Genomic DNA, 72,089 nt, shown 5'->3' with positions numbered 1-72,089 from the left:
TGCTAGTTTTCATTTTTACAAAGGACTGAATCCCTCACATTAGGTTTCTATGAAAATATGTTATAGATTATGCCCTTTGGATTCCATCTGGCTGGTTGGAAGTAAACAGCTCCTGATTGGGGTGGTGAAGGGGAATTCCATCTCTTAACTGAGTTCCAGGATTATGACAAGAACTGTTTGTTTTTCTTCCAAATTAAGGAGGACAGTTTCTATAAATCCAATCAAGAATGTCTATGCTAACAAGCATAGTAATATATATGGACCTGACCTTGAAGCCAGGAACACCTGGGTTCTTGTCTGGCCTCTGACACACACTGGCTGTATGACCCTGGGACATTCACTTAGCCTCTCAATGTTTTCATGTAATTTTTAAGACTATATGTTGTAGGGCAATTCATAAATGGACTATAAGTTCCATCGGTACTAGTAGAGGTAGAACTCACTAGCAGTTCTCTACATCAATGAAGTCACAGGTTCAATCCAAAAAAATTAAAGACACACCAGGTGATACAATAATACCCTAAATATCAGACAAACTGCTGACACCATACAAGCCTCAGTGGGCATTGAATTCAGACCTCTTAAAGGATGGTTCGGTGGAGAGCCTCTGTACCCAGGTTCATAATAACTCATAACAAGCAAGAAGAGGAAGACCGGGATCTGAGGAAGAACTGAGATCTGGCCAAAGTATATCCAATTTGAGTCACTCACAGAAATAGATCCGCCAGTCTCAACTGAAAACTGGACCATCGAGGGGGTGAGTTACCAGACCAAGGACCACTCTATCAATACTAGAGGCTAATATAAAGAGTGAATTTCCAGTCCTACTCCTTTGTAACCAGTTGATCTCTTAGAGAAACGATTGAAACTCTAAAGAGCTAAACCTAAGTGAGGTGGCTGAGCTCCCATATCACCTCCTGTGGCATTTCAAATCTTTCAAAAGGAACATTGGAGCAGCATCTCTTGGGTTTGCTCTGGCTTCCAAAAGTTCTGTTTTAAAGGCTAAACTTGGGCACTACTAATGCTGACTGTTGCTGCCCATGGATAGGAAAGGGATAAGGTCTTTCCCACCCGCATAATTCCTAATGATAGACTCTACAAACACAGTTTCACAGCTAGGTAAGTGAGAACAGGGAAGAGAATGTGTTTATATTTTAATGAGTGTTTGTATATTGTCTGGGAAACTGGCGCCTATAAAATCAACTTGAAGCCCTAATGGGACAGCAGGAGCACTGGGCTTTGAGTCATGAGACCTGGGTTCTGGTTCCTGCTCTGCCACAGTAAGCTTTGAGGCACAGATGAATCATTTTACATCTCTGGGCCCAAGCTGTGTCTTCTATAAAATGAGGAACTTACAGCCAAGAATTTTACCACTAAATCACTAATGTTCCAGCTCTTAAAACAAAATAGCCAGACCAGATGATTTCTAAAGTCCACCAGTGCTAGTGATCTGTGAGTCTTTAAGGATAATGAAAATAGTGGGTGACTTGCCATGTTGGCAGATATTTATATAGACTCAAAACCATCATAATTTGTGTAGACAGATTTTTTAGAAAAGGAGGGTAAGGAACAGAAATATTTGGAGATGAAAACACCTAGGCAGAAATCACAAAACCATAGAATTTTAGAGCTGAAAGGAACAGAGATGTGTGCTAGATGTAGGAACAGCTTGATCTGACTGAAAAAAAATATTGGGATGGGAAGATCTGCCACAACATTAGTGAATAGCTTCTCCTTTAGTATGATTTTAATTAGATGAAGAACAAACAAAGGGAAGAGTTTGGCCCCTCGCTCAGTGATTATTTATAAATAATAATAATAAACACATTCAATAGAAAACTTTGGAACTTAGAAAATAAGTCCAGTGCAAGCAATTTTAATTGTCCATAAGAAATTAAAAGTCTAAAAGAGTTGTTCAGAAGAATAGGTACTAGAAGTTTTTGACCAGAAGGAATAGGACAGTATCAAGGCTGTACCAAAATTCTAAGAAAATATCATAGGATTTATTCAGAGAGAAAGTTAACTGACTACAGAACGACTCAAAATCCTTATGCTTCTTTAAATCTTGCTCCAAATTATATCTGTCTTTCTATATTTTGATTAGGTATGTAAATTATATTTATGTTAAATTTTATTTTTTTAATAACAAAAATCTATTTTCTTTACCTCTGCCTTCCATTCAGAAAAAAGAGAAAAATAAAATTCTTATAACACATATACATTGTCAAAATAAATTCCCATGTCCAAAAATGTATATCTTATTCTACATCCTAAATCCTTCACTTTTCTGTCAAGAGGTAAATAACAAGCTTCATCACCAGTCTTCTGGAACTGTAATTATTCATTGTCTTAATCAGAGTTCTTAAGTTTTTCAAAGTTGTTTGTCTACACAGTGTTGTTATCCTTGCACAAATTGTTCTGGTTCTGTTCAATTCACTCTGTAACAATTCATACAAGTATTCCCATGTTTCTTTAAACTCATCCCTTTTGTCATTTCTTATGGCATAATAGTATCTCATTACATTCATATATCATTATTTATTCAACCATTCAACAATTGATAAGCACCATCTTATTTTCAAGTTTTTTACCAACACACAAAAAGTTGATAAATGTGTTTGTATTTATGGGACCTTTTCTTCTTTCTTTGTCTTTTTGGGGTATAGGATTAGTAGTTGTATTACTGAGTGAAATATTTTTATTCAAAAATTGTATTCAGCTGTGATTGAAAGTCCTCTATTATATGAAAAAATCATTTTTACCCCCTATAAGATTATACTTAATTTTCCTGATTAATATATTCTTGGTTATAAATTTTTATCTTTTTCCCTTTTGGAATATAATATTCCATGATCTCATCTCCTTTAAATTTGTAAAAGCATTTATGACATTTATTTACTTATACTTAGTTTTTCTTTAACTTGGAAGCTCTGAATTTTAGCTATGATATTCTTAGGAGTTTTATTGTAGGGTTTCTTTCAGAAAGTGACCAATGGGTTGCTTCTATTTTAACTTTGCCCTCTGGCCTGAGCATTTTTAATTTATGATTTCTTGAAATATGATATCCAGGCTATTTTTTGGATCATAGTTTTTAGTAAGTTTGAAAGATTCTTAGATAATGGCCCCTTGACCTGTTTTTCTAGACCAGTTTTTTTTTTTTTGCTTTTTTTCGGAGAGGGTAAGGCAGGGCAATTGGAGTTAAGTGACTTGCCCAAGATCATACGGCTAGTAAGTGTTAAGTCTCTGAGGCTGGATTTGAACTCAGGTCCTCCTGACTCCAGGGATAGTGCTCTATTCACTGTGCCACCTAGCCACCCATAGACCAGCTGTTTTTGATAGGAGACATATTTTCTTCTATTTTTTTTTTTAGGCTTTTAATTTCTTTCTTATATTTTTTTTCTTGGCTTTTGGAGTTTGTAATTTCTGTTTGACTCATTTTAATTTTTAGGGGGTCTGTTACTTGTGTAAAATTGTATTCCTCCTGTACTAAGCCATTTATCTTCCTAATTCTTTCCTCTAGATTTCTTATTTCATCTATAATATCCTCTTTTGTCTCTTCTGCTATCTCTTTGCAGAATTCTGATAGACATTGTTATCTTGGACTCTGCCCATAGTTGCTGTGAAATTACTCTCTTCCTCTGGACTGGATGCTCCTGAATCATTAAAACAGAGCCATCTAGGTGGTGCTGTGGGCATATCACTAGACCTGGAACTAGAAAGATCTGAGTCTAAATTCAGCCTCAGACACAAACCAGCTGTGTGACCCTGGGCAAGTCACTTGTCTGCCTCAGTTTCCTCATCTGCAAAATGGGGACAATAGCACCTACCTCATAGGGGTCTTGTTAGACGAGATAATATTTGTAAAGAGCTTTGTAGACCTTGAATTGGCATATGAGTGCTGGCTATTATTATTTAAATTTCTTTATCTTCAGTTTCTTGTTTATTCATATTTCCAGCTTTTTTTCTTCAATAAGTACTTTCAGGACCAGGTTCTGATTATTTCTTTATGCTCAGGTGTAATGGTGTGCTTTGGTGGCCCTCATTTGGATTGCCTAGAGTTTTGTCATTGGTCCCTTCTTCCACTAGGGTCTATTGTACACAAAGTGATGGGTGATTTCAAGACTTCTTTTATCTGTATCCTGGTATCTTTTCATGAAAAAGTATAGATTTTTTCTAAACACCTGACTCTATTATGATCTAGCTCAATAAAGTATAGGTTTCCTTCAAAAGGTTAAAAAAATTTTTTCCCATGCTCCTGTCTCCCCATAGCTCTTCCAAAGATGACTTTTTTAATCTTTTACCATTTTTGCTAATTTGTTGGGTATAGGGTGAAACCTCAGAGTTGTTTGAGTTTTCATTTTTCTTACTATTAGTGATTTGAGACATTCCCCAATTCTGCCAATCCCATCCCTCAGGGTGGTTGTTGATAGTTTTCATTTCTTCTTTTGAGAACTGTTCATACCTTTTGACTACTTATCTCTTGGTAAATGACTCTTAATTTATATCCTGTTTTGCTGAGAACCCCTAGTATAATGACAGGCTAATTGCTGCCACTATAGTTCCCTCTTCACCATGTACCAAGATTCCCAGTGAATGGAAGAGCATAGCTATCAATAGTGACTCCTTTGTCACCTCACTGTGCAGTGATTTCAAAGCTTTAAGAAAATAAAATTCACTTTCTCAAAAAGACTTGGGACTAGGACAGTATGGCTATTGAAGATCCTTGGGCTTTAGAATTAGGAAGACCTGGGCTCATGACTAGTCTCTGACAAATTCTGACTCTTTGACTAGAGGCAACTCACTTATCCCCTCCAATACTTAATCAACTCTATGAACTAAGTAATAAAATAAGTAGCTAATCTATATTGTTAGAGGAAATTTCCCCACCTGGAGATCCCTATATCCATGAAAGGTCAGGCCTTGGCCAAAAACAAAACCCAATAAGGAAACAGCACCGTCTAGCAACCACCAGTCTTGGATGTGCTTCAGCCCTGAGCTGAACATGCCTAGACAATTCAACCCGCAAGACAATGAGAATTTTAAAAAACCAACCAAATAACCAAACAGACAAAAAAACCAAACCAACTATCTCCAGGTCCAAGATAACGATCATGTGCCTTCTAATCACAAAGAACATCAACAGATTAATTGTATGGGAGGTATACGCATGACAGGGTAGAAAGAATGCTAGAGGGACAATCCTGGCTCTGTTTTATGCTACTGGAGAAGCACCAACTCTGGGATCAAACTCTACCTCTAACAATTACTATTTGCGTGATTTGAGGCACGTCATTTAACTTCCTTGAGTCTCAGTTTCCCCATCTGTAAAATGAGGTGTCTATGCCAAATGACTTCTCAAGTCCCTTCCATCTCTAGACTTACATGAGCCTGTGGTCGTGTTAGTTGTGTGACCTTGGGCAAGTCACTTAACTACTTTGAGCCTCCATTTTTAAATCTTTAAAGTTGGGATATTCATACCAAGCTCTAAATATTATGAGGATCAGATAAGGTAATGTATCTTAGTTCCTCTGTGTCTGTAAAGTGCTATCTATAGAAATGAAAGCTAATGTTCTCTGTAGGTAATCCAAGGACAAAGAAAAAAATGTGTTTTGTGTTTCATTTGGGATAAACCAACACCGAAGAAACAAATTGAGACTTCTCACAACTTTGTCAAGAGAGATTCATTGTCCATTCATGGCTTAAGAGACTTACTCTTCATTAAAGAAGGAACCACTTCCATCTTCACTAGGGACAAGAATCAACTGTTGATACTGCTCCCTACAAAAACTTAAATGTGTGTGTGTGTGTACATATATATGTAAAAATATATGCATATATACACATCTCAATAAAGGCTCATCCATGAGGACTAACTTGCTGAGAGTAGGTGTTCTAATGCTCAGGTAAACAGTAATAGCTTATCATCATTTCCCATGATCCCTTTCCTCTGAATTTAAAATCACAAGGTTTGCTTAGGCTTGGGTGGGCTGCTTTTGGGGAAAGGAACTGGAAGGGGCTCCCCTTCCTTTAGAGCAATGTTGGGAAGATTTGTAACCTGTATGAGTGAAGAGAGCACCCACAATGACAAAATCAAAGAGCTTTGAAGGGCTGAATAAAGGGAAGAAAAGAATTTTTTCATCCTAGGGTTTGCATCTGTTAATTGGAAGGGAGCAAGACAATTACTGTGAATAAGACTTACCCAAGTGCAAAAGTAATTCATATATTGATCCCATTTTATAGGGCAAGAAAATTGAGACTTAGGTAATTACCCATAGTCACACAGCTGGTTGCTTCTCAGCATATGTGTTATCCAAATGTTTGGAAAAGAGGTAAGGATATTTTTTCTTTAGTCTCAATGTTTATTTTATTTTTTAAAAGCTGCTTCATGCATAAAATGCAGTTAACTATGTTAGAGATTCTGCTCCACTGGCAATCTTTGGACCATGGAATTTTACAGCTTAAGGAGATCACTTATTGCAAACCATTCATTTTATAAATAAGGAAACTGAGGCCCAGAGAGGTGAATTAATAACTGGAATCGACTCCCTAATTCCCAAGAATATACAGTGCCTAACTACTTCTGCTGAGTGTTCCACCCCTAGCTTCACACACCACCCTCCAAAGCCTTTCCAGTTCTTGCCAGAGCAAAACAGGAAATCAACTTTGCCATAAGTAATTTCAAGTTTATATTATGTTGTCAACAGCTCCCATGTTAGGGTTATGGTAGTATATTTTTAATTGGACTTATAAATTCAAACAGCTATTCCTTCAGGGAATTTTAAATTTCTGCATATTTGTGCCTGATTTTTATTTAGTCACACAGTTCTTTTAGTGCCCTTTGTATTTCAGCTATAAGTCAGAAGTAGAGGCAGCATGGTTGAACATATAAAGTGTATAAAGAATTGGTCTCAAAGTCCAGGAGACCTGTGTTCAAGTGCAGCTTCTCTGATCTTGGGCAGGTCACTTAACCTCTAAGTGTTCTAAGCAACTGTCTGAGTCCATAAAGTGTAGAGGAGGTACTCTGATCTAAATGGACAAAAGGAGTTTTCCTTACCCAGTAGCTCACTATGCCAATAAAACCATAGGTCCTGTTTCTATTCCCTGCAAAGTTAGAATTTGTTGAAGGGCGGTTTATCCAAGTATTTACAAAGAGCAGTAACTTACTCAAAGTTACACAGCAATCAGTGGCAAAGGGAATTGGTAGCTGTCGCCCAATATTTCTTCCTTTAGCAGTTCTTCATTACTATAAGAAGGCTATCAATCGAGACTATGTGTATTTGTAAGGGAGACACAAAGGCAGGAAGGTGAATTGTAAGATGACGATGAACTTAGGATTTCCTTTCCAAGTTTCATGTTTGAAAAGCAAGCATCTTTCATCCAGGGGAAGATGAGTCAATGCAGTCCCCACCGGAAGGGGATACAGGACGTGAGAGGCACTAACAGCTTTGTAACCCTAGACTGTAGGAGGTGGGAGTGAGAGGGGAATGAACTTTGGCATGAACTTCTGTATAGTTCCCAAAGCTTTACCTCAACATAGAATTCTTTTTCTCTTTCTTTTTGCCAGTGAGGGGATGGGAAGGAGAAAAAATAGATTTCTATTCATTAAAAATTAAATATGATGATGATAATGATAACAAAAAGAATATTGTGTATTCCTTTCCTTTCTGGTCCATGCCTTCCCATCCAGTCCATAGGCTCTGCCGGCTTGGAGAGGCAGCTATCTCAATGCAAGGCTAAGTCAATGCTCCTTTGACTTGACACTGCTCTACAGAGAGGGGAGCCCTTTACAGTTCCTTTCCCCAAAAGCAGCTCACCCAAGCCTAAGCAAACCTTGGGATTTTAAACTCAGAGTAAAAGGATCATGGCCCTAGGGAGAAAGCAGCCAGCCACTTAACCCTTCAAAGACCAAGGTGATGGCTTCTCCCAGTGCCAAGCTTGGAGACTTCCCAGGGCAATGATGCTCAGCCCTTCTTTAGGCACCTTCAGTCACACTTCTGAGCCAATAACACAGCTCTGGCACCTGCTCTCTGCTCCCTTTTTAGTGACCTTCCAGCTGCCCCACTCCAACCAACTCTAGTCTCATCTTGAGATTGTTATGGAGGGCACTGCCATGGAAAACACAGGCGGGAGTTGGGAAGCTAACTTCCATCCTTCACCTTTGACAGATCCAGCTACTTAAAAGATATAGGATTTATAATAATTTTTATTTTATCTATAAATAGAAATTTCTATAGAAGTCTTCTTCTGATATCACCTTGTGCCCTGCGTTCTATTTGTTTTGTTTTATTGATGCCTTTAGTTTTGTATATGAGTCATTCCCCTATATATGCTCCCCACCTCACCCTACCACTGAACCTTGAGACAAAGAAAAACAATGAAAAAAATCTTAACTCAAAAGTGACCGTGTTTGACTATCTGTACCAAGGGTGGGGAACCTTCAGCCTCAAAGCCACATGTTGACCTCTAAGTCCTCAAGTGCAGCTCTTTGAATCCAAACTTAACAGAACAAATTCCCTTAATAAAAGGATTTGTTCTGTAAAACTTGGACTCAGTCAAAAGGCTACACCTGAGGACCTAGAAGGCCACATCTGACACGTTCCCCATCCGTGGCATATATATTCTCCCCCTGTAATCCCCTACATTTTTACTGGGAAGAGGAGTAGGAATGTTTTATCATATGGTCTCCAGGACCAAGACTTGTCATGACAATGAATCAAACTTTCACCGCCTCAGTATGTTGTTTTCATTTATATTTTTGTGATCATTGTGCATGTTGTTCCCATTGGATCATAGATTTATCACCAGAAGGGACTAGAAGGGACACCATCTAGCCCTATTCTCTGCTTTTACAGATGAAGAAACTAAGGTACAAAGAGCCTAAGGATTTACCTAGTATCACACAGGTCATATCTGTCCAAGACTTGAAATCACGTTTTTCTGACTCCAAGACCAGTGCCCCTTTCCACACCACTCTGCTGCCTTCTCCTGTCCCAATAACTTATCCAGAATCTTTCCCTCCTTCCAATTCTCCTTCCTTGATCTGATCTGGAGCCTCCTTCAACTAGCAGCTTCTGTAGTGAGTCCAGCTGGCAGAGGGAGAGAATAAGAGTGGAATTCAATCTTTGCAGTAAACTGAAACCTGATCTTACTTCCCCACCAGGTGGGATGACCTCATCATCACTCTTCCCTGGTGGCCTGGGGCCTCGCTCTTGGGGCTGCAAGTGAACAGCAAAAGACAGCCACTCCCCCATAACTGAGCATCAGCTACAGTCACTGGGGAGATCATGGGCTTTTATTATCATTACTGTGGATTATCCTGATATAAAAGGTTCTCTCCAAGCCCATGAGCTGTAATTCTTTAATTGGGCCAGAATAATAGATATCATGAGAATGTAAATAACCAGGGATGGCTCTTCCAGTTAATGTCCCATTACTCCCCCAAAGGTTAATGGCTTAGTGTGGGTATGGCTCTGGATAAGGTCAGGGCCTCCATGGCTACTGATTAGTAGGGTCATAGAATGATTTCCTGGCATACCCTTTGAATCACCTGTCCTAATAAAGGATTACCGATTACAGGATTTTATAAATTTTGTGATAAGACTTTGGGTGACCAGTGCCCGATGGTACCTCAGCACTGGGCCACTAAGATGACAATACAGCAATTTTAACTTGTGATAATACAATAATGTGTCCTCCTGGTGTAAATGTTTAGATACTGGAACCCAAGCAAAACAGCTCCTGAATGAAGGACCCTCATAGGACAGTTTTTAGAACCTTGGAGGCCTTCGTATTGGGTCTGGAGAGAGAACACAGGGGCCAGCTGTCTCATCACTGACTTAAAAAACCATTGAGTCAAGTATCCTAAATCTCACTGATCTAGTCTACTGCTGAGCAGACATTGCTGAGCTTAGACTCTAATTTCTGAGCTTAGACTGGTGTTCCATTAGCTGATGGATGATCTATAGTGCAAGCAACACTGGAAAGATAAACTCTAACTCTCCCTACTTCTAGGAGTTAGAGCTGAAAAATCTTAAAGGTCAGCTGTCTAGTCTGATTTACTCCTTTGACACAAAAGGATACAAAAGCCCAGAAAGTCAATGATTTGCCTAAATTTGCATAAGGAATTCATTGCAGAATTAGAGTTTGAGCCTGGGTTTTCTGAGATTTATAGAAGTTGTCTTACCTGTTGCAAATGGAGCTGCCACTTTCATCCAGAAATTGGTGTGGGTCAAATGATCTACTTGGGGAAGTCTTTCCTGTCCCCAAGGACAGAACAAAAGTCAGTAATAGCACGGCGGTTGTGTCCTGGAATTAACAGACAGAAAAATTGAATGAAAAGAGTACAAAATGTTAGAGCTGGAAAGTACCTTATGTACTGAGTACTCAGTTTGCTTCAGTGATTTAGATCCACCCTTTTGTTCTCTTCTTCCGCTTCACACCTCAGTAAGTAACCATCTAGTCCAACTTCTTTTTTATTTTATTTTTGTTTTATCTCTTTAAAATTTTTAAAATTAAATTTAACTTTTTAATCAACAAAAATCCTCCCTTCCTCCAATGTTGAGAGAGGAAGAAGAAAATACCTTGTTACAAACATGTATAGTTAAGGAAAACAAATTTCCCCAGTGGCCATGTCCAAACAAGCTATGTCTGAGTCTTCACTCTTTTTTTGGGGGGGAAGGCAAGGCAATTGGGGTTAAGTGACTTGTCCAAGGTCACACAGCTAGTGTGTCAAGTATCTGAGGCTGACTCCAGGACAGTGCTCTCTTCACTGCTCCACCTAGCTGCCCCTCAGTCTTCACGGTTAAGTCTACCACCTCTCCTTGAGGCAATGGATAGCATGTTTCTTTTTGAATATTCTGGAAACATGTTTAGTTATGACTCAACTCCCTTATTTTCCAAACAAGGAAACTCCAATCCAGCACTGGCTGAAACTGAATTAGAAACAGAACCAGTAACAGACCTTGTGACTCTCAGCTCCATCACTGTCTTTTGGACCATCTGTATCAGCAATGCCATATTCACAATGCCTATGGAAATTACAGATATGCTGATATAATTATCCATCACAAAATACATCATGCTTGCCATATGGGGGAATAAGCTAGAAAATTTATTAAGATACCAAAAGACTGAGTCCCAAAACCAGAAAGTGAAAGCCATCAGAGTAGTTATGAAATTGGCACAGGTAGATAAAGTGGAAAGCACCCACATTCTCAAGCCTTTAAAACAGAACAGGTTACCTCAGGCAAAGGTCCTCCTCTCCCCACTCACAGCAACCACCCAGTGTCTGGGAAGCACGCTCCCAGCAGCTCCGGCCCCTGGCAGTCCTCAGCAGGAGTCCTTAGCAGAAATTCTGGCTAACTCAAAAAGGGCTTCGTGCTGCCGCTGCCTCTGCTGCTGCCGCCGTCGCTGCCACTGCTAGCCACCGCAGGAACTCTAGCTTGGCTTCCTCTTCCTCTTGCTCCGCCCCTTCCTGCTATGTCAGCAAGTCCAATGGGGCATGGAAGATATTTAAATACCATAACCCTTACATCATCCCATGCTTCCTTTCTACCTCTAAGTCAGTCTTTATCAGAGGTTCTCCAATGCTCTAACTCCGCCAGCCTAGCACAGTTAGGTGGGGTGTTCGTACACTGTTGGGTGATGGAGTTGAAAACATGGTGGTACAGGAGTGGACACATGAATTACAGGTTTGATCCTAGATGTTAATAGAGAGCCAGGGAGCTACTTGGTGAGATCTGTGATTTCTAACTGAGTGGAGTCTGAATTAGAGTGGAGGTGGAGCCACTGGGGGAGACTGACTTTGGAGAGAACAATTATGAATAGGCTATGTGCAACAGTCCAAGTGAGAATTATAGAGGGCATGGACTAGGGTGATGGCCTTGTGTGTGGATACAAATAGAGAGCTAAGAATTATAATAGGCATCTCTTACCATTTTCCTTGCTTGTTGTAAAAACCAGAATTTCTGCCAGTCATAGAGTGAACTCAATGAAGATTTTTGCCTTCTAATTTGTGAAGTACTTTGACATCTACTTCCTCAACTCAACCTCACACATGTAGCATAGACATTATCAACTCCATTTTACAGATGAGGAAACTAAGACTGAAGTCTCACAGGCATCTGGTGTCCAGGACAGCATTTGACCCCACATGTTCTGATACCTAATGCAGTAGGGTACCTCTCTAAGCTAAGGGCATGGTGGGATCTTTCCCCACCTGCTGTTGTCACTGTAGTTCTTCCCATTCCTATCTTGAATTGTAGAGGGCAACCTAAAATTTTCATCTAAAAGGAGAACTCTCTTTAGCAAGAGGAATGGAATTTCCTTTTGTATTTTGCTCAGCTGGAGAAATTCTTATAAATTCAGGTCTATCTGAGGTGATCTGGTCTAGGAGAAAGACCACTGAAATTTGACTTAGGAGATCTGGGTTTAAGTCTCAGCTCTGACATGTTGTAGCTCTATAGACATGGATGTATCAGTTCACCTTTGCGGGTCTCCATGTCCTCATTCATAAAATATGGGTTTAGAGGAGCAGTTAGATGGCACAGTGGATAGGGCACTAGCTTTGGACTCAGGAGGAGCCGAGTTCAAATCGGGCCTCAGACACTTGTATGACTTTGTGGAGGTCATTTAATCTCGATTGTGCCTGACCCCCCAAAATAAATAAATGAAGATAAAATATGATTTTGGAGTCTGCTATGCAATCTATGCTTAAATTCCTTTTAAAAAATTTGCTAATGTCTTTTTAATTTTTTATATCACCTTCATTTCCAATATGTATTCCTCCCTACTCTTAGAGCCATCCCTTGTAATAAAAAGAAAAAAATTAAAGGGAGGGAGGAAAGAGCAGTCCAAAAAAAACTAATCAATATACCAATGAAGTCTGACCATATTTTCAGGTTTCCTCACCAGTACCCTCTGCAAAGAAGGTATGCAAAGAACCTCCTTCCCCCCTCTTTTCTGAGTCAAACTTGATCTCAGATGAATTTTCATGAAAGAAAACTGAGGTGGTGGGGCAGCAAAGAGGATTTTCATAAGCCATTCTGAGCCCCATTCTCCTCCTTTTCTCTTCCTAAAGCTCATGGCTAGAGTTGTAGGTGCCTTACTCTGGGCAGGCATTGAAAAGAGGTGTGGTCTAGGCATTCTGGGAGTTGTGCCCATGTTTTCTGTATAAACTGTAATTTATGCCAACCACAGAATGAGCTCCACAATGATTTTTTTTTTTAAAGCAAACTGTGTAGGCAATTGTGTGACCAAACTCTGTCATCGATCATTGCTCTGGGGTGTGCCTGCAAAGGATGGACAATCTCCAGGTTGGCCAGGCATGAACTTAAACAGAGTTGGGGTAGAATGAAAAGTAGGAGAAAAGGGCAAAGTAAGGAGGGCCTGCTTGGGGTCAAAGTGGGAGAATCAATCCCGTTGTCTTTCAGGGCACAGATAAAGTGAAGTAAGGATTCTTCACTTCAGTTCTGATCTTATGTGTCAACATCTCCATTACTTCTTGGAGCCTGTATGAGTAGGAAATTTAATAACCTGTAATAGATTTGTTAGAGCTGAAATGGAATTCTGATTGTAGAGGACAGAGCAAGGACAAGAGGGTGGAAGTTACAAAGACTGCAAGGTTGAAGTCAATTAGAGCTGCTAAAAAGTGGAACAGGCAGGGTTAGGCTGGGAGTTACAGGGAGTTACTTCTATGTTAGCGGACACGTGCAAGAAGCCAGATGACTATTTCTCAGGAGTGGATTAGGTGATGTTTGAGGTCCCATGTAACTGGCTCTAATGTGGCGTAGTGTGTAAGTGTATAGAGTGTTGGATAAAGAGTCAAGACGACAAACAGAGCATCTTCACCAAATAGATCTCTCTCAGGGTGGTCATGCTGCCAGGCATGGGCCAGTGGAAATAGCAATGAATATAGTCATAGGACCTGAGCCGAAACCCAGGCTCTGATACTAACTGTATAAGCATTCACTCACTCTGAGACTTTGGGTTTCAGTTTCCTCACCTTTAAAATGAAGGCATTGGATAAGCTGGCATCTGAGGTCCCTGCCAACTCCAGTTCCTAATTCAATCTAACTTTCTAGACATTAATTAGGGGCTTACTGTGTGCAAGGCATCATTCAAGGTGCAAAAAGACCAAAACCAGAAACAGCCACTGCCCACAGGGAGCTCCGATTCTATTCTAGATTAACATTAAAGTAAATCTTTTGCTTTTTCTATGTTGCTTCTGTGATAAGCTAGCACCTATTTTCAGTCATATTTTGAATGAATTCTTGATATCTTTGTTTCTTCATTTTTCATTCTTCCCTTCAAGGGGAGGCACTCTAAATATGAGATCCTTGTGCAGTGACAGATGGGACATCCCACACTAACCCTAATGAAGGAACTAATCTAGAGGGATCTTTATATTCTTTTCTAAATGAAAGTGGAAGCAGCTACTGACTCCCAGGTTCTCCTTAGAACAAAGGGGTTGTTTTTTATTATGCACCTCAAAGCAGCAAGAAATGTAATTTAATGAGCCACTGGGTCAGTTCTGGGGTTACAGGGCTCAGGATAAGAATTTGAAAAGAAGAACATCATAATATTCTATTTTTCTCCTCTGTGTCCTTGCAGTCTGTCTCTCCCACATACTGAAATGCCCTCCCATATCCTTATTTCTGTTGCTTAGAACCTCTAGCTTCCTACAAGATTCAGCTGAAGCGCAACCTGATTCCTCCCTCCTCCCTTCTTCTTTCTCTTCCCCCACTGCTGCTGATCACACCTCATAAATGACTTTGTACACATTTTGCATTGACTTTTCTGTAATTGTGTTGCTTTCCCTCCCAGTAAAGTAAGCCTTGTAGGCAAGGATTGTTTCATTCTTGCCTTTGTATCTCCAGCACCAAGCGGAGCCCACGATCAATAAATGTTTGTCCAATGACTCGAACTTGGACAGCTGGGACCATTGTGATCCACACCCCTCCCTCAAATCAGGGCCATTGCAAGTTGTATTTCTCACTTAGTTGGTGATGGGGCCTGTGAAAAGAAGCATTCGTTTTGATTGTATTTAGCAAATACCAATTCCTTGAGGTCTATATGCTGACAGTGTTTGGCCATTACATTGCAGATGCTGAGTGGATGGAAAACAGGTGGTACTGGTGTGTGGAACACAGCTGGTCAGGAAGGCAGATGATTGCTTTAGTCCTCTCTCCTTCCTTCTCCCATGCTGACATATGTCTTTTTTGTTTGTTATAGCTTTGATAGTTTTTATGCAAACATCTCAGAGGACTGGAGGCCAAAGGTGAAACTTTCCCATACATGCACACACGCACACATACATGTATACATACAAGTGTATATGAATATATGTGTATATTATATGTGGGTATATAATATATGTAGACCTGTTCTCATATACAATGTATATATACACTCAGACATAGATATTTGAAGAGCATGGTAAAAAAAAAAGAAGCATCAAAAAGACAAACTTGTTGGCAAAATCACACAGAGAAGGATAGTGCAAGATTATGAGTAATGTTGCCTCACAAAACAGCAAGAAGTAGTGGAAGGAAATAATAAGTTTGCAGAAAACATGGTAAGAAACACAACTAAGGCAGATCTTCCTAAGTACGTTTAAGGATGAAACTAGAGACAACAAACATATGAAAAACAGAAAATATCTGTCAAGATTTCTATAATTAGTCTTGCCATCAGCCAGTGGAGTTGCCACATTTGGGTCCTAGGATCATAGTTCCCCAGATGCATGAGGGAGGAGCAATCACACTAAATAAAACAAAGATGGATTAAGCAATTGAATTAGGTCAAGTATATACAGAGAAAATCCATGTTAGAAGCAGGGCAGTTTTGAGGGCATCAAGGAATCTATTTTCGAGATATGATAAAGAGAGGAAGTTATAAAATGCTTGGAAAACTCTCAGATATTATTAGCAACAAAAGCAATTGAGAAGACATCGATATCTACCAATGTAGATGCCTAATTTTCCCATTTATATGAATTTTGTGAGTCTAATGAATGTACAAGAAGTAAATAGGAAGACTTTCAAAAAATAATATGAAAACCACATCCTTATAGTCACACAATTGATTGAAAGATACAGAGAACCCAAAATCATTTTTTATTGCTTGTTAACCATAAAAAGCATTTGATTTTATAGAGCAAATTGTCATCTTAGAGGTTATTTTCTAGCAAGGTATCATCCTTACATATGTTACAATCATGCAAGATTCCTCAAAAGGAATAGCATTGTTTAATGCCCCTCACATTATTCACATCAAGGGAACAAGCAAAATAGAACAGGGAAGTTTCTTTTTCTCAAAGACTTTGCCAACTGTCATGGAGGATGTCCACAACAGAGTCCGAAATGAACATAGACGGCATCCTCCAGATACTTCTGTTTCCAGATGACATTGAGCTGATTGCGGTGTCAAAATATTGTAGAGTCTCCTAAATACAACTGGCAATTGCTCAAAAGAGTTTAATGTAATGTAAAGTTAAATGTACGAAAACTATCTTTTGTCCAGAATATACATAGTTGGAGGGGAAATTCATAGAGGAGATTCATCAGTACCTTTATCTTAGACAATTTACTGCAGATGTACGAGCTGCTCCCAGAATTGAATAAGAGGAAGCCAATGGTCTGGATTGCTTTGGGGAAATTAGGCAGCATTTTAACCAAACCTAGGCTTCTCCCTGAAACAAATACTGGGGAGGTAATGTGGCCTAGAGGAAAGCCTGATGAATTTGGAGTCAAAGGGTTAACAGTCCTTGCTGGGCATCTTGATAGGCAGCTGCATGGCACAGTGGAGAGAGCTGGGGCTAACGTCAGGATAGTTCAAATCTGAGCTCAGATAACATACCAGATTAGTGAGCCTGAGCAAGTCACTTAATCTTTGCCTCAGTGTTCTCATCTGCAATAGGGGGATAATAAAAGTGACTTCTTCTCAGTGGTTGTGAAGATCAAATAAGACAATATTTGTAAATCATTTTGAAAACCTTAAAATAACATACAAATGCTGGTTATTATTATTACTATAATTAGTATTATTATCACTTTGCTTCTCTGAGGTCTCTTCCAGCCCTAAAGCTATGATCCTATCACTTTTTGATATTAGTATTCTTCCAATTATTGTCCTTAGATTACCAGCCTATAAAGAATTGGTTGCAGGGAAAGGAGCATTGGGAACCAAGAGTGGGTATGAGATTGTCCATCCATTCACCCCCTGCCTCAGATAGTGACCAAGCCTTAGACCTGTATTCATCTGTCCAGGATTTTACTGTGTTTTCTTCTTGCTTGAATGACCTACCATTGTACTATGTATACTGTACTATACCTGAGGATAAGGTCAAGGAAGCACTGGAAATAGAATGGTGACCTCCATCTGAAATTTTCTGCACAGGGTGAATCAGTAATAATTTAAAGCAAGGCAGCACATACCTTTAAGGAAAGGAATGAAGACATATTGCAAGAGACGATTTGTCTATGAGAACGATTAGATTTAGATGAGTTAGACAACCCATTAATAGAGCAGATGCACTAGGTGGGCTCGAGGAGGAGGACGAAGAACATCTCTCCTTGGGAAAAGAAATTGAAAGGACCCTCACCAAACTGGGTCATTGGTCTTGATTTGCTGTTAAATAACAGCTTCAAAGGGTCTTCTGAAACTTATCAAAAGTAGTTTCTTCTTTTTAAAAAATCTTTTCAAATTTAATGTTTTATTTTTCCCAATTACATGTAAGAACTATTTTCAACATTCATTTTTGAAATTGAGTTCCAAATCATCTTTCTCCCTCCCCACTCCCCTCATTAAGAAGGCAAGCAATTTGATGTAGGTTATACATGTGTAAGCATGAGAAACATATTTCCATATTAGTCATGTTGTAAAAGAAAACATAGACCAAAATAAAAACCAAAGAAAAATAAGGAAAGTTTTAAAAAAAAGCACACTTTGATCTATATTCGGATTCCATCAGTTCTTTCACTGGGTTGGATGGCATTTTTCATAATAAGTCCTTTAGAGTTGTCTTGAATCATTGTATTGCTTAGAATAGCTAAGTCATTCACATCTGATTATCTTACAATATTGCTGTTACCATGTACAATGTTCTCCTAGTTCTACTCATTTCACTTTGCATCAGTTCATTTAAGTCTCTCCAGGTTTTTCTGAGAGTATTTAGCTTAATATTTCTTATATCACAATAATATTCCTTCACAATCATATACCAAAAATTGTTCAACTATTCCCCAATTGATGGGCATACCCTCAATTTCCAATTCTTTGCCACCAGAAAAGAGCTACTATATATATTTGGGCATTGTTTCAAATTGCTCTATATAATGGCTGAATCAGTTCACAACTCCACCAACAGTGCATTAGGGTCTCAATTTTCCCACATTCCCTCCAACATTTATCATTGTCCTTTTCTGTTCTATTAGGCAATCTAATAGGTGTGAGGTAGTACCTCAATATTGTTTAAGTTTGCATTTCTCCAATCAATAGCAATTTAGAGCATTTCTTTCATATCGCTATAGATAGCTTTGATTTCTTCATCTGAAAACTGACTTCATTTTTTTTTTATCATATGTCAATTAGGAAGTGGCTTTTATTTTTATAAATTTGACTCATTTCTCTATGTATTTGAGAGATGAGACCTTTATCAGAGAAACTTGTTTCAAAAATGTTTTCACAGTTATGATTGCTAACTGTATTTCCCCTTATCCTATTTCCCCCTTGTTTATTTTATTCTCTTTCCTTTCACCCTGTCCCTCCTCAAAAGTGTTTTGCTTCTGACTATTGCCTCCTTTCATCCACTCTCCTTTTTATGAGTAACCCCTTCTCTTATCTCTTTTCCCTCCTGCTTTCCTATAGGGTAAGATAGATTTCTATACCCAATTGAGTGTGTATGTTACTCCCTCTTTAAGCTAATTCTGATGAGAGGAAGGTTCAAGTGTTACCCCACCTCCCCTATCTTCTTCTCCACTGTCATAGTTCTTTCTTGAGTCTTTTATGTGAGATAATTTACCCCATTCTACCTTTCTCTTTCCTTTTCTCCCAGTGCATTCCTCTTTCTCATCCCTTAATTTTATTTTTAAAGATACCATCATATTCAACTCACACTTGTGCTCTCTGCCTATATACACTCCCTCTAACTGCCCTTATAATGAGAAAATTCTTATGAGTTACAAATATCTTCCCATGTAGGAATGTAAAAAGTTTAGCCTTATTAAGTTCCTTATGACTTCCCTCTCCCATTTACCTTTTTATACTTCTTTTTTTTTTTTTTTTAAGCAATCGGGGTTAAGTAACTTGCTCAAGGTTACACGGCCAGTTATTTCTGGATGTGGTGCTGAGTATCTGAGCCCAGATTTGATCCAGGTCATCCCAACACTGGAGCCAGTGCTCTTACTCGCTGAGCCACCTGGCTGCCCCTAAGCAATTGGGGTTAAGTAACTTGCTCAAGGTTACACAGCCAGGTGTTTCTGGGTGGGTGCTAAGTGTCTGAGCCCGGGATTCGATTTCCAGGTCTTCTCAACACTGGAGCCAGTGCTCTTACTTGCTGTGCTACCTGGCCGCCCCTTATACTTCTTTTAAGTCTTGTATTTGGAAACCAGATTTTCTATTCAACTCTGGTTTTTACATCAGAAATGCTTGAAAGTCCTCTATCTCACTGAATGTCTGTTTCCCCCCCCTAAAGGATTATATTCAGTTTTGCTGGGCAGGTAATTCTTCGTTGTAATCCTAGCTCTTTTGCTTTCTGGAATATAATATTCCATGCCCTCTAATCCTTTAACGTAAAAACTGCTAAATCTTGTATTATCCTGATGGTGACTCCGTGATACTTGAATTATTTCTTTCTAGCTGCTGTTTGTAATATTTTCTCCTTAATCTGGGAGCTCTGGAATTTGGCTCTAATGTGCCTGGGAGTTTTCATTTTGGAATCTCTTTCAGGAGGTAACTGGTAGATTCTTTAAATTTCTATTGTACTCTCTGCTTTTAGAATATTGAGCAGTTTTCCTTGATAATTTCTTGAAAGGTGATTCCTGGACTTTTTTTTAAGGCTTTCAGGAAGTCAAATGATTTTAAAATGATCTCTCATGTATCTGTTTTTCAGATCAATTGTTTTTCTAATAAGATATTTCACATTGTCTTCTATTTTCATTCTTTTGGTTTTGTTTTATTGTTTCTTGATGTCTCATAAAGTCATTAACTTCTATTTGCTTAATTCTAATTTTTAAGGAATTATTTTCTTCAGTGAATTTTCTTCCTTTTCCATTTGGCCAATTCCATTTTTTGAGGAGTTTTTTTCTTCAGCAAATTTTTGTGTATCTTTTTCCATTTGGCCAATTTTGCTTTTCAATACATTATTTTCCTCATGGGCTTTTTGTTCCTTTTATCATTTGGCCTAGTCTGTTTTTTAAGACATTCTTTTCTTTTTTCTTTTATTTATTCTTTATTTTTTGTGTCTTCTTTGCTAAGCTGACTCATTTTTCGTGATATGTTTGCATCACTCTCATTTCTTTTTCCAATTTTTCCTTTACCTCTCTTACTTGATTTTTAAAATCCTTTTTGAGCTCCTCCATGGCCTGAGACCAATTCATATTTTTCTTGGAGGCTTTGGATATAGGAATTTTTACTTTGCTATCTTCATCTGAGTAGGTGTTTTGACCTTCCTTGTCACCACAGTAACTAACTTTCTATGGTCAGAATTTTTTTTGGTTGTTTGCTCATTTTCCCAGTCTATTTCTTGACTTGTAACTCTTTGCAAAGTGGGGCTCTTCTTCCAGGATAGAGGACGCACTCTTCCAAGCTTCAGGAATTTGTACAACTCCTTTCAGAGATAATTCTAGGCACCTGTAAGTTTTCAGTTTTTCCAAAGTGGTATGATCTAAGGAGAGGTGTGTTTACTACTTTCCTGGCCTGTGCTCTGAAAACTACACATGCTCTTTTCTGCCCTGGCACTGCTCCACTGTGGCTACAAGCTCTGATGTGCTAGTGCTCCTCCTCACCCTGAGAGTGCCATCCAGGACTGTAACCCAGATCTGAGCACGGAGTAACAGAGTCCTGCCCCCAGTGCCAACAAAGAGACCTCTGTCACATCCTTCCTTACCATCTGTGGACTGAGAGCTCTGAAAGAAGCCACTGCAGTTACTGATTCAGTCACTCCCAAAGCCTGCTCCTGGTTTGGTGGGGGCTGGTCTACATGATGGCTTGACCTCCACTGGACTGAGTTCCACTCTCACCCTGGTGCGACAGACTTTTCCTGCCAAACTTTTAAGTTGTCTTGGGCTGGAAAATTACTTCACCCTGTCCTTTTGAGCAGGATTTGTTTTAGGACATTATTTAAAGGCATTTAAAGGGGTTTGAAAAAGAGCTCAGGTGAGTCCCTGCCTTCTCTCTACCATCTTGGCTCTGCCCCCTCTCTTCTTTTCAACACATTGAAAGTGCAATTCAGAATGGTATCCACAGGAATTAACTGCATTTTTAATTGGAGCAACATGTAACATTTTCCTTGTTTAAGTAAAACATGAACTATTTGCTATAGCCTTCCTTTTCTAAACCATGGTCGGAAATGCCTGCTTTTATTTGGAGGCAGAGATCATGAACAAGATCTTGTGATTCCTAGCACCCCCGCAATTACTCATTCTAATGAGGGAAAGGTGCTGGGGAGGAGCCCTCTATTTTGCTTCTCCTGTGAAGATCCCATGGCCCAGGATAGGGGGTTTGGTGGAGTAAATTTGGAGATCCTGATACTGGGAGTGAGATTCTCCCTTCCCCTTCTCACACTTCATGCCTTCCCCCTTCCCCCATCCCCAACAATAACGTCTCCCTAATAAGATCGTTGAGTCAGAGTGAAAGGACAAGATAAAGGACATGTTATCTGAGTGACCTCATTCCTTCCATTTCAGCTTCTGTAGTCTGAAAAAGAGTAGACCTGGTGGGGGGTGGGGTGGGGGGTATGGGATAGGGGTGGGTGGTCCAGAAGCAAAGAATGAAGCAGCTGTTGAAGACACGAATTTGTCAGATCATCCTGGAACTGATCTGGACTATGGGGAGATATCCATTTGAAGCTTGGAAAATCATGAACTACTACTACATTCCATTCTAGACCCTGGTGATCTGCAAAGCAAGCCTTGACCCTCTCCAGATTCTTTTATTCCCAAGAGAGGAAAGTCAAAGGTCTTCCTCTGTTCCTTTTAACAAGCCTTAGTGCATGAAAGATCTGAGATGGAAGTGGGCATGATGGGGAGAGATAGTGATGACCACCACAGCTTGGATGAAGGTAAGTCTTGCCTACTTTCCTTTTTATTTTGTTCTATCAATGGATGAATCAATCAACAATCATTTATTAAGTTCCTACTATATATCATATATATATATATATATATATATATATATATATATATATATATAGGTCTAGGTGCTAGAGATACAAAGATAAAAATGAAACAATTACTGTTCTTGAAGAACTTTCATTCCATTGGAGGAGAAAATATGTTCATATGAGTAAATACCAGATAAATAAAAGTGACTTTAGAGAGGAAAGGATCTACCTCAGGGTTGAAGCATGGGGAAGCAAGGAAAACTTCTATGTAACATAAAACTACTGTGATCACACACCCATGTATTGGAATCTTTATTGGTACAAAAAAGAGAAAAAAAATGAGTGAACTACTCCAATGAGGTTGGGGCAGAGCTAAAATATAATCATAATAAATTTGATATTTTATCAATATTCATAAAGAGACGTAGAGGAATGCCTCTAGCATGTTGGGTGGACCCTGTGTCCATTTATGGGAAGACATGGACAAGAGGTGTTAATCACATGCTGTACACAATAATCCCAAGTGTGGACTGAACCAGATTCAAATGTAATTGGAAAATATCTAACAAAATGAATAAAAATAAAATAAAACATTAATAAAGTTACATTTAAAGCTGTCGATATGTCACCCAAAGGGATCTTTATATATGATTTAATGACCTCAGTTTTATATTTGAGTTTGACACCACTGGCCTCATCTTAATATAACCACAGAAATTTCAATGTATCCAAGAACTGAGTGGAGGTGGCATGAGAGAGGAGCAAATTCTTTCCAGAACCAGAAAACCTCAGTTTTGGTCTCATTTCTATTGTTTATTGGCTATGTGTCTTTGGACAAGCCCCTTAACCTCTCTGAGTGTCAGTTTACTCATCTATAAAATGGAAATTATGCCCATTCACTGACCTCACTATTGGTAAGACATCTGAATGTGAAAGTGCTTTATAAACAACCAACCACAACAGGAAAGTAAATAGTTTTTGCCATTCAAAATGGCATCTCCAACATCATAGGGAAATATACCAGGTCTCTTTTAGATAGAAATAACCTCAAAGAAGGCCATTCAAAGTGAATATTCCCTTTCCTCCTCTCTTGATCTTGTTTCATTCAGATATCTTCCCTTACTATCTCCTCCTTCGGTGCTGTCTCTGTTGAACAATGGGTCTTGCTAATGTCAACCCTTCTCCAGGTATCATCTCCTCTAGCCCATCTGTAGTAGATTTATCACCATAATATTTCCACTCTCTAACTATCAAGGTTTCTTAATCCATTCCTTCTTTGCTTGCTGCCTACAGACACACCCATGTCTTCCCATCTTTAAAAAATTCTCACTTGATCCTACCATCTCCAGTAGCTACTGTTTTATATCCCTCCTCCCTTCCATGGTTAAACACCTAAAGAAAACCATCTACACTTAGTGTCTCCACTTCCTCTCCAGTCTTAGACCCTCCCTCTGCTTCTAACCTCATCAGTCAACTGAACAACCACCCTGTTATTTTTATCTCCATTTTACAGATGATGCAACTGAAGCATACAGAGGTTAAATCATTTACCCGGGATCACACAAACAGCAGGTGTCTGAGGTCATATTTGAACTCAGTTCTTCCTGACTCCGGGTCCAGCATTCTCTCCACTGTCCCACCTAGCTGCCTTACTTGTGTGCTCTTATATAGTTCTCCCTTCTCTCCTGTGTCCCATTCCTCTCTGGCCTTCTGACACAGGACTGAATTCCCATCAATTCCCAGTATTCTTTGTTGTTTATTTATTTTTACTCATTAAAGTACTTCGTCTGGTATTTTCTGGAACACTCCATTCCTCCATAAGCTAGAAAGCAGAGAATCTTCTCCCAAGCTCTTTCACCTTCTCTTTTAGTAAGGAGACAGACAATCAGTACTTTGTGCAAACATAACTATTACTTCTTTTATTGATATCCTTTGAGGCTGCATTATGTTGTAGAAATAATGTTGGGTTTTTTTTAAGGCTTTGATAGCCAAGTGGAAACTCTTTTTTTCTCCTCAGAATTTATTTATTTATTTATTTTTAGTTTTCAACATTCACTTCCGTGAGATTTTGAGCTCCAAATTTTCTCCCCATCTCTCTCCTACTCCCCACCCCAAGATGGCAAGCATACTGATTACTCCTTCCCCCAGTCTGCCCTCTCAATATCCCCCTTATCCCTCCCCTTACCCCCCTCTCCCTTACTTTCTTGTGGGCAAGATAGATTTCTATACCCCATTGCCTGTATACAAGTGGAAATTCTTGCAAATCTTTCCAAACTGGAAAGACTTTGAGTATGAGCCTGAAGACAAATTGCATATCTGTCATCTGGCTCATTTTGCAGAGGTTCATCACCAGTTTGTTAATGGAGTGAATTTTTTTGGCCATAGCAACCTTGAAAGGTCACATACCAAATTGTAGAAGATTCCCAAAGTGCAGTGGGGGGACTAGTCCCAACATTGATGAGATCATCACTTCTTGCAGTCTTTGAGCTTGTTTGGATCACTGAGCTAGGTGAAGTTTGGGGGAGGGAAGCAGATGGGAATGAGGTCTGAACCTGGGATTTCCTCAGGGTAGGGACACACTCAGGGAAGCACCTTCCTTGTGTCCTCAGCACTTAGCACTGTGCCTGGTACAGAGTAAACACTTAATAAAGGCTTGTTGACTGACAATACCAGCGACTGTTCTCCAACTTCCAGTCTTAGGCGGTTGTTTGGGGCACTAATACTAACACTAACCTGTGGTCAGACAGCCAGTATGGAGAAATAATGAGACTCAAACCCAGGCCTTCCTGACTCTGAGGTTGACCCTTTATCCACCATACCTAACTTCCTCTTCAAAAGTGCCACCAAATTCTGAACAGCTGGAGCTCTCTCCTGGGATTTTCTTAGTAACAGAGAAATTCCAAAGGGCTTTTTAATTGCTGAAGGTATTTATACATAAACTATATTTGCAGAGAACTTATTCTGAATTACATATTTACATTTTTTTTCCTGTGTAAGATATTCACTTTGCAAACAAAAATTTCCACAGATACCAAATTCCTGCCTAAGAACTAATTTTCTGTGTAAACATTTCTTTTCTTTACAAATACATCTTGTTTGTGAGGTCAAATGTTTTTTTTTTACTCTCTACCCCCAGTCTCCCATTCCTCTTCTTTCCATGTGGATGTTGCCTTTGTGGCTGAATCACATGCTAACTACTTGGAATCTTACTGTATGTCAGCATTCCCACTGGCCCACAGGGGTTTTTATCCCTAGGGAGTCTGCAGCATTAAAAAAAAAACTATCTGGAAATTTTTATATTCTTGGTTATAAATATCCTAAAGCCTTCATTCCTAACTCATGGCTCCCAAATTCCTTTTCAATTATATACTTGGGGAGCAAATGACTGCATCATTTACCCTCTTCATCCTACTCCCCAGCAAAGTCCTTGCCAAAATTCTCCATATTTCCTATCACATCTGCTATTAACTCACTGTGCGTGACCAATCCACATTACATCTTTGATTTATTCCAAATACTTCTTTGAAGGAGCTTCAAGATGGTGTAGTAGATAGAGTGCTGGGCTGGAGTCAGGGTGACTGTGAGGAGAAAATGAGATAGTATTTGTAAGGCATTTTGCAAACCTTAAAGTGCTATATAAATGCTAATTACTTAATTACTACTACTTGTTACTGCTATTACTACTACTACTGCTGCTACTATTATACTACTAGATTACTGCTACTTCTGCTGCTGCTGTTACTAATACACTACTATTATTACTGTTACTACTGCTTCTATTAAATGCTTAATTGCTGTTGTTTGCTTGTTCGTGTGAAAGTCATAGAGAAAAATACAACCCGTAATAGATGTGTAATGGGGGGAAGGGGAGAATTAAGCAGGGTACTCCTGATAATTGATTTCCCACCTGCCAACTGATAGTAATCATTGAAGATGGTGGGGAGAGGTATGAAAGACAAGGAAGTATTTAGGTTTTAAAGAAAATGTAAAGGAGGGATTACTTGTGATTATTTTTTATAAGGTATGAAAAAGTTCCTCAGGTCAGAACTGGAATTAGAGGGCAGATAGTTATTATCTTGCAAAGGATGGGCCCTGTCTTGGCAGCCCTTTAAAAACTGAGACACAGTCTCAAAAGAGTGTAGCAGAAGAAAAAAAGGGCCAGTTAATGGAAGGACCCAGCCGTCAAGAAGGAAATCCTCTCAAGATTGACCCCACAGTGAAAATTCCCTCCAAGCTCTGTTCGTAGCTGCTTTCCAAGGGAACAGTTGACTCATGTGCTACCATCTATCTATGCCCAGGGGTCCCTATCTCTGAGGAGGAAGAGGATTCAGAGAGACCCCAGGATTCCATTATCTCACTTCCTGATGAGGTTCATATCAAACTGCAGCCTAGGCCACCCACAATTGGTTCTCCAAAATAGGACAGAATGCCCTGGGGCTCAGGAGGAGACAACACTGACTGTACTGTACATGGCTATAGAGCCATGAGGAACTTGAGGTTTTCACTGGAAATCTCCATTGAATTTCTGATGTTGAAATTTAAGATGCTTCTGTAAAATAACAGATAATATTGTAGGAATCCCACAAGAGGATGAATGTAGGTGGTTTCACAGGGTAATACTAACAAACAGAGACAATCAGGACAGAGGGAGAGAGGAGGGAGAGAGGGGGAATTGAGGAAGGGAGAGGGAAAGAGAGAAGAAGAAGGAGGAGGAAGAGAGAATGAGGAGGAAGAGAAGAAGAAGAAAAAGAAGAAGGAGGAGGAGGGAGAGTGGAGAACAGGTACAGAGAGGGGGAAGAGAGAGATAAAGAGAGAGACAGGAGGGAAGGAGAGAGGCTTTAATATATGGATTTGAAATTCTTTGTCATAGAGATCACAAGCAAAATTTTGCCTGCTTTAGGAGGAGTGGCCAACTGGGTGCATTGCTATTCCCACTAGTAGTAGGTCTAGCTTAAATTTCAGTTGACATTTATATAATACTGTTAAGATTATAAAGCATTTTACAGGTGTTATTTTGTTTTCCTGATTCCCCCAGGTGTTAATACTCTTTCTCTACTGAAATTTATTTGTATTACTTTGAATATATTTTGTGTTCACTTATTTGCATATATAGAGGAGGTGCCTAGTTGGCAGAATGGTTAAGAAAGTTGGACTTGAGAATCAGGAGACCTGAATTTAAATCCTGCTTCAGACACTTACTAGTTGTGTGACCCGTGTTAAGTAACTTAACTTTTCTCAGTGTGTTTCCTTATCTGTAAAATGGGCATAATAATAGCACTTACCATACAGGGCTATTGTGAGGATCATGCTACATAAATGCTAGCTTTTATCATCATATTGCATTCCCCAGGAGAACAAAAGTTCCTTGAGAGAAAGTCTTATTTTGTTTTTGTATCCCCACAGGGCCTACCCCCATGGTGTTTTGCACATAAAAAGTCCGTCCTTCCTTAGTAAACATTTGTTTAATTGAATTTGGTGTGGCAAGCACAGGTATTTGAAATTGCTCGCTTTTCTTCATTTCCAGTAGGGAAGAGAAGGAAGAAACACAGGAGATCACTGAATGCCAGAATTACAAGAAACCATCGAAGTCAACTCGTCCATCCTATACCTGAAGCTGGAATTGTCTCTGTAGCATACAGTGTAACTTCCCACCCTGGAAAGTTAATGAATTTCTGGCATTTGAGTTTTAAGTTTGGAGAACTATTTTCATGCTGCAACACCACCATCTTGTGGACTCTTAGGATACCGTGTTCAGTCTGTAAATTAAATTGCCCGAATCTATCCAGTGCCTGTGATTTCACAATCAAGAGAAAGGAAAATTGGAGAGCATTTCTTACTTTACAGAGAAGGAAATTGGAATCTAGAGAGTTAAAGTGTTTGTCTAAGGTTACATGGATGTTAACTGAGCTTGGATGTGAACCCAGGTCCTGTCTAAGTACAGTTATAAATTTAATTAAGGGTGTAGAGTTCAAGAATTTTAGCTCTGGAATGAATTTCCCAAACCATCTAGTCTAAGGCTTCTTAACCTGAGTTCTACATACCCTTAAGGAATCTGTGGATGGATTTTCAAGGAGTCTGTGAACTTGGGTGAGAAAAATGTAGACTAGATAGATCTTTTTTTTAGCCTTTCCTTCAATCATTTAAAAGCATTCTTCTGAGAAGGGGTCCTTGACCAGGTTTGTGACACAAGAAAAAAGTAAGAAACCCCCTCCTCCTCCCATCTAGCTCAGCTTCCTTACTATGTCCCTGACAACTAGTCATTCAGCTACTTGCGAATATTCTAGGGGAAGGGACCCACCACTTTCTGATTCAGATCATTTCACTTTTGGATAGTTGTAATTGCTAGGAATTTTGTAAGGAACCAAAATCAACCTCTTTTGCAAGTGCCATCCATTGATTCTAGTTCTGTCCTCTGAGGCAATAACTTCTCTATCCAACATCCGAAGGGATGCTTGAACACAGCCATTGTATCCCCCCCAAGTCTTTTCCAGGATAAATATCTCTTGTTTCTTCTATCAGGCTTTGTATGCCATGGTCTCCAGTTCTTTCACCATCTTGGTTACTTTCCTCTGGATTCCTCCAGCTTCCCAATATCCTTCCTAAAATGTGATACCCCAAACTGAAATAGAGTATTCAGATATGGCCTGATCAGAATAGAGTATAAGGGAACTATCACCTCCCTAAATGGGGCCCAATATAGCATTAACTTTTTTGGCTACCATGTCACACTGATGACTTATATTGAGCTTGCATTATGTTAAACCCTATAGATCTTCTCAAAGGAATTGTTGTTTACTCATGCCTCCCATACCTTGTATTTCTTTTTTTTTTTTTTTTTGAGGGAGGAAGGTAGGGCAATTGGGGTTAAGTGACTTGCCCAAGGTCACAGGGCTAGTGTGTGTGTGTGTGTGTGTGTTAAGTGTCTGGGGCCAGATCTGAACTCAGGTCCTCCTGATTCCGGGACCAGCACTCTACTCACTGCACCACCTAGCCGCCCCTCAACCTTGTATTTCTAATGTTGATTTTTTGAACCTAAGAATTTTTCCTCATTAAGTATCATCTTATTTATCCCATCATTCTAACTCTTTATGGACTCTGGTTCATCATACAATATGTGAGTAATCCTATCTACACATCACTGGCAAATTTGAAAAGCTTGCCTTCTGTGTCTTTATCCATTGATAAAAATATTTAAAAGCATAGGGCCAAGGACAGATGCCTGGGGCACTCTACTAGACACTTTCCTCCCAGGTTACATCAAACTCTTAACAACTACTGCTTGGGTCCAGTCAAAGAGGCAGTTTGGAATTCACTTAACTGTATCATCATCTAGCCCACGTTTCTCCATTTTATCGACAAAGCTAGCCTAAGGGATTTTGAAAAGACTTTGCTGAAATCATAGTATATCTGTACCATTCCCCTGACCTTCCTGCTTAGTTACCCTCTCAAAAAAGAAAATGAAGTTAACTTGGCATTCCTTGTTCTTGATGGAGTTTTGAATGGTCACTGCTTCCTTTCTTAAGTGTTCATAAACCATCATAAACCAGTTAGAATCTTGCGAAGAATAGAAGTCCAACTCACAGGCCTCAATTTTTCTAGGCTGAACCTCTTCTCTATTTTGAAAAGTGCAATTTTTGCCTTTTTCTAAGACTTGTGCCTTTATGATTCTGTAAGATCTATTTTTAAAAAATCACTGACAATAACATCTTTCAGTAACCTAGAGTATTGTTTGTTTAAGGCTAGTAACTTGAACTCCTTGAGAGTGTTCTCTTAGCATCTTTTTTTGGAGCTATTTTAATGGATAAATAGGACTCTTCAAGAAGAAGTTCCCTGTACTAATGCAGACAGCACCTGTTTTGTACCTTTATAGACTTAAGGAGTTACATACATCACTGAGAAGTTGTGACTTCTTTATGGTCACAGAACCAGAATGTGTCAGCCTTGAACCCAAGGCTTCTGGACTCTCAGTCCATTACGTGACAGCTGTGTTCTTTAGTATCTCCTTACTTATCTTTAATTTCAGCCTCCTGTTAATCATTTTTCTTCCCAAGGTCAAAGATCATTCTGCATGGAAGGAAAAACAGAAACAAATAAGAGTTGAGTAGTTCATTCTTCAGTCATTCAATATTATCATCCCCTCTGCCAAAATAAGTGATCTTTTTCTTCTCAAATTCTTCTCTTGCTCCACAAAATAGCTTTGAAAAAACCCCAAAACCTTTTTTTATTGTCCTTAGCACTCATCCCTGACCTTGATTCATCCTGGGCTGTAGTGACCCTGATAGTTTTTTTTTTCAGGAGAATGTTACTTGTGCATATTCATCATCAGTTACCTGCCCCTGCTTCTATATCTCTGTCTTGTAAATTGGAATGGTCAGAGGACTTCCCTAAGCAGCCTTTTTAGGTCATTCATTTCCCCATCAGGCTAATTTATGTTTGTGTGGTAACAATTTCATTTTTGAGAACTTCTGATTTCTCTTAAGAGACTTTTCTTAGTGTCTTATTATTTCCTAATATATTTACTCAGAATATTAGTCTATTGGAAAATATCTATGCCCATATTATTCAAACCCATATTATTAAAACATGTGTACAAAGTGATTTGAAAGAAAGAATGCAGTCCCCAGTAGAAGAAGGTTGTCTCTGGTATTTTACAGAAGCCAGGTTAGCAAACAGCTTTTGTACAGTATTAATGCTAACTTTTTAGTTAAGTGAAAGGAGATGGAAGCCAAAAATTCCCAATGATATTATTAGAGAATGTTTTCCAGAGAAGAGGAGAAAGAACTCTTATTGTGCTTTGCTCTTGTCAGACGGTATCTGGAGAATTGTTAAGTTCTGGGTACATATTTTGGAAGGACATTGTTAAACACCCTTAAGGGTATGTAGAGTAGTGGCCTCTAAGCTTTTTGATTGCATGTTACTGTCAATAAAAATGAATTTAGAGCATGCACCCCTAATCTGTGTCTGTTTAATTATTCATATATTTAAATAATTATGTGCATTATAAAGCATAACAAATTGACATGGAAAAGAATGAGACAAAGATGAAGAGATGCTTGATTCTAGAGTCAATAGGGAGCCACTGGCATTTTTTGAGTTGTTTGTTTTGTCCATTATTTTTGAAGAGAACTAGTGATATCACAGGGTGACGTCTTGACTTGAATTGGATTTAAGTGAGGCAGAACTGGGCAAAGTTACCAGCCTCACTTTCTCTTCTAGAATAATCCAAGTTCAGTGGTAACACAAAAGTCAGGATGACCAGTGATGACCTGGGATGGAGTGGATGACCTTGGTGTCTTTGATATCTGACCAAACTCTAAGTGCCCCACAATGCTTACTTCAGCCACCTTCATAGCTATTGGAACAAATTGTTCTCATCTATCCACGCTTGGAGTAGACATGCCTCTAATTCACCAATGGCTTCGAGGCCTGTTGGCTACCCTCAACCAGGTTTAGCCTGTCTGCCAAGACGGTTTTACCAGCATGTGGCCACTGCTTCTTAGAGTCACAGATGAGAGATGGGTAACAGGTGGGCTCCAAAGGTGAGCTGAGTAGGGGAGTGAATAGTGACCCATGCTTTAGGAAGTTGCCTTGGCAGCTGTGTGGAAGAAAGTTGAAGAGAGGATAGACTTGAGGCTGGAGGATCATTTCAGAGCCTATTGCAATAATCTGGGTGAGAGATGATGAGGGACTGAGTTTTGGTGACAACTGTCTGGAGAGAGGGTAGATGTGTGAAACATTGTGGAGGCTGACGTGATGCCTTGATAGCATTCTGAAGCACATAGTGAACTCCTGACTCCAATCCTAGCACTTCAATATAATCTTTGCCATGCTTTAAGTAGTTGGAATTAATGCAGAGTGACTGCTTCCTCCTACTTACTATGCCTTCCATTTAGGTTGTGGAATGGTGCCTAATAGTAGACTTGTTCACAATACCTGTGAGCATAACTGATCATGATCAAAATCTGGCTCTAAACAATCATTTATTTCTCCTTACTTCTTTTATTAGACACAGACACGGACAGACAGACAGCCACACACACATTTTTTGTCTTTATGTATTAAAAAGTTTTCATTACCTTGAACTGGTGGCCTCAGTTTCTTCATCTATTTCTGACCATCTCTGGCTCCCTGTGGCCCCTGGGCTTAAGATTCCACAGAAGGAAAACAGAAAACAATCAAATCTTTTGCTGAACAACTTATCCACTGGAGTAGAAGTGAGAGCCACTATGTTTTCAAGCAATACTGGAGAGCCTCTGCTTCCCCGGCTTGTTCCCAGAACTGTTTCTCTGTTCTTTCGTACTCAGGAAAGCATCTAGATGGTAGCAAGCTTTCTTCACATCCTGTAAAAGACCCTAAGCAAAACAAAAACAAATCCTTGTTCCCTTCTTCCTAACATCTCTATTTCTTTTGAGGGCACCAACATCCTTCCAGTTACCCAGGTTTGCAACCCTGGAATGACCCTTCACTCTTTCCTCTTCCCCACCACTCACACCAAATCAATTGATAGAATTGCCACAATTGTTGTGACAATAGTTCTATTGCCACAACATCTCTTGTACTTGGTCCCTTTTTCTTCAGTCACACAGTCATCTCTCTCTCACCTGGACTATTCCAATAGCCCCATTATTATTATTATTCCAAATAGGTCCCTTGGCCTCCATTCTCTCCCCTCACTAACCTATCTCCTATAAAGCTGTCAAAGTGACATTCTTGGAGCACAGGTCTAGTCATGTCATTCCCCTGCTTGAGAACCTCCCCTTGCTTCTGGGATAAAATGCAAATTCCTCTGGTTTTTAAAGCCCAACACAATTGAGCTCTAGTCTCCTTTTCCAGGTTTGCTGAACAAACTCCTCCTTCGCAAACTCTGCCTTTGAGCCTTCTATCCTGCTTTTTGCTCCTTGTTTAGGACATCCCATGTCTCTGCTCAGTCTGTCCCAGGACCTTAAGTACACGCCCTTCTCCTCTTCTCTTCTCCTCCCCTTATAATGTCTAGCTTCCCTTGAAATTCAGCTCAAGTGCCCCTTGCTACAGGAAGCCTGTTTTGGTGCCACCAGTTGCTAGTGTCTTCCTTCCCTCTAGAAATTACTTGGTGTATTTTTTTGTATATATTTTTTCTTCCATTGTTTCCTTTGTACATTTAGCACCTTGCCCAGTACCTGGTACATTATGGTGGTATGAGTAAGCTTAATAAATTGGATTGAATTGAATCAGAGGAAAGAAGTTCTCTCTGAATGGAATTTCTTAGAGAAGCCAAGGTCAACAGACCTCACGTTTGGTTGTTTTTTTTTAAGTTATAAATAGTGAGCACAAACAATTCTCTCCCTGTACACTATTAGTGAGCCAAGATCCATAGATCATTGAATGTCAGAGCTGGATGGGACCCCAGAGATCATTTGCTCCAAACTGTTACTTGAAAAGAAACGCTCTGCACAATATCTTTTTTTTTTTTTAAAGCAATCAGCGTTAAGTAACTTGCTCAAGGATACACAGGCAGTTATTTCTGGGTGTGGTGCTGAGTATCTGAGCCCAGATTTGATCCCCAGGTCATCCCGACACTGGAGCCAGTGCTCTTACTCGCTGTACTACCTGGCCACCCCCAAGCAACTGGGGTTAAGTAACTTGCTCAAGGTTACATGGCCAGGTGTTTCTGGGTGGGTGCTAAGTGTCCGAGCCCGGGATTCGATCCCCAGGTCATCCCAACACTGGAGCCGGTGCTCTTACTCGCTGTGCTACCTGGCCGTCCCAAAAGGCCTTAATTTTTAAAAAAATTTCATGTGTTTGATGTGTTCATGCTTTGGCTTTATTATGAAAATAAGCAGGCCCCCATTTGTAGGCAGGATATATTCTGAAAGTTCTTTTATAACATAGTTATAACCTCACAACAGTGAGGTTGCACAGTGTATGGGGCACTAGACTTGGAATTGGAAAGATCTGAGTTTGGATTCTGCCTCAGATACCTCCTAGCTGTGTGAATCTAGTCAAGCCACACAGATGTGACCCTGGGCAAGTTACAGAGGAGGAAACTGAGGCTGAGAGAGATTTGTTTCTTTCTCTGTATAATAGAGATAATAAGTAGCACTTCCCTCCCAGGGTTGTTGAGAGGATCAGCTTTACTCACTAACCTTAGAGCACTAGATAAACGCTAGCTGTTATTAATCATTGTGAAGTGTGTTGCATTAGAAACAGCACTGATTTACAGTCAGAGGACATAGATTAATATCCTGATATTGTCACTTACTCATCTTGGGCAGGTCAAATCTCCTCATCTATGAAATAAGGCGGCTGGACAAAGAGTTCTTCAAGGGCCCATTGGACTCATCATTGATTACACGAACTTGGGATACAATATTCCATAGAAATGCTATTTTTAATAGTGGCTTCAGATCCCAAGGTTGGTTCCACAAAACTTGTGACCACTCTTGATAACAACAACGGCCATTTTTATAATGCCGAAAGGTCTGTGGCAGGCTTTCTTTATGCCATCTTATCTGATCCTCCCAGCTCTTGGAAGGTGTCTGCTCTAGTTACACTTATGTCCCTTTTTACAAGTGAAAAACCAGCATTGAAAAAGGAGAAGTGGTCCCAGGCTCGCCCAGCTAGGAAGTGTCTGGAGTAGAGTTAGAATCATCCACACTCTGGGTTAAATATACTTCTGTGACCCAGCTTAGTAACCAACCTAATGACCATATGGAGCATTATTTCTGTGGGAAAATGAAATCCACAGGAATCAGGACAGGGAATGCAGTGACACCCCAGTCACCTGACTGTCACCCTCAGCCCATGAAAAACAATTTAACAACAAAAAGAGTAATGATGCACATCAATGTAGCCCATTTAGGTTTTCCAAATGTTTTATACAGCTTGTCTTTGTCAAGCCTCACAATCCTGTAAAGTTCATACTATTTTTAACCCCATTATTCTTATAATGGATCTGAGGCTGTTAAAATGGTTAAATTGTATTATTATAATTATTTATTTATCATTTCTGGGATTCAGTTCCTTCTCTATTAAGTGAGGGTATCAGACTAGTTAATTTCTAAAGTTCCTTCCAACTCAAAATCCCATGAACAGTTCTAGGAGACTCCTTTTTTTCTTCCACATTGTCTGTAAAGGTTACCTTTTTTAGGGTTACATTATGTTATTAAATAGACAAACCCAAACAAGTTGTACTTTTGTCTAAAGTTGTGATTTAGAATGGAGTTCTTAATTTTTGGGGGGTCATGGATTCATGATAGTCTGGTAAAACTTCCTTCTTAGAATAATGTTTTTAAATGCATAAATAAATGCATAAAATGCAAAATGCATAAAATAAAATACAAAGAATTACAAAGGGAAACCAATTATTTTTATATTCAGTTATCAAAAATTTTCTTAAAAAGTTCATGTACCCGATCTGGTCCAATCTCTTTATTTTGCAGATAAGGAAATTAAACCCAGAGAGGTGAATAATTTGTCCGAGGGCATGCAGGTAGCAAGGAACAGAATCAGTATTTGACCCCAGGTCTTCTGGCTACAAAGTCAAAGCTTTCTCCACTACATTTCAAGATTTCTTCATGAGCTGAAACTACCATGGCCAGAACTAACATATTGTGACTGGAGTTTTGCCTTAGGGTGCCAAAGTTTAGAGAATAATGATGGTGCTTTGATTATTTCACAACTGAAATTAGCACCTGGTTAGCATGAATACTTAGCCAAGTGGACACAGGCAAGGTGAACTCAGGCTGACACCTACCTATTCTGTCCTCCTGGGATGGCCTCTTTGCCACTTAGTGTACCAGAACCTTACTTTAAATTTTACCCTTTAGGATGTTGTCTTTCCTGTTCCCCACCCCACCCCCTGCCTCCCCTTACCTAAACTGAACTTGTCTTGAACCCCCGCCTCAACCCTCAAGCATGTAGTGCTTGCCCCAAGGGATAAGAATTGCTTTTATCAGATCCAGTTAGTAGAATACCTGACCTTCGAATGTTAAAAATGTTAGATATCTTGAATAACTTTACAAAGAAGGGAAGAGAAAAACATCTTACCAGGGGTTCTTAATATGGGGTTTGCGAACCTATCTCTTAAAATATTTTGAAAACTATATTTCAAAATAATTGGTTTCCTTATTTTAAGCATTTGAAAACATTCTCAGAATGGGTTGATAGTAGTGCTTCCAGAATACAAAAAGAGCCTATGACGGCTGCAAGGTTAAGTACCACTGTCTCAATCAACTAGCATTTATGGACCACCTACTATGTGTCATGCACAGTGCTATGCACTAGAGACACTGTGCTAAGATCGGGACTAAGGAGAGAGTAATGTAATCAATTCCCCCCTCCCCAGGCTAATTATTGAAAATTAGTGTATGAGTGACATACATCCTAAAATAGTTTCAGGGCGTTTGAAATAAAGATTCTAATTTTTGATTGTGTGGACAGGATCATTTAAAGGAGTAAACTGGCTGGGAAAATAAAAATTCTCTTCAGGCATTGCTCTTCAGAGTTCTTTAAGGTCCAATCAATCAACATTTATTAAGCTCCTACTATGTGCCTGGTATATAGATAGAGAGAGGAACACAGATATTCATATGAAGCTGGTATCCTTGCTTCCCAAATATCCAAATTTGCCTTTCCTCCTTTACATGATACGTTAAGACCAACTTCTCAGTTTTGCTTTAAAATGTCAAAGAACTGTGATTTCATCAGCTTGGATAATCCCTCCACTGAAGTAGACTACAACCCCAGCCAAGACTTTGTGAGCTTCTGTGGAAGAACAACTCTCCATCTGACAGGCACCTTGGTGATGAAACTCCTAAATTAGCCAGGACAGTCAGTCCTCAACCTGCGATTTGTTATCTGACTCCTACTGAAAGCCTTTTCAGCATAATAGGACCTGCCAGAACCTGGGACAGCCTTCCAGAACCCAAGGTAACCACTGTGCCACTTGGAGACACCTGAGGAGGATTTTTAAGTGATTCTTTTTTTTTAAAAAGCTTTTCTTTTAAAAAAATTAAAATCTTTTTCAGTGTTATGAAAAAGAGCATAATATGTGTTAAACACCCACTGTATACATTTTACTGGTTTGGTACAATGATCAAATTAAGCTTAAGGAAGAGAAATTTCCCAGGATCAATGACAAACACTGGCCAGGTGACCCTGGGAATACAACTTGACTCTTGGTGCCCCCAAGCATTGGGTAGAGGGAATTTTCTTACTGGGTACACCCTACACAGAGGAAATCCCAGGTCTGAGAACAGATTTCATATGTCCTCTCAGTGAGGAACTTCATTTAGCAATGCAGATTAGTTTTAGAGAGCTGCCTGGAGCATTTAGATGCCCAGTTTCTTGTCCAGAGTCACACAGCCATATGTGTCTAAGGCAGAACTGGAACCGAGGTCTTCCTGATGCTTAGGACAATATACTCACACATACATACATATATGCATGCTCATGTGTGTATAAACATACATACACATGTGGTATAGCTATACATAGACATAATCCACACATATGTGTATATATGGAGAGAAAGAGAGAGAGAGAGAGACAGAGAGAGAGACAGAGAGAGACAGAGAGAGAGACAGAGACAGAGAGAGAGAGGAGTATATGTAGATCCCTCACTTTCCTTTATTCACTCAGATACCCTCAAATATGGTGGTGGCAAGGAATTCAAAGAACATCCTTTGGTTAGGAATCCTTATATGTGTGGTGCTGTTGAGACCACTTTCACCTACATTAGCTTATCTTATCACAATAAGCCTGTGAAACCTGAGACTCAGGTTAAGTGATGAGCTCAAAGGTTATCTGAGGCAGAGGAGTGTAGGAACAAGATATTTATTTATTGCTTTTTGGAGGGTAGTTGGGGTTAAGTGACTTGCCCAAGGTCACATGGCCAGTTTTTGTGTTAAGTATCTGAGGCTGGATTTGAACTCAGGTACTCCTGACTCCAGGGTCAGTGCTCTATTCACTGCAGCACCTAGCCACCCCAGGAACAAGATTTAAAACCCATGTTTTCTGGCTCCTAGAGGACTGACCTCAGACCCAATTTAAATTAAAGAAATTTGTCACAAAATATAATGTTTTATAAGTATAATCTGTGGACATTTTGTGGCCATTGCAGCTAAAATATATTCAGTGATATTTATATTTATATGTATTTATATCCTAAATATTTATTTATAAACATATATATGTAAAAATACTTGCTAGCCTGAAAAAATACAAACATATTTTGTATGTGCTCTTATAAAATGAGACAGCCTGCTCAGTATATCAAAACAGTCAACTATTGAGTAAATGCTTTCTCTATGCCCAGTACTGTGTGGGAACCTAGGTATAAAACATGGTCCCTGACTACAAGAGGCTAACATTCTAATTAGAGAGAAAGTAATAATAGCTAGCATTGTTGCTGTGGTTTGCCCTTCATTCTCAAGGAGGACCAGAATATCAGGGAAGTGATACCATGACATGCAAGTGAATTGGATTTAAGTGAGGCAGCCTCACTGTCTCTTCCGGCACCATCTGGGTCCAGGGGCAGATATTGACCAAGACAACTGGGGATGACCCTGAATGAAGTGGGATTGTGTCATCTCCTTTGATCTTCATAACAACCAAGGGAGGTAGGTGCTGTTATTATTTCCCTTTTACAGAAGGACAAACTGAGGTTGAGATATTAAGGGACTTGAACAGGGCCACAAAGTTAATATAAGTGTCTGAGGCAGAATCTGAACCCAGATCTTCTTGATTCCAAGACCGGCACTCTCTCCACTGTGCCATCTATCTGCCCAGGAGATTACTGAAATATTTGAATATAAATATATAAAGTATCTTAGAAGCAAGCAAAACAAAAAGAGAATACAATTAAATGTTATATTGCATAAGTGCTAAGGAATTCAGAGGGACATGATATCTGAGCTGATCTTTAAGGATGACATTTAAGTATTTCCACAGGGGAAGATGAGTAGTGGGAGGAAATACCCCAGGGAACAGGAATACTTGACAGGAGCAAAAGCACTGGGGCAAGAAGCCTGAGAAATGTTGGGAGGGGAAAGTTTGTAATCTATTTTTATTAAAACCAAAGGGAGCAGTTAGAAATCAGACTGGAAAAAGTACATTTGGCTCAAGTCATAGAAGGCTTTGAATGCCAGGCAAGAGAATGAGTACAATGTGCGCAGAGGATAGTGAGAAGGCACTACAACCACCCGTAGAAGAGTAGTCCTTTATATGCTCTTGGAAGGTAGGAAGCAGATCTCATAAGAGGGTGGCACATTGTTAAACCCATTGGCAACTGGGGTGACATCCATGTCTTTGGGGTCAATGACGGGCTTCAGGGTGAAATTTTGTAAGATGGTGGTAAAAAAGAGAAACAATTCCATCTGAGCCAGGCTCTCGCCAACACATGCCCGTTTTCCTGAAAGAGACAAATGAAAATGATAAGCATAGGTTTGAAAGTCTTTTAGGACACTGTTTCCAGGTACCCCGTAACTGCTAGAACTACAGCTAATCGCAATATAGCTCTTTATGGCTTGTGGGGCTATCTATGTACATTATCTCATTTGAATCTGAGGAACAACCCTGCAATGTAGGTGCTGTTCTTATCTGCATTCTGTAGATGAGGAAATAGAGGATGACAGAGGATAATGACTTGTCCAGTGTCACAGAGTTAATAAATGCCTAAGGCAGAATTTGAACTCAGGTCTTCCTGACTCTAAATCCAACTCTTTGGGTGGTACAGTGGATGGAGCACTAGACCTGGAGTCAGGAAGATCTGAGTTCAAATGCTATCTTGGACATTTTAGCACCTGTGTGACCTTGGGCAGGTCACTTATCCTCTGTCTGCCTCAGTTTCTTTATCCATATAATAGGAATAATAATAGCACTCAGTTCCAAGAGATATTGTAAGGACAAAATTGTTATTTGTAAATCTTCAAGTGCTATATAAATGCTAGTTATTAGTATCAATTATTGTTATTGTTGTTGTTATATACTACACAAAGCTGTATTCCATAACATTGACACTGGAGTAAGAATTAAGTGCATTTCTTCCTCTCTAGTCCAAGGACACCAATTAGTACATCTATCTTTACTCTGTGGGTCTTGCTTGTAGGCAGTGCCTAGCGGACAATGAACATTCCATCATGCTGCTTTCTGAAACCCCAACCTATGTTCTGATAGGAGGGAAGTCCCTTCCAGTTAATTTCCCTAAATTCAATTCTTATATGCCAAAGCCAAGCCTTGGACTTTAAACTCAGAGGAAAGGGTTCACTGCCCCAGGGCAAGCAGAGAGCTACTGGCTACAGCTCCACAAACCAAGCACATGGCCACTGTTTGTGACTTTAGTGGGGAAAGGTCACAAGAACCGTGATCAGCTCTCCCTTGGTCACTTCCAGTCACACTTTTGGGCAGGCAACACACTCCTGAGACCTGCTTCTTGCTCCCTGTTTCTTGCCAATCCAAGCTATCTGCCTCTTATCAGCCCTTCTCTTGTCTAATCCCAATTATAACCCAGCAGGAAATTGTCATTAAAAATACAGGTCAGGGTTAGGCAGCTGCCTCCTAACCTCCCTCTCCACCAGACTTCAACCCAAGTCCTGGCTTCTCAGACACTTCTGCCAATTTTCTATTTTTTCCCCTTCCCAATATAGGAAATCTCCCCAACTGGCTGCTCCTAAAAAGTGAATGCAGAAAAACTGAAATATTGTCTCCCTTCAATTCTGATTTTATATTTGTTTCATATTTAATTTTTCATTAATAAAATTATGTTGTTTAAACTTTTTTCTTTTTAATGATACTAATAGATAACACGTATATAGTGCTTAGCCTTTGTGAGGTACTCTGCTAAGCACTTTGTAATTATTTTGTGATTTGATCCTCACAACAACTTTGAGAAATAGGGATTGCTATTCTCCCTCTTTTATAGATGAGAAAACTAAGGCAGAGATTGAGTGATTTGCCCAGGGTCAAATAGCAAGTAAACTTCTAAGATCAAATTTGAACTCACATCTTCCTGACTCTGGACCAAGAGCGCTGCCCATTGTACCACCTTGCTACAATAATAGAATCATCAAAATTCTCCTTTCACTTCTCTACCAGGAAGTCCTCCCTGGTGGGCTTGGCCCTCACTACAAGGGCCCTCACTGAACCAAAGGGAACAGCTGGTGGCTCATGACTGAGAGTTGGTGGTGGTCACTGGGGAGATCATAGATTATTGTTATTGTTGTTGTTATATACTACACAAAGCTGTATTCCATAACATTGACACTGGAGTAAGAATTAAGTGCATTCCTTCCTCTCTAGTCCAAGGACACCAATTAGTACATCTATCTTTACTCTGTGGGTCTTGCTTGTAGGCAGTGCTGGTAGTTACCTTGCCATCAATGGATTCATCCTAGAGTGGGAACTCAAAGGACAAGGACAAGGTCTGGAGATCTTCTGTCCCAATGGAGAACGATAACAATGTAGGTGTCCAGGAAGAGGGCACCAAGCAGAGCCCCAGGATAATCCAAAGAGTAATGGGTATTTCACTGGATAAGGTCAGAGTCTTAGGGGCAGAGGTAGAAAAGTAGGGTGGTAGTGAGAACTCAGACTCATCTGTCAGAGATTCACTGGAATGTTCTAAAGGCACTAAAATAGGACTATGGGTGAGTAGTGCCTAATGGCACCTGAGCAGTGGGCCATTGAGAAAACCCTGTCATCTTCCTTAGCTTGCTGAGGTGCCATGGTGTGCCCCACAGGCAAAAAATGCTTAGAAAGCTGTGCCTGAGAGAAGAGGGTCCTGGCTGAGAAATCCTCACAAGATAGTTTTCAGTCCTTTGGGGACATTAATGATGGATCTGGAGAGAAGACACAGTGACCACTGTTCTTAGCTCTTCCCTTCTTTTTAAAAACTAGGGCAACTGCCCAAAGTCCCATTGATTTTGTGCAGCACTGAGCAAACATTACTAAAAATATGTCCCCACATCTGGCATCCCTTCCATTGGTGACTCATAGCCCAAACAAGAGGTGAAGATAAGAAACTACCCTCACCTTATTCCTAAGATATAGAGTCAAAAGAGAGCTTAGAGTTCATCTAGTCTGAAATGTTATTTGACGTCTGAGGAAACCAAAGCTCAGAGATGCTAAGGACTTTGCTCAAGGTCACACAGGCTATAAATGGCCTTGGAACTCAGGTGCTTTAAGATATGGAGATGAACAGATTTTGAAAAATTTATCTTGCCTGTTGCAAAAGGTACAAAATAGTCGCTTTTCTTAAAGTTGCCACTTTCATCCAGGAAATGGTGTGGGTCAAACTGATCTGGATTAGGGAATTCTTCATCATCATACAGAACAGAAGTCAGCAGTGGTATTACGGTGGTGCCCTGAAATGAACAGACAGATACTTTGAATGAAAGAAGACAAGCCCTAGGATGTTAGAGTTTGAAAGGACCAAAGAAATCATCCAGTCAAATCTTCCCCTTCCCCTCCTCCCCTCCTTCACAAACAAGCAAACTAGGGGCCAGGGCTGGTTGATGCCAAGACCAGAGCTCTGTTGTCCTGACTCCCATACTCATCCCAGTTCACTACATCATACCAAAGTCAGTGTGCAGAGAGATATAATCTTGGTTGCTACTGGGCAAAATCAGGACCAATAGATGGGATTTACAAAGAGGAAGAATTCAATTCAACAAACATTAAGTGACTACTATATACCAGGCACTATAATGTAAGGAGAATTTTGACAATTAGACTTATCAGAAATGGAATGGGCTGCCTAGTTTGGTGTTACAATACTCTCAGTGGATGTGTTTAAGCAGGGGATAGAGGAGCTTTTGTTTTGGATACAGGTTTAACTAGATGACCTCTGTGCTACACTCCTACGATTCTCTAATCTTCTAGGATGAAGTGTAGATGCTGGTGTAGAACTTTAATTAGAAATGATTTCACTAGGGACAAAAATAATTGGGAGCATGGCAGTGGTGGTATAGAGGACACCCCAACCATGGGTTCAGATGATGCAACTGTATGGACAATCCAACTTTGATCCCAGAAATGGTTAAGGGGGAAGGCAGGCCAGTAAAGGGAGCTCACAGGAATGGGACTGCAGAGGTGGTAGCTGCTGGGACATCAGAGAATTGCCATAAAAGGCATGAAAACTGTGGTTGCTCTAGGGAGGAATTGTGTCACCCTTCTCTCCCTCTAAGGAAAAGCCTCATTTCTTTGGTGCTAGTTATGGCTCCCTTCTTTTATTGTACTCAATACATGACACACTTCTTACCTTGGGGATGAGGTATTGTCTGAACTGAATGTCTTCTGTTACTGCATGAGGCATGCTGGCAGGGACGAGGTCAATGTATCTCTGTGTTTCATGGATCACAGCATTAGTATAAGGCATATTGCTTCTATCTTTCATGCTGGGACTTTGGTTTTGGCCAATCACTCGGTCAATTTCTTCATGGATTTTTTCTGTCACAATAGGAATAAGAATTCATGTGAAAAGTGGGGAGAAAGACATATCTCCCAGTTTTTCTGATCTCACCTAGAATCACATAGGAAATAAAATGCTACTGAATCTACCCCTTAATGAAAATTAAGAGTTACATTTCAGTCTTTTGGGTCAGCCAAGGGTCCATAGGAAGCACTCAAATCCCCTGCCCCTCAGAGCTCAGGTCTCAAGCTGTCCTTAGACAAATACAGGACAAGCACCATTGGGTAAGGAAGTAATAAGGCCAGATTCAGTGGATTCAAGTGGTTTCTCCACATAGTGGGTGAGTATCTGAGAACTGGGATGTTCCAGTTCTTTTTAAATCATGGTGATCTGGCCCCACTGTAACATTCAGTTCTGTGTGGAGGTGGAGTAAACCTGGGATTCCTTGTCCTGATGGTCCCCCTTATCTCACTTAAAAAAGAGCCCAAGGGCTAAATATTGTTATTATGTACATACATCAAGTTTCATGGATACCTTCGTTTTAATATCACAGTCATTTTCAGATAAATTGCTATACTACCACCCAGGGAGTTTTCCTTGGAAACAAGGAACAATGTAAGCCAAACCAAATGCATATGCAGCCTCCCAAAACCAGTGAAAGGAAGAAGGTGCATTTCTTCATTACTTCCCCAGGGATGAAATTAGTTATTACAATTCCAAGGCATTTACCTTCACTTTTCAATTCTTTTATTATACACCAATAGAATTCATGAGATAAGGGCTGCATATATTAGAAATAAGTAATCTGACTTTCCAATAAAATATGTAACCTACATGAAGAAATCAAGGAAGACCTAAAAAAGTAGAAAAAATTCAAGTTCTTGGATAAGTCCATCCAATATAATAAAAAACAATAATAATCCCTAAATAAATTCAGAAATTTAATGTGCTACTAATTTTTTAAAATGAGTTTCTGTGTAGAACTGTACATGTTGTATCCCCATCTCTGTTCACTCTAGTCATGGAACTGGACTTTTGGGTTCACTCTTGCCTGTTCGTTTTTTCAAATCCACTAAACAAGAGGTCCTTCCCAGGTTAAGCTCACTACCTTATCATCTTATCACCATGTTGTTAATTCAAGCCTAGAGTAATACTAACCCCTCTATCAGCCTCCTGAGGACTGGAAGGTGTGGTACCAAACACCTCCCAATGCCTTTGTTTATAAAGGGTAGAAATTGAACTTTTGGCTAACCCCAGTCTGCATCTTTGCCCTTCCTGCTTTATTCAACTCCCCACTAGTGTTTCCCCATCCCACTCCCCTTTCCTGACTCCTTTTGTGTATTGTTTTCTCCCATTTTAAGCTCCTTGAGGGCAGGGACTGTATTTCATTTTATTAACTGTATCCCTGGTGCCTGGTACTTATTTAATTTAATTTAATTTTATTATTGGATCGAATACATGTTTTCCCATGTCTCTCTGAATTCCTCATCTTTAATAGCTTCTCATAGCATAATTAGATTCATAGACTACAATTTGCCTAATCATCCCTCAATTCATGGACAGTAAACTAGATTTTCCTTTTTTTTAAATGAATGGCATGATAGATCAATTGCTATGTCATAAATCTCTCTTTGATTTTATTAATGTTTTCTGTACAGGGAAGTCATGTCTTAAGAAACCAATATAGTTATTTAAAGTTGTCTAACTTTTTATAGGTTGCTTTTGGTCTAAGCCTGACCCCGCCATGTGTGAGCTGACTGTATTTTTAATATGTTGTAAGTTTAATTGGTTATTCATTATTTATTCTTCTGTTTGAGGGGAAGAAGTACGGTAGATGGAGAAAGCATTATTTTCTCTTTTCTAGAATTGGAATTTGGCTTAGAGTTCTACAATTTATTAGACATGCAACCTTGGGCAAGTCACCTAACCTCTCTTGTTCTCAATTTTCTCATCTATAAAATGGGGATAACTGTCACATTGACTTCACCATAATGTGAGGTTTTCATAATGTTTATGAAAAAAACATTATTATTAAAAGAGGCCCTATTTGTAATAACAAAAATCATTAAATACCTGACAATTCCTTTATCTACACATTTGTCTCAATTCATTGACACATTTAGGTTTCTGATGCTAAAAGGAATAGTTAGATGTAGTGACACTACTAATCCCTTTGAATATGTGTATGTGTGTTTTTATTTACACATATTGTATATATGTAAACACACACGTATATATTTACAAACATGATATATGTATATGTACATATATGTATACATATGTATGATGTACATATATGTATATAATATTTACAGCAAAATAAGCATGAGGCAGCTGAGTGGTACAATGGATAGAATGCTGTATTTGGAATCAGGAAGACCTGAATTCAAATCCTGACTCAGACTCTTACTAGGTAAGTCATTTAACCTCATTCAGCCTCAGTTTCTTCATCTGTAAAATAGCAATAATAACAGCATCTATGTCACAGGTTTGTAAGGATCGATGTATGTAAAGAGAAAATATGTGCAAAAAGAGAAAATACATGTAAAGTACTTTGCAAATCTAGTTTTTTTTGGCGGGGGGAGAAGGCAAGGCAGTTGGGGTTAAGTGATTCGCCCAAGGACACACAGCTAGTGTCTGAGGCTGGATTTGAATTCAGGTCCTCTTGACTCCAGGGCTGGTGCTCTATTCATTGTGCCACCTAGTTGCCCCTAGTACTTTGCAAATCTTAAAGCTCTATATATTAGCTAATATCATCATCATTATTAATACATAGATCACCCATAAGATATTGGGAAGGTGTTGGTGCTACAAAATTGAGGAAGGTGAGGAAACCCAGTAAGCAAGTATCTAGCTTCTGCAATCTTCATGACAGAGAGGCTATCAATACAAAATATTGTTGTTATTTAGTTGTGTCAGACACTTTGTGACCCCATTTGGGGTTTTTTTGGCAAAAGTACTGGAATGGTTTGCCAATTCCTTCTCATTTTACAGATGAGAAAATTGAGGCAACCAGGGTGAAGTGACTTGCCCAGGGTCATACAGATAGTAAGTATCTGAAGTCAGATTTTAACTCAAGTCTTCCTGACTTGAGGGCCTATGCTCTATCCACTGCACCACATAGCTGCACAATACAAAGTGGGTTACAGTTAAAAACAAGTATTGTTTTTAACACTCAGTGGAGTATTGAAAGGATATTTGTCAAGTTGTGTTATAAGGTGGATGCACTCATGTCTTGGTTGGTGGGCTCTCTTTCTCTTGGTCCTATTTCTAAGGACAATAGTTCTTAGCTGAAGAGTCCTCCACAGCCATCCAGAGCCTCACCTCACTTATGTTTGGAGGGACAGTCAGTCTTGGATTGGTTGGGATTTAAGAGACCACTGGCCGAATGGCTCCACCAGGCCATACAGGTTATACAGCTCTCTTGTAGTTTTTCTCCAGGCCATGACAACACCCAACTTTTAAAATTGTGGTTTACCTTTGGTTTACAGTTTATCTTTTAGGAAGATCTCTAGGAATGCAATTTTGGTGAGTCTGATGACCAAATTCCTGATGGCAAGTCACATATAAATGAGTGTAGAACAAATTTTTTGAGTGAAATTTCCCCATTAGTCAAATTGAATATCTGAATGTTAATAAGCACCACAGCAATATAAGTGTTAGTTTTATTGGAAATACATAGTGTCAGCCACTTCCTTACCCAATAAAGCGTGTAATCTACATAATGCGGGCTGGCATGCGTGCTGAGTACAGCAATGCAACTTCCAGGAGGGTCATGATGATAACGTAGTTTTAGAGAAAGCATTCTCTAACTGGCTCTGGTCTGCTAACCCCACCTGTGCTTAGGGGAAGCCTCTCTGATTGGCCATATAATGGGATCAGAAGATACCTTCCAAAAGACACTGGTCATAAGAGTATCACCTATTCTGTTAGGCTCCTGGGTCCAAGGGGATCTCTTTGACTCATTTGCTGCCATGTCTGGTGAGGAATAATGATGTAAGGGGAAAGGCCTTAGGTCTTCTCTCAACTGACTCCATGTGGCTCTGAGATCTTTGACAGCCTCTAAATTTGTCATTTTCTACTCTAGGTGAAGGGAATGGACAGTGGGCACCCTTGTGTCCAGGTATCTGAGACTCCCAACATACCAATGTCCTAGCACCTGGGTTTTACAGTCAGCTCAGAATCAATTCCTTGAAGAAAAAGGAATGACTTCTAGGACTGACCTTTGGGATCCAGCTTAGTGGTAGCTGTAAACTTAGTGGGACCAATGTTATATAGGAATTGAGATACATTTGAGCTTACTTCCCCCAGAGACCAATCATGATGGGATAAAGGAATGTATATCCCCATGAATTGGGGGGGGGGGATAGTATTTATACTTTTGTCCTTGCCTTGTATTTGCAGTATTAGCCCTTTGTAAAACCTAATGCTAAGTGGAACTTTTGCGCTAGTCTCCGGTGGCTAACAGTGTGTGGGAGGGGAGGGGATTGCAATCAGTGGGGACCTCAGTCAATGACAGTAGAGAAGAGACAGACACCTCAAAACACCTTGAGGTATCCTAGAACCCTGAGAGATAGATGTAGCTAGCCAGGTCCTGGGTAAGTGGGCTGGAAAGTATACATGATACACCTACAGGAAAATAATTATTGTATCACCTTGACAAAAGTTGAGGAAGATCTAATTAAGAGAATGAAAATTCAATGATGCTGGATAGGTCAGATCAATATTATAAAAATTATAGTTTCCCTAAACTAATTCATAGATTGAATGTCCTAGTAATAAACTTACCAATGGATTTCTTTGTAGAACTGGACAAACATAATGAAATTTTTGTGAAAAACAAATGAACAGGAATGCTAAGTTTTAATGAGAAAAAAAGTGGATGAAAGAAGAATTGCCTTTACTGATTTTAAAACATATCAAGGAGTTCTAATTAAAACTATGTGCTACTAGGCAAAAAAGAGGAAAACAGATCAGCAGAAAAGAATAGAAATCCCAGAAACAGAACCAAGCTATAATCAAGTTAAGTATTTGAAACCTATAGACAATAAATCCTGGGGAAATGACTCATTATTTAATAAATGTTGAGAAAATTGGCTAGCAATATGTTGAAAAAATATTTGGAGCCTTACCCTATACACTATAGTAAAACAAATTACCTCTGGATAATAAAGTTAAACATAAGAAAATTAACTATTAAAGTTAGAACAAAGAAAATAGAATGGAATATCTCATTTTGGGAGAGCAGATACATTTTAACTATCAAATAGAAGAAATTATTAATGCTAAAGTAGATTTGTCTAACTAAAATTTTTTAAAGTTCTATAGAAGAGGCAGCTTGGTAGCACGGTGGATAGAGACCCAGTCCTGGAGTCAGGAGGACCTGAGTTCAAATCCACCCTCAGATAATTGATGCTTACTACCTGTGTGACCCTGGGCAAGTCATTTAACTCTGATTGCTTTGCCAAAAAAAATTCTACAGAGCAAAAATAAATATAATCAAGGTAAGAAAAACATAAATTAGAAAAATATTTGCAGCTAATAAAGTTGATGAAATTTAGTATCTAAATTTCTTAAGGAAACTGATAAAAATATTTCCAAGGTCATGTAGCTAGCAAGTGTCTTTCAAGTCTTCCTAACTCCAGGCTCAGTGCTCTATGTCCTGTGCTACCTAGCTGCCTATCAACAACAAATAATTTAAGGGCTACACATAGTGATCATCAGAAAAATGAACAAAAAGAAAAGAACACTTGATTTATAAGAAATGCAAAAATTATAACAAATCACCTGAAATTTTAAGCCTCACTAATGATCATAGGAATGCAAGTTAAAAATAATTTGAGGTAACATCTCTATGAAATAGTGAAAAAACTGAACTGATGGACATATAGAAAAATAAGCATACTCATATACTGCTGGTAGAATTGCAAATATATTTTTAAAACTTTTTAGGAAGCCAATTTGACAGTGTACAAAAGTAAAAAAAAAATCACAAATTTTGAGTCAAGAATCCCATTGTTTGGAATATACTCTAACAATGTCTTCATGAAGAAAACAATAAATATGTGTTCAGAAATATATGTGGCAACATTACTTATAATTTTAAAGAAATTGAAACAACCCAAATGTCTGATACTTGGTGAATATTCTACAATGTGGGTTCACTCAGTTTCCCCATCTAATAAAGGAAGAAATTGAAATTTCTGTTCTAAATCTTTGAGCCTAAAAGCTCATTTAAATGTTCCTTCAGTAGTTCTCCATTGCCTGTATGATAAAGTCCAAATATCTAAGTATGGCATTCAAAGCTCTCCAAAATCTCATGATAACTTCCCTTTCTAGCCTTTTTAAAAAGCCTTTTAAAAAGCCTTTAAAAACCCTTTCACATAAATTCCACCCAAACCAATATAGGGAAAGTAACTGGTCTAGGATCACAAAGATAGTAGTGAACCTGGGATTACAACCCAGGTTATCTGATTCCTAGTGTTTGACCTATTGCATCTTTGTTAAATAACCTTTATTTTAGAAAAGCCAGTAAAACAGAATGTAAAGTAGCTCTCTCATCTTCCAATTTAAATTAATGGAAGAAAGATTTTCACATAAAGCATAAATATTTCAACTATCATTTCCCATCATGCATTAATGTCTTTGGGGGGCATTTCTGATCTAACTTGGACAACACCAACATCCTTCATACATTTCCGTGTTAGCTCAGTTTCTATCACTCCCATTGATCTTCCTTAGAGCAGCACATTTAACGTACATTTTTTCAACTTAGACTCTAAGAATTTTTTAACATGTAGTTGAACACTTTTGTCAATGACTTAGGTGTAGGCACAGATCTCTGAATCACAGGTTCTCATGTTTGGAAGGGACCTAGGGCTAGTCTAACCACTGACTGACCTGACCAGTATACCCCTCTACAACATCTTTGATAAAGTGATCAACAGATTTTTCTATTAAAAAAGTTTTGACATCTTTTGTTTTTACACTGTAGTAATTTCAGAATGTGCAACCTCACACCCCACCTCCAACCATATGAACTTTGCATCAAAGAAAAACCTCCCTTGTTCTTTTTATTTTTTTAAAGCAATTGGGGTTAAGTAACTTGCTCAAGGTTACACGGCCAGGTGTTTCTGGGTGGGTGCTAAGTGTCTGAGCCCAGATTCGATCCCCAGATCATCCTGACACTGGGGCTGGTGCTCTTACTTGCTGTGCTATGCGGCCGCCCCCTCCCTTGTTCTTAATGCTGAATGTGTCAGCTAAGTGGCGCCATATTGCACAGAGTACTGAGCCTAGAGTCAAACCTGATCTCAAATCCAGCCTTAGACAATTACAAGCTATGTGACCCTGGGCATGTCACTTACATGCTGTTTGCCTCAGTTTTGTCATTTGTAAAATAGGGATAATAATAGTACCTACCTCCCAGGGTTGTTGTGATATAGTAATTACAAACACCCTCATGGTTCTGGCACATAGTAAGTACTATATAAATATTTGTGATGATGATCATGATGATGATACTTCCAGCTTAAGAACAAAATAGTTTTAGAGAAGCTTCCTTATCACTCTATTGAACTTGTCATCTAAATACCAGATCTTTCTTAGATAATGATCTATTTATCACATTTGCAGTGGTCAGACTTAGAGCAGTTTTGAATCAAAAAGAGCTGGGGCAGAGTTTTGTGACCTACCTTAACATGAGTCCATAGGAAGTGACATCCAAAAAATCTAGTATCAGTCCAGGATTTGGCAAAAGGATGGTCTTGCTTGTTCTCTCCTGTCCTGATTGGGTCAGAGTTGATGTACTGTGTTTACTTTTGAGCATGGCATTATAGGAGGATGTTGATAGGCTAAAAATAGGTGGTTCTGCCTACCAAGTAAATGTTTGTGGCATTGATAATGTCTTCTTTGAACTATTTGGGGACTAGTTCTTCTGTGGCCTTATCCAAGGTGCTAGATGAAGATCCAGGTAAAGAGTAAATTGGACAAAAAAGCTTGAAATCCAGAATGCTGAATAGTCTGGAGAAAAGGCTAGGAAGGAACTAGGAATATTATCCAAGGGAAAGGAGGACTAAGGGCAAACAGGAAAGCTGTTTTCTACAAGGTGAAAGGCCATTATATCAAGGAAGGATTAGATTTGTTTAGCAGGGTCCCAGAAGACAGAATTAGGAGAATGAGTAGGATCGCAAAGAGGTCGATTTTGGTTAAATATACAGAAAAAACCTTTCCAACAGGTAGAGCCATATACAAAGAGAATAGGCTGCCTTGAAACATAATGAGTTCCCCTTACTGGGGGTCTTAAAGCTAAAGCTGGAGGACCATGAGCTGGTGATACTACAGATCCCTATTCAGGTACAGTTGAAGTAGCTCTGAGCCTGAGGTCTGGCCTCTGATGTCTCTACCAGCTCTGAGATTCTGTGACTGTGAAAATGAAATACTTCCTTCTCCCCAAACACACCTTGGGTTTTCCTGTCTTTGTCCTTTAGCCATTTCATTGCCTCTACCTGGGATGCCCTCCAGTCTTCTCTTTTATTCTTCCTGAGACTCATCTCTGCCTGTTGAAATCCTATTTATATCTAAGTTCAAATGCTTCCACCAAGCCTTACATTATTTTCTTTTCCACAGAAATGATCTCTCTCCTTTCACCTCACACTTTGTAGCACCTGGATAAGTCATCATCTTATACCTTATCTGCAGCTAAGTAGTTCAGTAAATACAACACTGAGCCTAGAGTCAAGAGACCTGAGTTTAAATACTAGCTGTGTGACCCTGGGCAAGTCACTTAACTTTCGTTTGCCTTAGTCCATTGGAGAAGGAAATGAGAAACCACTCTAATATCTTTGCCAAGAAAACCCCAAATGGGGTCACAAAGAGTCAGATACAACTGCACAGCAACAACATTTTGGGGGGGGAATAGCTTGGTGGTGCAGTGGATAGAGCACTGGGCTCGGAATCAGGAAGATTCATCTTCCTGAGTTCAAATCTGGCCTCAGACACTTACTAGCTGGGTGACCGTGGGCAAGTCATTTAACCTCCACTTGCCTCAGTTTCCTCATCTGTAAAATGAACTGGAGGAGGAATTGACAAACCATTCCAGTATCTTTGCCAAGAAAACCCCAAATGGGACCACAAAGAATAGGACACAACTGAAAAAATGACTAACAATGCTTTGTATCAGCGTTTTCTTTGTATATGCCTAACCTCATCTATGATTCCATTATAAGCATCTTACTGGTGGGACTTGCATCTCACTTAAGTAATAATGAGTAATCATAATAGGAAAAATTCACAAGTGGATAGCACATGGCAGAGTGAATAGAAGACTGGTCCTAGAACCAAGAGGACCTAGATTCATTCAAGTCTTGTCTCTGATACATATTGGCTGTATGACCCTGGGAAAGTCACATAACATTTCAGAGCAGCAGGCAACTCTCTTTGACTATAAATTATAGATGAGTTGCTAACCTGCATTTGTGCAAGGAATTACCACATTCAAAGTTCCTCACACTAATGAAGCCACAGTTCAGGACCCTCTCATCCCTTTACTTAAATTAAAAAAAAAATCACAGGTTGGCGTTTTATAGTTCACAAAGTACCGGGATGGATAGAAAAGTAATGAACTTGAAGACAATAACTAATATTAAATACACTAAATATCAATGGAAATTTTTCCAAGCATAGTCTCAGCAGGGCTGGTTATGAGTCTCTTTCTTCCTAATTTTTATTCTGTATTTCATTCCATATGTTATCTGTCTGCTTACCTGTTATCTGGGGGTACTTCAGCAGAAGCAGGAAGCCGTATCTCAGGGTGGTGCTGGTGGTCTCTGTCCCAGCTCCAAAGAGATCAAGAGTGGTTTGGACTAAGTTTTCAATGGTAAACTCAGAGTGTGGGTTTTGTTTTTCCTAGGGGCAATTTGACACAATTAGTTGATAAATACATTAACTGGATTAGATCTGAGCTATACAACCCCGAATAAAGCAGGGTGATGGCAAATATCTTGTGAATTTGGCTAATCCAGACACTGCAGACCCTCCCCATCTCCCTCAATCATTTAAAGGTAAATAGTATTGAGTAACTTATTAGGTTTGGAATAAAAGAATAATGTTTATTTGGTGCTGTATACAAAGTACTATCAAATACTTCATCTTACCTAATATCTGGTATGAGGGACAGCCTCATGTTATTGTGGATAGAGAGCTGTCCTCGGAGTCAGGAAAACCTGGCTCTGACCTCGGATACATACTATCTAGTATACCATTGGCAAATCACTTTACCTCTCAGGCATGAGGCAGCTTATTAAGTGACCAGTGCTCAGAAGGGGCCGATGGTAGCAATAAGACCAGTGCTAGTTCTTGAGGGTACCTGGGGTAGTACAGTGAATAGAGCACCAGGTCTGGAGTCAGGAAGACCAGCTTATATCTAGCCTCAGACACCTTCTAGCTATCTGACCCTAGGCAAGTAAGGGAAACTCTGTTGGCCTCAGTTTCCCTATCTGTAAAATGAGGATAACATTTACCACCTACCTCCCAGGGTCGTCATGAAGATCAAATGATAAGACCATGGTAAAGTGCTTAGCACAGAGCCTGCACAGAATATGAGTTATGTAAATGTTAGCTATTATTATTTATCATCGTTGCCCCTCAGTCATCCTTGGCCATATCTCAGGAGGTCAAATGACAACAGCTTAGATAAAGAAATACCAGGCTTAGAGTCAGGAGAGCCGGGTTCTGGTCTCTGAGTTGACCCTAACTTTAGATCTGTTTGCTCTTCTGTAGTTTGGAGACATTGTTCTCTAAAGTCTTTCCTGGCTCTGATAGTCTATGGTTCTGTGGAATTTGGGCTTCATTAGACTCTACCTCAACATATCTTCAATTTCAATTAAAGGTGAAAGAGACTTCTGCTGTGACCTCGGACATTCCCCTCTTTTGTGTCTCCATTTCCTCCTCTAAAATAAGGGACTGTGCTAGACGATCCTGTCAAGATATCAGGAGACACCCTATTTTCCAGAGCTAAGACCCAGCAAGCAAGCTGTGCTCTGAGCTTAGCATAACAAGAATCCTTTGTGCTCACCCTCTGGATGATCTCAGCCACAGCAAAATCCCAGAATTGTTTCATGTAATTATTGTATTGCTTTGACCATCAGCAGGTGTTCTCTGAGCTCAGACAAACATTTGTTGTATCCATGTTCTGGTCATGAAACCCTGTTATGATCTCTCCTTTGGTTTCCAGAGGATGGCCAAGGTATAGAGATTTATAACAATATCCTATACAGTACAATGCCCGCACACAGCCATTTGACACAATGGAAGGTAAGATTCAGTTAAAAATATTTTAGTTTTAAGAATTTTATTTGCTATGAAGTATTTATGGGACTATAGATTTCATGTGTTATGAAAAATAAATATTGTCAAAGTCAGTGTGTGTGTGTTTTATTAAGATGTTAGGACAAAAAGGTCACAAAATTCAAGGGAATTAGCAGAGAGAAAAAATGTTTTGTGTGTAATTTGTGTACTGAATTTATGGGTTAATTCATGGTTACTCTGTTAGGAAAATTGCATATTCAGACTAACATTTTACTATCAAGAATTGAATGCAAAAAAAAATGTTTTTTCAGCAATGTCCAGGAAAAGATTACAGCTTTTTGGTTGTGGGAACATAACTCCCATTTCCTCGAGGTTCAATGTATCAACATTCATGTTTTTACTTTTGCAGCATTTTCTAAGAACGTTACCCACACGAAAGTTGAGAAATGACTCTATACTCATATACATGTAGCTATAGAAAGAAGACAGAAAGAGATGGACTTCTGTTGTTGTTACTCTATCATATTCAACTCTTTGTGACCCCATTTAGGATTTTCTTGGCAAAGATAATGGAGTGGTTTGACGTTTCCTTCTCCACTCACTTTACAGATGAGGAAACTGAGGTAAATAGTTTGCCCAGAGTCACACAGCTAGTAAGTGTCTGAGACCAGATTTGAACTTAGGAAAATGAGTCTTGACTCCAGGCTCAGCGTTCTATCCACTGCACCACCTTGCTGCCCGTCGATAGACATAGGTATACACACATGCATATATACATATAAATACTCTTGTATACACATGTGCATGTATATATGTGCATGTATGTATGTGTATGTGTACATCTCCTCTAGGGATGTTTCTTGGAAGACAAGTGCAAACCCTGACCTAGTTAGCAATAGTAATTAATTAGAATAGGGCCACCACAGTGATGCTTTCTTTCTCTGAAAGCAGCTTCCTCAGCAATGGCCTGGTGGTGTCTCTGGGTCTCTGCCCACAGGAGCTGGTGTACTGAGTTCTTTCTTCTGCCACAAAGGTGTGTCCATTCCTCCCCTCACAGCTGAAGGTATATTTGGTATTGCAGTTGGTTACACTGGTCTTGGAAGGACAAAAATGCCCAGTTTCAGTTCTGTAAATGGGGATTCCGATTGTCCAAATCTATCACAGAATCTGTCATAATTACCAGGACCCTCTTAGACTGTTTTCCACCTACTCTGTACATATCTTGTGTAAACCTAATTATCAACATATCTTCCCTCATTTTAATGTAAACTCCTTGCAGGCAGGGACTGATTTCCTTTTTTTAAAAAAAAAATACTTCAGTGCAAACAGTTAGCATTTTATAAATGCTTGTTGAGTGACTGATATAAAGGCTACTTAAGATAGATTATGTCAAGGAGTCTGTGTGCTTAAATGGGAAAAATAGTTTTATTTTCACTAGATTGTAATTGAAATTTAGTATTTCAATTATTTAAAAACATTGGGAGAAGGGGTCCTTATACTTTACCAGGGTCCATAGGACAAAAAAGGGTTAGGAACCTATGTTTTAGATTTAATAAATACTCATTTTCTCTCATTTTTGTGTGCATGTGAATACCAATGAGAAGAATCCCCCTCCCTGCCCCTCACTCCCCCTCCAGGAGCCAAATGACCCAGGACAACGGAACTGCAGATTTGCTGCTCCCACCCTACCTGCTCCATTCTCATCAGGAAACAGTCAATGAAGTCCCGAGGGTCATTGGCATCTAGGGTTTCTTGATGTTCCTTCACTCTCTCCAAAACAAAGTCATTCAAGTCGTGAAAGTTTTTGATCAATTTATGATGAATTCCTGGGAGATAATGCACTAGAGACGGGAAAGAATTATAGACCTAAAAAAGGAAAAGAATCACACAGTTTTGGGGGGGATAGACAAAGGTCCATACTCTTGGATATAAGTAGTATTCAGAAGAGGAAACTGACTGGGTAGGCAGAAGTCACTGGGGCAAAGTTTGGGAGAATAAAATGGCAACCTCTCTTTTCACTTTCCCCAAACCTCTAAAAATCATTTTACATCCCACCTTCTGTCTCTAGGGCTTCCTTAATACCTAACTGGAATAGACTACTTATACAGAATAATTAAACAATAAAATGCTGGAATACCTTTATTGGATAGAGCATTGGACTTGGAATCAGGATGAACTGGGTTCTAACATGACCTCTGACTTATTAGCTATGGGACCCAATCAAGTCACATACCTTCTGTCACCCTTAGTTTTCTCATATGTAAAATGGTCATGAGAAAATTGGACTCACCTGTATCCATGGGGAGCTGAGAATCTTGACATTTTCATTTAAAAGCTCCATTAAATATTGAAATTTCTGATCTTGATATTCAAAACGTTTCTGGAAAACAACTGAACAGATGACGTTGCAGGGGGAAGACCCAAGGGTGATGGTGGGGTCACAAGGCAGTCCTAAAGAATGGGAAAGATTGAGCAAGAGAGAAACATTACTTTAGTATTAGCTTGAAATTGATTTTCATTGAAACTACAAAAGAAGGTTGCTGTGTCCTCCAACAAATCTAGATTATATCTTAGCTGACAATTAAAATTATAAGCACTGTGTGTGTTTAACCACAAGATGGCATTGTTTACCACTAGCTTGATCCAAATTATGAAAAGAATCCAGTTCTGTTAAGTCCCACTGGGATAAAAAGAAATGGCATATTAAAAGTCCATGCCTTCAAACTGCTTATAATTTAATGTAGGCGGCATTGTGTATATAAATAGGTACATATAAGCTATCTATATCTATACATATATACATGCACACACATATGACAAAAGATAATATCAGAGGGCAGTTAGGTGACACAGTGAATAGAACTTTGGGTTTGAAGTTAGAAAGACTCATCTTCTTCAGTTCAAATCTCACCTCAGACACCTACTAGTTGTATAACCCTGTTTGCCTCAGTTTCCTCATCTGCAAAAGGAGCGGGAAAAGGAAATGGCAAACCACTCCAGCATCTTTGCCAAGAAAACCCTAAATGGGGTCACAAAGAGTTGGAAACAACTGAAAAGACTACAACAACAAAAATCTCAGAGAAGACATTAGTAGCATGAGGTAAGGAAGATGGAAAGACTTCTTGATGAAGGCAGCATGTAAGTTGAATCTTTTTTTCTACTTTTTTTCCTTTTAAATACTTTATTAAAACTTAAATAAATAATAAGAAAAGAAAAAGAAACAGTATAAGTTAAACATATTACATATTAAAGCTTAAATATAAAATCAGAAAAAATGTCATGTGCACAGCAAAATGTGAGAGGATTCACATATATAGCAATGAATTTCCATTTCAAGAAAGTCTACATATTAAATACTATATGTTATGTTGAGAGCTGTCTATGTGACCTAAATCTTAATGAAAGTCAGGGATTCTCTAAGAGGGGAAAGTGAAAAGCAGAATTATGAGTGAAGAATAGCAAACAGGACAGTATGACTAGAGAATAGAGGATGTGGAGAGGAGGAATGTGGAAGAAAACTGAAAGAATTAGCAAGGGACAAGGAGGTGAGCAGCTCATAAGGCTATACAGAGGAGTCTATATTTAATCCTAGAGGTAATGGTAAACCACTGGAATGGTGAGTAAATGAATAGAAAGAAGTCATAAAGTCATAGCTTTGCTTGAGGAAAATCACTTTGGCATCTATATGGAGGAAGGATTGGAATGGGGTGAGATTAATTATAATTTTTTATTATTATTTAATAACTATAATTTAGTCATTATTAATGAAGAGATTATTACAATAGTCCATATGAGAAGTGATAAGGATAAAAAGTAAGGTGATAAGGAGATGAGATAGATGTGAGCTCTATTGTGAAAGTAGAATTAATAAGGCTTGGCAACTGATTGGATGTAAGGGTTCAGGGAAATTAAAGAGTTAAAAATGACACCAAGATTGAGAACCTGGGTGATTAGAAATAGGGAAGTTCAAGGGGCAGCTAGGTGGCACAGTGAAGAGATCACCCGCCCTGGAGTCAGGAGGACCTGAGTTCAAATCCAGCCTCAGACACTTAACATAAAACTAGCTGTTTGACCTTGGGCAAGTCACTTAACCCCAGTTGCCCTCCAAAAAGAAAAAAAGAAAAGAAATAGGGAAGTTCATAAAAGGTATATTTTTTTGTTTGCTTTTGTGAGGGGGGAGATGATGAGTTTCTTTTTGCACATATTGAGTTTTTGATACCTACAGGATATCCAGTTTGAAATGTCCAGTAGGCAGTTGGTGATGTGCAACTGGAGCTCAGGAGAGAGACTAGATATGTAGATAAAATCAGTCTTCAATTCACACATTTAACTTGGTGACTTCAAGGGTTAGTATGACTTGATGAGTAATCTCATTTTCACTTGCATTGACAACCACACACATTTGTGGTTGTACAGTCCTCCTAGGCACTTTACTGGTCTTGTTCACCCTACCAGAAAGAGTTTCCCACGCATTCACTGCATGTTTTCATTGTTTGCCTTTAAAACTCAAGTTTTGTGTTGCAATTATGCCCCAAAAGTATAATGCAAGTCCTTTAGGTTCTAAGGTGATGTCAAGATCTTGCCAGTCCTGGCCTCTTCCCATAGCAGCCACTTAAGCCCCACAAGCTCTCCCTTGGTTTTCAGAGGGCAGCCAAGACAGAGAGGTTTACAGCAGTATGGTATAAGGTACAACACCCCTATACCAAAATCTGACAGTAGAAGGTAAGATTCGGTTTTAAAAATGTTCTAGTTTTAAGACTTTTATTTGTTGTATAGTATTTTTTATTTGTTGTATAGTATTTATGGTACTATAGATGCTATAAAAAGTGAATATTATCTGAAACCAGTGTTTTTTTTTTAATTTAGATATTTGCACAAAAAGTAATAGAATTCTAGGGAATTACATAGCAAGAAAAATGTTTGCATATTACCAATTATGTTTTAGGGCTGCTAGGTAGTACAGTGGGTAGAGCAGGAGCCCTGGAGTCATGAGAATCCAAATTCAAATCTAGCCTCAGACACTAGTTGGTGACCCTGGGTAAGTCACTTAACCCTGTTTACCTCAGTTTCCTCACCTGTAAAATGAGTTGGAGAAGGAAATGGCAAACTACTCCAATATCTTTGCCAAGAAAACACCAAATGGGGTCATGGAGAGTTGGACATGACTGAAATGTCTCAACAATAAAATTTTATTTTGTGTACTGAATTTTATGGGTTATTTCATGGTTACTGGGTTAGGAAAAGTGCATATTATCAGAATTAATATTTTGTTATCAAGAATTGTATGCAGAAAAGTATATTTTCAGCAATCTCTCATGAAAGACTATAGTTTTTGGTGGTCACAGGAACATAACCCCCTATTTCACATAGGTTCAATGTATCAACATTTGCATTTTTTTAAACTTTCATTACCCCTGCAAAACTTGAAGACTGTCTGCATATACATCTTGGGGTCATCTGCATAGATATGATAACTAAACTCATGGGGAGCTGAGGAAATCACCAAGTAAAAGTAAAGAAATAAAAGAGAAGAGGCTGAGGTCAGAACACTGGGGTACATGCCCTGTTAATGGACTGAAGATCTGAGGACAGAGGACTGATGAGAGAAGTAGGAAGGGAGAATGGGGAGGGAGGGAGGGAAGGAGAGAGACAGAGACAGAGACAAAGACAGAGACAGAGTCACAAAGAATTAGAAAAAACAGGAAGAAAAATTGTTGGTCAACAGTGTCAAATGCTACAGAAATGTCAAGAAGGATGAGGTTTAAGAAAAGCTATTGTTACTATTGTCCTTTTCCGTTGTGCCCGACTCTTCATGACCCCATTTGGGGTTTTCTTGGCAATGATACTGGAGTGGCTTGTCATTTTCTTCTTCAGCTTGTTTTACAGATAAGGCAATTGAGGCAAACAGGGTCAAGTAACTTGCCCAGGGTCACTGGGTCCTAACTCCAGGCCCATCACTCTATCCATTGCACCATCTAGTTGCCCACCATAGCTGTAAGCTCTTGAAATTCCTACAAGTGACTTTAAATGTTAAGTAGAAGATGAAGGGCAATGGAAGTGATGCCTTCATCTACTGAATTTTTAAAAATTTGTAGGTTGGGGTGGCTAAGTGGTGAATGACTAAGAGCACTGGCCCTGGAGTCAGGAGGACCTGAGTTCAAATCCAGCCTCAGACACTTAACACAAAAACTAGCCATGTGACCTTGGGCAAGTCACTTAACCCCAACTGCCCCTCCAAAAAGCAAAAAAATAAAATAAAAAATTGTAGGTGGTTTTGTTAGATGGTGTGCCAATGTGGTTCAGTGAAAAGAGCTCTGTTTAGAGGCAGCTCTGGACTAAAAATCTGGTTATTTACTATTTCTGTGACTTTAGGTAATTTTTTTTGGCTTCAGTTCCTCATCTGTAAAATGAGAAGATTTGAGAAGATGACTGTTGCGCTCCTTTCCAGTATTAAATCAACAATCATAAAAACCACACCCTCCCCTTCTCTGTATTGTACACAGTCAAGGGGACCAGCAGTCATAGAATCATAGCTGTTTTCGCTGGAAAGGACCTTCAGACTTTCTAGCCCAACCCACCCATACTGCAGATGATGTAATTGAGATTTAGAGAGGTTAAGCGATTTGTGATTATGCAGTTCCTAAGTATCAGAGCCAGGATTTGAACCCTGGCCTTTCAATTCCACATTCAATATTCTTCTACTTCATTACATTCCCAAGGAAGCACTTCGTGTTGCTTCTTACTGGGGCAGGAGTGGGGAAGAGGGAAATGATCCATTATTAGAGAATGTTACAGCTAGAAAAAGCTTCAGTTACCTCATTTGACAGATGAAGCAAATGAAGCCCAGATATTCAGTGATTTGAGGCAGAGATGAGACTAAAATTCAGGCAGATCTCTTGATTGTTAGCCCAGTGTTCACTTTACTATCTCACTTTGGTGAGCTCATCGACTTCCATTGATTCACTTATATACATATTCACTATATAACCAGCCTTAGTCTTTCTGTTGAGCTACAGTCATGCATATCTCTGACTGCCTCTTGGATATTTCTAAGTTGATGTCCCATAAGAATCTCACACTCAACAGGAGTAAAACAGAATTCGTTGTCTTTTCACCAAAACTCCCCCCTCTACCAAACTTTCACATTACTAGTGAGTACAACACCATCCTCTCTGTTACCTAGGTCCATAAGCTTGGGATCATTCTCAGCTTCCCATTCTCAATTCACATATCCAATCTGTTGCCAAATCTCATTATTTCTACCCTTAGAACATCTCTCACATACGTTCCATTCTCTTCTCTCAAACAGCCACAACCTTAGATTAGGCTCTTGTTACAACTTTTATGAGCTATTGAAGAAATCTTCTAACTGGTATCCCTGCTTCCAGTATCTCCCCATTCCAATCTGTCCTCTCTTCAACTGACAAGGTGATTTTTCTGGAGCAGACATCAGACCATGTCACTGCTCTTTTTGTTGAGCTCTGATGGCTCTTGATTACCTATAAGATCAAATATAAAATGTGTTTGGCATTTAGAGCTCTTCATTATCTGGCCCCTTGCTACCTTCTGTAATGTAATGCCAAGGAAAGGCAACTTCCCAGGTTCAAAATACCAGCATAGGTGCTCTCTATTTTATTCAGTGACAAACCAAGAACAGAGAAGATCAAAACATGACATCATTCCAAATACAGCATTTACTAAATGTGATTAAATAATCTCCAAGTACTACCCCACCCCAGGACCTTCCAATCATTCAATCAATTACAAAGTCCCTGTTCTAAATACTTCTCCACCCCTAGGCTATACCTTAATTAAGTCCACCACAAAGCCCCTCTTCTCAAATGGAGATTAGTTTCCAAACATAAGGTCAAAAGTTCCCCACCCCTGAATTGAATCTACCCCAGAGTTACATCAAGTTTAAACACAGCACTTAATACCCAAATGGAGGTCTTTTCTTCATCTTGACACGAGGCAAGTTCTCAGCAATCTTAGTTCCTGGGGAGACAAGGCTTAGCAAGGCCATAAGATACATTGCCAGTCCCTTCATGAATTCATCCTCTGTCTGTAGAACAGTCCTAGAACCCCTGAACACATTAGCAAAGCCCTCTCCCAGGATTTCTGTAAACATCCAACAAGAAAATCCTTCTTCAGGGCTTCTGAACCAACAGAAAGGCTCCCAGACCCCTGCAACAACAGCTCTGTCCTTCACCAGTGGACAGTATTCATTCTGTCTGCAGGACAGTCTCCAGACCCCTGCAACAACAGCACTGTCCCTCACCAGTGGACAGTATTCACTCTCTGTCTGCAGGACAGTCTCAGGGCTTCTTAGCGAACAGCCAGGTTCCAGGACTTCTTCAACAAAAGGACTGTCTTTCACCAGTGGACAAATCTGGCAAAACAACATCAAAACAGACAGACAAAGTACCAGCAAAACAGCCATGTCTCCTCAGTCCTTGGCAGCTCAGGGGGCAGGTCTCAATTCTCTTAGTCTCTCTCTCTCTCCACGAGGTGCTGCTTCCAAAAAGATCTTCCGCCTCTCTCTTGTCTCTCCAAATCTATGTCACCAGCTCCTCCCAGTTCAGGACTTTCTTTTCACATCAAAAAGCCCATCCCACAGGTGGGATTAACAAGCTCTGGGTTTTAACACAATCAATTTGAAAACCAAGCCAATACAGGGGAATCTTTAATTGCCATTACTATCACAGAGCACTGGCCCCAGAGTTGGGATAACCTGGGATTGAATCCGGGCTCAGACACTTAGCACCCACACAGAAACACCTGGCCATATAACCTTGAGCAAGTTACTTAATCCCAATTTCTTAGGGGCGGCCAGGTGGCACAGTGAGAAAGAGCACCGGCCCCAGAGTCAGGACGACCTGGGATCGAATCCAGGCCCAGATACTTAGCACCACACCCAGAAATAACTGCCTGTGTAAACTTGAGCAAGTTACTTAACCCCAATTGCTTTAAAAAATAAATAGATAAACTGAGGTCCAGAGAGGTTGTGACTTGACCAAGTTCACACAGATAAATGGCAAAATTGGGATGTAAACCCAGATCCTCTAACTTTTTACTCTTCTCATTATACCACATTGGCATTCTGTAGTTATATAAGTTCATGTCTTCCTGTACTTATACTTCAGGAAGCAAGGACAGTATGTCTCAGGGCCCTATCATTTTGAACCTATGCCCCCAAAAATACTGAACTGTCCATCATCTTTGAACCAACTACATGGCTACTAGGCCTATACCCATACTTCTATTCCTCAGATCTGATTGAGATCCCATTTCTGAATTCCTGAACTTCTTACACCACCCTGCATTTGAACCAATAGAACAGACTCAACCCTTTTTGATTAACCTGTGGCCTTTCACAGTGTAGAGCCTGGGTAAAATAGATCAGAAAATTATCTCAGGGCCAAGGGAAAAGAAGCAGGATGAAGGGAAAGGAGAGTGTTAGCACAAATCACAAAGTAGGTTCCAAACAAGATTTGACCCTCCTGTTTTCATAACTTCTTTATGATTTGCAAACAACTATTGGAGCCAACAAGAGAGCCAACAAGGAGAGTGGGAAATATTTAACTAGTTTAAGAAAGGGGTGATGAAAAAAAAACCCACTGGATTTAAAAACACATTCAAGTAATTCCAGCTAAGGAAATGTTTTATTGTTGTTCAGTCATGACTCTTTGTGACCCCTTTGGTTTTTCTTCGTAGATACTGGAGTGGTTTCCCATTTCATTCTCTAGCTCATTTTACAGGTGAGGAACTGAAGAAAACAGGGTTTAGTGACATGCCCAAGCTCACAGCTGATAAGTGTCTGAGGTCAGATTTGAACTCAAAAACATTGAGTCTTCATGACTCCCAACCCACTTCCCTATAACAAACATAAAACAACCAAAGTCTTTCTGGACATCTAGTAGATGCATGCCCAAACATCATGCATGATATCTATCAACCCAAACATAGAAAAATGGTAGCAAAGGTCACATTAAGCAAGAAGAGATACATAAATATAAAAGCAAGTTGCAAAATTTTTCCCACCTATTTTACTACATCTTTGAGAAACTTGGGTTAAAGGATATAATGGGGAAAACACTGAGTTGGAGTCAGGACACTTGTGTTCTGAAATTAGCAAATTCTGTGATCTGGGGCAGGTCACATCATTTTTCTGGACCTCACTTGTTTCTCATCTATAAAATGAAATGATTGGTCCAGATGATTTATAAAATCCCTTCCAATTGAAAATTCTGTCATCTTGAGACCAGCAAAAGATAAATCTAGAAGACTTAGCAAAAATGGTCACTTAGAATATTAGAAGCCTGGCCACCATGTAATCTTTTCGTTTCCTGATTCCCTAACAACTGGGGACTTTCCACAAAAGTTACCTTGCATTTATTTTGCATATACTCTTAGGATCATAGATATGGAACTGGAAGATACCTCAGTTGGACCATCTAGTCCAATCCCATTATTTTACAAATAAAGAAACTGAAGTCCAGAGAGGTTGCAACTTGACCAAGTTCACACAGATAAATTGCAGAATTGGGATTTGAACCGAGATCCTCTAAATTTTTACTCTTCCTATTGTACCACCCTGGCATCCTATAGTTATATAAGTTCCTGTTTTCCTGTACTTATAAAATATATACTAAACTTACGGATGGGAAGCTTGTCTCCCCAGTAGAATGTAAGCCCCTTATGGATAGGAATTGCTTCCATTTGTACCACTAGCATCTAGCACAGTGCTTGGATATAGGAGACTGGACCACCAATTGTTCCATGTCTTATAGTAGGAATTCCTATAGAGTGGGCAGGTATTGAAGTCACCTCAAATTCTGTGATTCTGGGAAGTGCTTAATTAATATTTGATTGATTGATTCCTAATCCTAAGTTTTCCATTTTATCCATTGAGTTGCTTTCTAGGGTGATATACTCATCTGATGTTGGGGCAATAGAGCTATTACTTTCATACCATCATTACAGAGTAGCCCATGTTTTTCAAATATTGCTGTGTGAGATGAAAGAGTTCAGAGTCTGAGTCTGAGATCAGAAAAGGTTTTTATTCTTTCTCATGAGAAAAGGCCCCCTGCCCCTGTCACTCAAATGTCATCTACCAGGGAGAGAGCAACATGTGGAAGCAAGCCCATGGTTATATACTTTCTAACACAAAAGCTCCAACCTCCAACTGGCCTTCACTCTCATTAGTGGGGAGGCCAGCTCACAATCTAAGCATGGGAATCTATCTTGGAGACAAAGGACACGAAAACATGAGGGTGTCCAATGCAAGGCTAGGAAAACAGTTTTGTCCTTATTTGGCATATCTTGTGCTGAGGTGGCACTGGGGAGGGTCTCCATTGCTCTAAGTCCCAGATTCCTGTAAGGTCAGGTGACTTCTAAACTTAGGCCTAGTAGATGCTGAAGCCACTCTAGATTTTATTTTTCAGAACAGGGAAATTTCACTGCAAGTTATCCCTCACATTGCTGAGACTAGAGGAAGTTGTCTAATGCTAAATGATAATGAAATAGTGCAAATTGAATTGGATTGAACCTATGGTCCCTTCTAAGATTTTCTTGCAGTGTTTCTGACCATAAGTACTACAGAAATGCAACCTAGAATGTCACATTGGGAAAAGGGGGTGGGTCTTTGATTTTGAATGCCTTAATGAATGATTAAATGAACAAATTAATGAAGGAACAAAAAAAGTATTTATTAAGCATTTTTATATAACAGGCACTGTGAGAAGCTAGGGGATAGATGTGACTAAAGGGAGAACTTCCCATTTTTCAGAGGCTGCTGACTATAATCTTACTGCTTGTTTGCCTGCTTTTTGTATATATCTGTACTTGCAAGTACTTGTGTCATGATGGGTAAATGGAAGAATCCCTTCTTGGTAGCATTTTTTAGTGTGAGGAATTTTAGCGTCCTGTGACATGGTAGCTTTAAAAGTGAAAGAATGCCCACCCAGCAACACCTGGCCGTGTAACCTTGAGCAAGTTACTTAACCCAGATTGATTTTTAAAAAGTGAAAGAATGTCACTGTACTAGATTTCTATGGATAAAGGACTTGCCTCCAAAAAGCAGTAGAAGAGTAATTGTTACCCTTTTCTTCTGTATACAAAGAATGAGAGACCACTGAATGTGTTCTTTACTTGATATGTTAACAGATATTGCCCTGTTTTAAGATGACTATATAACAGTTGATCACTGTAATGTTAATGAAATTTAAGATCTTCCCCACCCATTAATGAAAGTGTGCTTAGGGGACTACATATGACGCAGTCGGCAGGATCTTTGAAATAAAAGGAAAGTATGGGGTTTTGTGGAATGTTTCCCAGTTATTAGATTCTCTTTATACTTGAGGGGGCTATGGTTCTGTGGAGCTCCAGTAGCAGCAGTAGCCTAAGGGGAAACAGGCAAGTAGCAGTGATGGGACCTTCTCCTTCCTCCACCCTACCCGACTAGCCCTCCTCAGGAGGGAGGTTGGAGCAACAGCTGTGGAATGGCCAGAGTCTGGGCTCAAGTGGATTAGCCCAGCTCCAGACTGTGCTGGAGGAGTGAATGCCCTGAGTTTGTTTAGTATGCAGAGTCCAGGCAGGGAAAGTGAGAGCTTGGAATGGAGCCATGGAGCAGGAGTGGAGAACTGCCAGTGTACTGACCTCAGTGAAATGAGAGCATAAGTGAAGAGCTGCCTGCATCAGGACTCAGGAAGAAGTCAAGAGGAAGAGGTTCCTGGAGGAGGAGGAAAAACCCCAGAGTTCAGAATTCAGCTCCAGGGTAAGATAAAAACTCTACAGCAAGAAGCTGAGTCTGCTTTTCTGCTGTGTCCCCTCTGGGATGGTTTGGGACCTGGGGGAGGGTGGAGTTGTCTATGATGGGTGGGGGGAAGTGCCATGGACCCACAAGGCTTTGTTGCCTGTTACCTCAGGACTTGGAAGTAGGGGCGGGAGCAGTGTTAAGACTGGGACTTGGCTCATTAAAGTCTGCACCTGAGTGTCAGGAGGAAGCCTGCAATGGCAGTGTGGGGAAAAGGACACCCCCCCCCCAAAGAATTTTATTTGGACATTTTTGTTTAGCTTTGGATTGAGGGAGGAGGAGCTGGTTGCTCACTCCCCGAAGCTTTTGATTGCCAAGGAATGCATAGAATGATGTTATGTTATGTTATATATTTTGTGTTTGTTTAAGGCTGTCTGGCCACTCTGGTAATGAGTTGTTATGTTATATATTTTGCAAATGTGATATATATTTATTTTATGTTATCCCTTGTATGTTATGGGAATTATGTTGATGCAAGTTGACCCTAAAAGCCCCTTCACCCTATATAACAGATATGTGTGAGTTTGGGGCTTGATGGGATTTAAGATATTCCCTGCCCATTAATAGGTCTCATATTGAGCCCATTAAGGGAGGCTTGCTTAGGGGAGGCTTGTTTGTAGGAAGTCTATGCTCTGAATTAGCATTTTGCTTTGGGGCTCACTCATTGGAAGAGATTAGAAGAGTGCTACTATGATTTGGACAGATGGTGCTTCTCTCTCTGGTAACTATGTTAGACAGTTGTTTAGACAGTTGCATAATTTCTCAGACAGAAGATCTATCTGTTGCCTTCTATTTCTAGTGAACACCAAATGGCGGACGACGCCCGTGCTGCAGGAGGTGCGGGAGGCCCCGGGGGGCCCCGGCGTTGGAGGCCGGGGAGGCTTCCGCGGTGGCTTCGGCAGTGGGGGCCGAGGTCGAGGCTGGGGCCGTGGTCGAGGTCGGGCCGTGGCCGCGGAGCCCGAGGAGGAAAGGCGGAAGACAAGGAGTGGGTTCTTGTTACTAAGCTGGGCCGGCTAGTCAAGGACATAAAGATCAAGTCTTTGGAAGAGATCTATCTTTTCTCCCTTCCTATCAAGGAGTCTGAAATAGATTTCTTCCTGGGATCTTCATTGAAAGATGAGGTTCTGAAGATCATGCCTGTTCAGAAACAAACTAGAGCTGGACAACGTACCAGGTTCAAGGCTTTTGTGGCCATTGGTGACTACAATGGCCATGTTGGTCTGGGTGTCAAGTGCTCCAAGGAAGTGGCCACAGCTATTCGAGGTGCTATCATTCTGGCCAAGCTGTCCATTGTTCCTGTGAGACGTGGCTACTGGGGGAACAAGATTGGCAAGCCTCACACAGTACCCTGCAAGGTCACTGGGCAATGTGGGTCGGTTCTGGTGCGCCTGATCCCCGCCCCTAGAGGTACTGGCATTGTCTCAGCTCCTGTGCCTAAAAAGCTGCTGCTGATGGCTGGAATTGATGACTGCTACACTTCTGCAAGAGGCTGTACTGCCACTCTGGGCAATTTTGCTAAAGCTACCTTTGATGCCATCTCCAAAACATACAGCTATCTAACCCCAGACCTGTGGAAGGAGACTGTGTTCACTAAGTCTCCTTATCAGGAATTCACCGACCATCTTGTGAAGACTCACACTCGAGTATCTGTCCAGAGGACCCAGGCAGCTGCTGTGGCAACCACATAGATGGTTTTTTATAAACAAATAAATTGAACTTTGCCTGCTAAAAAAAAAAAAAAAAGATCTATCTGTTGGTCTTTAGTTCTCTGCTTGTATTTTCTCGATTTTCTTTGTTTGGATTTTCTCTGAAGCTCAGGGTGCTTATTTTTCCCCTGAATTAATGAATGTAATTAAAAAGATTGTTGACCCCTTGAACAACTATCTTTCCTAATAAAGAAAATCTAAGAACCTGTGCTAACGGTCATCTTGGGTATGCCACTGTGGTTGCCGCTACAATAACAAGCTAGGTTAATGTACGAGTAATGAAAAGCCTTTGATAAATATTTGTATCCCTGAAGGATGAGCATCTGGGGACATCACTTCTATAGCTAGTGATATAGACTAGCTGATATGGCATCTCTGGATACTATTTCCTTCAGAAGACTACAAGAGAGATGGGCAAAAAGAGTGGGCAGGCAAACAGGGGCCTGGCCTTTGGCTCAGAAAGAATTGTATTTGCCAGTTGAACAGCTCTATATACCTCTGACATATGCATAGTTGATTAGAATTGAATACCTGTAGTATCCTATCTACTACCTCCATTAAATCAATCATTTTAATATGTGTGTCAAATAATTTCTTTCCCCAAATCCTGAAATAACCTAGCCTCCTTGACTTTGCATTGTTGCAAAAGCCATCTCTTCCATCAAATACATTCCTCACATTCTGTTCAACTAATCATCCTTATGCATAGATCAGGTCAATATTCAACTCACTTTTTGTTTACTGAGTAAAGTCCAAACTCTTCTTCATGACATTGAAGGCCTCTCTTCCTTTCCAGGCTTATCTCATATTAATATCCTCTAGGTACTTTATGCTTCAGTCAAACTGGACTACTCAAATGTGTACTGTATTTTTTTTACATATATACATTTTAATTAGAGTAGGTAGGCAAAGTATGTAGTAGTAGAGGTAGCAGCAGCAGCAGTAGTAGTAGTTGTTATAATAATACTTGCAACTAATATTTATATAGTACTTACTATGTACCAGACACTGTGCTAAATGTTTAATAATTATCCACTTCTTTCTTCCTCAAAGCAACCCTGGGATATAGATGCTATGATTATACCCATTTTATAGATAAGGAAACTGAAGCAAAGAGAGATGAAGTAACTTGCCAAGGGTCATATAGGCAGTAAATGTGTAACATTGGATTTAACTCAGGTCTTCCTAACTCCTGGTCCTACACTCTTTCCAAGGTACCACTTCACTAACATCATATTGTGAGTAGGTAAGCCACCATCAGAATAGGATATGTGTGTGGGTTGAAGTGTATAACCTGAGATATTTAAGGAGTAGAAAAGGGCTTCTAACCCATTGGTGGTGGACAATTTCAAACTTCTATAGGATAAAAGCCCTACTAACAAGAAGCTTAAGATCTAGTGAGCAGCACAAGACAAGATCAACTAACATGTCTAAAAGGATACACAATGTAAGTTAGGTATATAATTCAGTCTTAAATTGTGTAGTACAGATGGTAAGGGTGAAAAAGGTCATAGATATAGGCATCTAAATAGGGATCTGAAGTGTCAGTAGGATTTGAATAGGCAAAGCTTAAGAGAAAGGAAGAGAAGAGAGGAGAGGAAAGGAGAGGAGAAGAAATGTTCCAGAAACAGGGGATTTCTAGGGAATGTTGGGGGAAATTAAGTCATGGTTTTGGCAAAAGTCTAAAGGAGTATTAGATTATGGTAGAAGAGTATATCGGGCTGAAATCATGGAGGGCTTTCATTGCTAGGAAACGAAATAAATATAGCTTGTTCATAGGACATGGAGAGACTTTAATAGAGTTGGAACCAGGCAGGGTCCTTCACATGTTTTAGAAAGGCAGAAAGGAGAGCTCATAGGAGGGAGGTATTTTACCAAAGCCACTAAAAACTGGGGATGTGTCAATATCTTTTGGGTCAATGGGAGATTTCAAGGTAAAATTCTGTAAGATGGTAGTAAAAAACAGAAATAATTCCATTCGAGCCAGGCTCTCACCAGCACAAATCCGTTTTCCTAAAAGACACAAATATATGTATTTGACATTTGTAGTCTTCTAAATCATCTAGACCACTTCTTCAGACTTATAGGGAGCCTACTAATAATCAGTGGCATTAGGAAAAAGACTGCATTCCTCTCTGGTCCTTGACTCCTTTGAAGAACCAGTTCCACCTCAACAGAGGGAAGACCCCTATTCTATCCTGTCTCTAAATCAATCCCCCAGGAACCAGAGCAATTCCTGGGATTTCAATTCAGAGTAAAGCAGTCATTACCCTACGGAGAAAACAATGACTCATTTATAATCTCAAGGACTAAGTTTATGACTACCCAGAGTGACTGCAATGGGGAAAGGTGACAGAAGAACGATCAAAGTTCCCATTGGGAACCTCCTGTCAGCATTCTGGACAGAAAACACCTTAGGAGTCTATCCTGGAACTTCATGGCCATCCAGTCACTTGTCTTAACTACTCATTCCTAGCTCTTACCCAAGTATTAGACCTAATTGAGCAGGACATGGCATTGAAGACCACAATGTCAGGAACAGTTAGCTGCCTACCAACAATC

The 72,089-nt window shown here is 39.7% G+C and overlaps 2 protein-coding genes, 1 long non-coding RNA gene and 1 pseudogene across 3 annotated transcripts in view; 1 reads left to right on the top strand and 3 right to left on the bottom strand.

The window, feature by feature from the left end:
• Positions 1–25,576: 25,576 nt before the first annotated feature.
• On the bottom strand, positions 25,577–32,569 carry LOC138168699 (uncharacterized). The gene is made up of 3 exons (XR_011170191.1): positions 32,398–32,569; positions 30,329–30,385; positions 25,577–25,899 (listed from the first exon to the last, which is right to left on the bottom strand). It is a non-coding gene; the product is annotated as an uncharacterized lncRNA (long non-coding RNA).
• A 6,673-nt stretch (positions 32,570–39,242) lies between these two features.
• Positions 39,243–61,953, bottom strand: LOC138168379 (cytochrome P450 2C42-like). The gene is made up of 7 exons (XM_069097413.1): positions 61,940–61,953; positions 57,298–57,496; positions 56,697–56,873; positions 53,465–53,606; positions 43,554–43,741; positions 42,516–42,657; positions 39,243–39,710 (listed from the first exon to the last, which is right to left on the bottom strand). The coding sequence occupies exons 1-7, from the start codon at positions 61,951–61,953 to the stop codon at positions 39,520–39,522; spliced, it is 1,053 nt and encodes a 350-aa protein (XP_068953514.1). The 3' UTR covers positions 39,243–39,519.
• A 6,673-nt stretch (positions 61,954–68,626) lies between these two features.
• On the top strand, positions 68,627–69,590 carry LOC138169638 (small ribosomal subunit protein uS5 pseudogene; annotated as a pseudogene).
• A 1,768-nt stretch (positions 69,591–71,358) lies between these two features.
• LOC138168698 (cytochrome P450 2C19-like) overlaps positions 71,359–72,089 on the bottom strand; it is a 13,897-nt gene continuing 13,166 nt past the window's right edge. The window contains exon 9 of the mRNA XM_069097590.1: positions 71,359–71,540. Within this exon, the coding sequence (XP_068953691.1) occupies positions 71,359–71,540 (182 nt within the window). The remainder of the gene's footprint in view (positions 71,541–72,089) is intronic.

The sequence above is a fragment of the Petaurus breviceps genome, unplaced genomic scaffold (assembly GCF_028583685.1).
Source record: "Petaurus breviceps papuanus isolate PSGF00001 unplaced genomic scaffold, PetGlider_PUasm1.0 37, whole genome shotgun sequence".
Lineage (NCBI taxonomy): Eukaryota > Metazoa > Chordata > Mammalia > Diprotodontia > Petauridae > Petaurus > Petaurus breviceps.
This window is presented reverse-complemented; position numbering and strand designations above follow the sequence as displayed.

Excerpts from the sequence above, each read along its gene's own strand:
- LOC138168379 (XM_069097413.1), bottom strand. Across the intron at positions 42,658-43,553 it reads GACAATACCTCATCCCCAAG|GGCACCACCGTAATACCACT; the intron begins GTAAGAAGTGTG and ends TGTTCATTTCAG. Across the intron at positions 39,711-42,515 it reads TTTTGTACCTTTTGCAACAG|GAAAACGGGCATGTGTTGGC; the intron begins GCAAGATAAATT and ends TGTCTCTTTCAG.